Here is a 60948-nt window from a genome sequence, read left to right on the forward strand (position 1 = left end):
GATAGTACTTTATAGCCTTAGACCTGAGGTGTAGGTAGTTCCCATACTCGAAGTGCCAGCACCACGAGCGGATGCACAGGAGGTGGAGGGCGGCCGCCTTTGGCTTTGCTTCCCTTTTGCAGCTGCAGCTACAGCAGAGGGACTGCCTTACCATGTGGGTCACTTCTCTGCCTAACAGACTGCCTTTGAAACTGCTGTCAGTAATGAGAGACTAGTGGGGCCACGTGTCACTAGTTAAAAGCTCTCTTTGTGGTTTGATGAAGTAGATAAAATATCTCATTCAGAGGGTGGGTACACATGAGAATAGATGGCACTCTGGAAGCTGTTGGGCTCGTAGCAGAATCCAGCAGCAGGGATGGGTAAGGAGAAGATGGTGGTCCCATGCCCAGATGGACAACATGGCCCATCTGCCCCGGCTTGGCTAGATACCACGCTACTCACCTGGGAAGCAAGGCGAAGGGCAGCATGCCACGCTACGGCCTGGGGGGTTGGTCTCCTTTGTCCTCTACTCTCCAGGCAGAGACCCCCAGCCCCTGTCTGTGCGTGCGCGTGTTGGGAGGGCACACGTGTGCGCTGGGGTCGCAGGGCCAGCCCTTTGCAACCCGCCGAGTAAGGTGGGCAGGAGCACCTGCAACACTGATGGCTCCCAGTGGCAACTGGATTCCTCCCGACACGGAGCGCAGTGGGCAGCACCGTACTTACAAGCAAAGCCTTCCAACTGCGAGAAGTTGTGGGTGGCAATGTGTTTGCCTCTGCTCAGCTGGGCTAGTGTGTTTCAGTCAATAATATTGCTTGCTTCTCACACAGCGTTCCTGTGGCAAAGCGTTTGCACTGCCTTGCTTTTATTGGGTGTCTCAGCCAGGCAGATCCCTACCACAAATGATGGACTTGTATCATACCGACTGCACTTTATCATGTAAGGCAGTAATAAATGCATGGAGAAGTACCATGCCTCAGGACAATTTGGGCACTGTGCAAAGGTCACTCTCTTCAGACCCTAATTGCTCAGTAAAAGTGACATTTAAATTGCATATCATTAAAATCATAACAAATTTATTTACCTCCTCCCTTATTGGGATCGCTTTTGCATGCATTAAACGTTTGATATATTGCATGCTATGGAGGTCAGAGTGCGTTTGCATCATAAAATCATGTCTCGTGGAATCACGATGACACGGGGTGCCAGGCTCTGAATATTACTCATGCACTGGCTGCTCTTGTAGGAGCTGTCACAAAATCCCAACAGCCAGAGAGGGCCAACGCTCCCTGAGCTTTGTAGGAAGACAGTATGGCGGCTGTTTTAAGAAGAGCAGGTAATACTGCAAACGTAGTGGGCAAATAATATGGTGAACTCTTCTGGACAGTGAAAAGAAAGTTGCGGCAAGAAGCACATATAAAAACACGTGCATATGCATCTCTGACTCGGTTCTGAACCATTTCTTCAGAACCATTTCTTCTTTCATGTATGCATTGACATACATATATATACGTATATGTGTATATCTATATATCTTTCTTTCTGTCGCAGAAGACAGCATTCCAGCCAATATTTTTTAGGAACTGGATACACTGCTCATCTAACATGTCTAATAGGTGTTTTCTCTCTCGCTTGCCATTAGACTTCAAACACTGCATTTTAGCTTCATCAGCCTGAAAACCACATTCGCCATGAGAGCTGTTATCATAGCACCTCTATGTTCCTATTTGCTCTAATATGATTAGTTGAAGGCAGACAAGCTAAAAGCAAATTCAGATAAGACAGAATTATTTCAGTTAGCCTCAGTATTCTCTGTTTCACTTATGTGTATTCATTTCTTTTGTTCATGGAGTTATTTACTTACCTTTTAATGTACTTTGGGACCCTTGGAGTTGTGTACCATATAAGACAAAAGAGTTTTTGTGACTATAATCATGGCAGCCTGATGTCAGTGGCAGAGGCTGAAGGAGATCTAGCTCGCCTTCTTAACTGAAGATGAAATAAATCTAACTAGGTATTTCTCCATGTGTTTAGCTCCCTTCTTCTATGCAGAGACTGTGCAGGACCGAGGATTCATATGCTCTCCTAAAGCATGCAGAAAATGTTTATTTGCTGCTTTACAAGGCCTGAACCAAAGCCTACTGGACTCCTTCCAGTCCATTGAATTTTGTTTCTTTTTCTTTTTATTAAAGCTGGGAGAATGTTTTTGGCAAATAATGAATTTGTCAAAAAATGCAGTTTTGAAGAAGCAACTTGGAGAATTGAGTCCAACTTGGTAAACAAATTTAGCTGGGAAAGAAATAGAAAACATTCATAAGAACATAACTGAGACTTTCCATGTTTTTCTTTGGAAATGATGCATTTGTTCCACGTGTGACATTATTTAAAAGCTACAAAAAGGGGTCTAGGCTGCTTAGACCCTGTAGAAAAATCTCTTCTTTTTATTTGGTTTTCCAGACTGGCCACTGAGCAGATGTGGCCTATGTGAGTTCCTTACTCTTTTCCATCCCTTCTTCTCTGTTCGTATCACTTTTGCTTGCTTCTTGCTGCCTGTCTTCATAATTTCCAAAGCTCCTCCCCGGCATGGATTCAGCTGAACAGATTCTAAATTACTAATCTCCAAATTTATTGCAAAGATTTATTGAAAAGATGCCACCATTAGCTGGCAGAAACCTCTCACATTATAGCTTATGCAAAATATAGCAAACACTGGTGGCTTGCTGTGCTTTCCTGTATTGATCTCAAAACACACTGTAGAGAAGACTAGAGGTAAAATCTGTGACCTGTGTGAGATTATACCAAGCCAAGGTATTATTTTCTCTTCCCTATGTATGAAACAGTGGAGAGCGAAAATGGACTACAGTCTCTCACTCATAACATAGCCTTCAAAGTGTAACCCTTCAACCCTTCAACGTTGCTGCCAGCTAAACCTACTGGAGAGCATCCCATGCCTCTGTCAGGCAGGATTCCCTCTGATCCAAGCAAGTCAAGTCAGCACGGGTTGCATTTTTCATTGCTGTGTTGGCCTGTTGCTGATCCTGGCAAATGTGCAAAGAGTATTCCAGCCTGAGACCAGGATCGGACCCCAAGTTCTTGGTTTTCCTGGAGACCCCCTTTCTGAGGTCCCCAGTCCAGCACCCAGATGAGCCTTGCTGGCGGCTGGCTGTACGGGGATGGAGCAGGAGGGCTTTTGCAGGAGGCAAGGCTGGTGTGCAGGCTGGCATCCTTCTCCCAATCCAGCTGTCGCAGTCCTGGCAAGATCTCTTGGCAACGCCAGCTTGTCACCCCAGTGCCGCATGGAAGGTGGAAGCACAAGAGCAGCTCCCCATGGGGCGGTTTGGCTTGCATGCAAACCAGGAGCAAGCTCTGGAGCTGGCTGCCCTGCTGGTTTTGATTGACTGCAGCTGCTTGTTTGCTCTCAGCTAGGTTGCTTCTGGAAAGCCTGTCCGTCTGACCCGTCTGCCTCCTTCCTGACGCTGAGCTGCTCCTCAGCTGCCTCATTTCCTCCCTGCAAGCATAACAGAGGCAGCCTGAAATCTCTCTGCCCGTTGGGCTTCCAAGTGACTTTCCATCTATTTAATCTATCATTAAAACTTAATGCAAGGACTTCCTTTCAGAAAAAAAAATATCGAGGAACAGAGCATTCCTTTCCTTTTATGACGTTGCCTGATTTTTAGCGATTATGCCCAGATACTTGTTGGACAGCTATAAATCAGTAACTCAATCAAATGCCCGCACCAGCCACGTATCGGAGTTTCCCTGGGACATTGCTCTTTCTTTCCTTTTCTTTTTTTTTTCTTCTGCACAGCAGGAGTAAATGGCATAATAGTGGATATTGGAAATAAACTCTTGAGCAGTGGAAGGGCCATCATTAGTGCTGACAAAAGCAGCTTTTGAGGCTGAGCCAAGATCAAATAAATGAGAACTGGTAGGAGAAGCTGTCGTGTTTATGAACAGCTCATGGATGTGAGGTTTGAGTTATCACTGGCTTTGAATCAATTAGCTTTTGTGATACTCTGCACAGATGGGTCTAAGCTGAGGGTTTCCCTTTGATTTAAGCAGAGATACCTTTGTCCAGAATTGTTCATTATTTCTCCTTGGGCGGAGCAAGAGGCTTCCCCTAATTTACTTCCAAGCTGTTTAACTCTGGTCACCACTGTCCTTTCCCTCCCCTCTTTCACAGCTCTCCCACACCCAGACTTCCCCGCTGAAAGCACCTAACAGGCCAACCTCACCCCAGAAGGACAAGGACACACTTATCATTTGAAAACACAAGAGGAAAGAGCTGGACCGCTCTTTTCAAAGGGGGATTTGTCATGATATCCCTGCCTCCACAGCCAAAATGTGCACTGACCACAAGGACCCTACTTCCACCTTCATCCATGGAAGAATTTAATTAATCTTTCCATATTGGCAGGCGAACAACATTTCCTGAAGAGAAAAATAAATGTTAATTTCCAGAGGTAATTAACAGTCACTGAATGAGACTAAAGGGCTTTCATCAAAATTACCAATCAGCTCAAATTTGAAGAGATTCTCTCCTCCTCATTGCTTCTTCATCTCTTTCAGCCAGTCCTGCTGAATTAGTGCCTAATAGAGTCTCAGACATATTCATATCCTGTCAAATTCCCATCCTCCCAAGGAACTGTCCCTTTCAAATGGTAATACAGAGGGCGTATGATGTGCACTCGTTGCTATTTCGGATTTAACAGCTGGCTGCGTTGCACCAAGGGTAGCTGTGGAAACTTAAATAAGGGATGTGTGCGCGCATGTGTGTGTACACATGTGTGTGTGTGTATAAACGCCTACTCTTTTGCAAATGATACTCTTTATCTTAAATAATGCTCTCTTAATAACTCCTTGCAAGCTAATTCTCTTTTTAGACCACCACGGCTGCCAAAGGAAAGAGCGTTACAGCTTTACAGCAACCAAGAGCATGGTCTCACTCCAGGACTCAGCTGTGCAGCTCTTTTCTCAAACAAGTTCCTGCTCGACAGATGACTAGGGCCGTCATCAGTACTGGGGCACTGGTGGCCCTCGTCAAGACCTAAGGGTTTAAGAAAGGCTCTCTTCAGGCTGTCCTCGCCTTGGGCAACTGCAGGACAGCTCCAGGGGGTTACTCGTTATTACACAGCTTCAGACGTTCTCAACACAGCTCAACACACATGTGTCGGGGTGCCTGGGCGAAGGGACGGACGGTCTCAGGGCTGGTCTCCACAGAGCAGTATGAGGTCAGAAAGTAGGAGTCCTCCCAGGTCAGTGTAATATAAAAGGTTCCCTCCTCCTGCTTTTTTAAATATTTTGGGCCTGAACCAAAGACCCATGGTGTTTGCAGGGACATTTCCACCGACTCCAGCTGGATCTGGCACTGTAATATGGAAATCATGGGGGACCCCATGGTGACAACTAACAAGGAGAATTTCTAGTGAAACCTTTCTGTGTGCTGTACCAGGGGACTTCTGGAGACAGCACTAGATGGGCACAGAGCACGACCTCCGTTAACAATATACACTACATGAAAGCTAATAATTCTGGCTAAAGCATGTTCAAAATAGGATGCTTGAAGCAAAACTAATGCATTATTCACTGCTTGTTGGGAATACAAGAACATAGAGATAGACATCTGAGCCTTGGGCCTTTTCTGAGATATACTGTACACAGGCTCAGTGGGCTTATGGCAGTACAGTGACTCTCACTGCCATAGATTTTTTATTACTAATAGTATGTAAAATCTTGCCCTGTGATCAAATGAAAACAAAAATGTATGTGTATTCAACTTGGCTTTCCAGTCATATACAGCAATGAGAGATGTTTCTAATGCTGTATTCATTTCCTTGGTGTAAAATATGCCCTTCCTCCACCTTTAAATTAAATCAGACAAGTATTTGGTAAAAGTCACAGGGTGCAAAAGTGCAGAAATTGCCAATTTCTCAGTAGGTAGCTGAAAACAATTCTGAACAGAGCACCGACATGATCAACTCCGACACAACATGCAGGCCTTGCTAATGTAATGTTTCTCAAAAATAAAGACTGTTAAAGAAGGAGAAAAACATGTCTTATATACTCACAATATCTGTGTAAAAAATCTTTGTAACATGCTTCAACAGCCATTATGAGAGCAGCGCTGTAGAAAACCAGATTGGGATTCACCTAATTGCACGTAGAGAGCCTGCAATATAGTTACCTGCCTCTGAACTCATCACCCTCTGGTCCTTTTGTGGTCAACAGAGAAACATAGACGCTTGGGGGAGTGATTTATCTCTTCCTAAAGTAGATGTCTAAGAAAGGTCAAATGAATTGCATCCTAAAAGCGCCTGTTTCTCTCCGCTGACCATAAAGGTTGAAGAGTGACTAGTTGAGATGTAAATTAGTACACCGTAGACATGCAAGCCTGTGGGTTGGTGGGGAGGTGGGGGATGCTGAAGTGCACCCCTATACCCCCGCCTGCCACAGTGGAAAGGTCTGCAGAATAAAGACATAACTCCTCCTCCTCTTCCCCAAAGACAGATTTCCAGATTTTCATCAGATGAGATATTTTTGGTTCAAGGTGTTTTGCCGTACGTCAGCTGAAATGGTATTGTATGCCCAGACCTGCCCCACAATATCATGTCAGATAAACTTCTTTTGCAGGTGCTGCTACAAAGAAGAATCTCATACAGTTTTGGATCTCAGCAGTTCCAGCAAGCAAGCCTGATTTATGGCACTGGTGAAGCCTTCTTGGAGCCAGAAGCAGCTTGACTGGATCGCAGTTACCACTTTACAAGGTATGTCTTGTCAAAATGGTTTTGAGGCCAACTTCTGATCCAGCTGATCTTTAAGTGCGACTGAAAATTAGCTTCAGTAGCACATCTTTTATGTGGCAAATTCTCTTTAAGATCCCATGCAGGACTGACAGGGGATGCACTTTTCCCTTGCTGGAAACCAGATTGATATGTAAAAGGCAACAGAATTATACATATTACTTTTATCCAAAATTCTCACTTCTCATTAGCTTCCCTATGGCTTATCCTTTTAAAAACCCACATAGTAATGTACCTGGCTTACCTGTGATATCTTTGCTCTTCTCAATAACTGCTTGCAGGATAATCAAATTACGATACGATTTCTAATGAACGCTCATATATTTAATTGAAAAGAGAAATGATTGTGAGAATGGCGTTACCTGATCACTGTGCTTGATTTCAATATCCTTGAGTTTATATTTTTCATGTTTGATCCCAGCCACATTTCCTAAGAAGCCAGCACTTCAAGTTCAGATGACCTCAGAAAAAGGCAATTTTTAAATGTAAAAGAAAAGCAAAGCATGGTTATATCCGTTAACATGTGCTCTTATTATAAAGTAATTTAAAAAATACAACTAGATCAGGCTGACAATCACTGCATCAAAAATCAGTAGGTACTATGGCCACATTACAAGCAACAAAGCTGAGCTTGGTGATTTATGATAATGTCACTAAAACCTCTTGATATATTTAGCGAGTGGTAATGGTAAAGGTTATAATTCCTTTGAGGGACAATAGCGATGAAATAAACCACGAGGGTCAAGTGGATTATGACCTCGTGAAAACTCAAATAATGGAGATGGAGCTTTATAAACTTCCTTATAATAGATAATGCCTTAAACAATTTTAAAGCTGCTTAGCACTCAATTCAGACTTGCCACGGGCTTCCTACTGCCTATATATTATTAGAGGAAAAAGTGAACATGACTTCCATCACTACGAGTCTTGCGTGTGCTCAGAACCCCCATTTTAGGTGCGACGAGCACTCTTGCCATGCTCTGAAAGTTCGCAGCAGATAGCGTGTGTGCACCCGTCTGTCAGTTCTCCCGACCCAGCATTTGTAGCGTGGGTGCTTATGCAGCATTTGTGATTCCAATTTAAAGCTTGCAATGCATCCTGGATTGTTATACACCTGGCAGCATTAACTTTGCTACTGCATAGTGTTGTCATGGGATCAAAGTGTTTCTACAAGATCAAGTAATAGGGCAAGATGAATGATACTGCTGACTTTTACGTGTTTTGCAAAAGGAAAGAGTAACAGCCCATTGGTACGTTTATCAGCACAGGCGATACATAAAGTTCATGCAAATCCTCTCTATATAGTTACCTTAGCCACCCAACTTCAGAAGCAAGCTTATACGGGAGTTCAGAAGTGCCACATGCCTGAATTCGTGCTGAGATTCGGGTGGAGGCAGAGGAACCTGACAGGCAAATGGTGACTATCCTGATCTACCTGAATACGTTTTCCTGCATGAACACTGTGAAAACAGTAAATGGGATCAGCCCCATTAAGAATTATGTCCATGAGTCACTAAGGTCACTCATGTACCTAGCTTGGACTCCTCCGTTTGCATTCTTGCTGTAGTTCGCCTCCTGCGTGTCAGCCCAGAGCAAGTTCTTCTCCCAGCATTGTATCAAGACACAAACTATTGAACAGGCAAATTCAGGAGAAACCGCACGGATAAAGCGGCCGTGCCGAGGCACACCTGTACAGCTTTATGAACTAATGCATGGAAACGATTCCTCTGTCAGAAACACAGAGAAGTGTTTGAGGCTGTGCTTTCTCAACTTCAATGACATGGAGGAAGAGGAGGAGACAAGAAGACGACATAATGCTTACCCACTTGTGTAACAGCACTGACGATGGCAGGCCTGGGAGAGCATCAGTCGGGGATGTGAACGGGGCAATCAGCTGCCATTGACAGAGGGATTTTTGATTGATTTCAAATTAAGGTCACTGTCCCCAGGCCACAGCTAGATTTGATTATTTCTGTCACATTTTAGAAGGGTGAGAGAAACTTGTTTGCCACCAGTGACTTTCTCTCTTCAGTGACTCAACGCATAATGATGTTTTTTCCAGTGGGCTTTGATGATTCCAACTTCCACGCTGTGCCACGCGTGGGTACAGCATTGCCCCTCTCCCACTGAAATGAGCAAACATTTTTTTCAAGAACTGAATTTTGAATACCAGGTTTACACCCTTAAGAACTTATGACATCAGCACCAACGTCATCCTCCCCACTCCTTCCCAAGAGCGTAAAATGACAGGCTCATGATTTCATAGCTGTGCACATTCCATTCCACGCCTGATGCCACACAGCCCACACGTGCCTTAACGAGTACATTTGACAACATCCTTTCCAGTTCTTGACGGAAAGGTGGTAATGTCATCCAAGCACTCCTGTGACAGCTGACAGTCCTGAAAAACTAGCCACTCCATTCTTCCAAACTAGAACCTTTTTCCACTCTTAAATAGAACAGTTTAAAGACAGTTTTGCCATTGCACATTTGAGTCACCCCCTCCTCCTGGCGTTCCCAACCGCTGGCCCAAGCCGCCCACTTGGTTGCTAGAGCTCCCAGCTGCCTCTCTGCTTGCCTACAAGACTGCTCCACCTCACTGTCCTGGTAACTTCCAGAAAGCCACTCATCCCTTTTAGCACTCAATTCTACGCGACACAGCCATTAGGAAAGCTGTGGGCAGCACAGAATTAACCCAGATGTGACATTAAATCTGAGAGGTGCATTCACTGCTGGCAGGTACAGGTGGTTATCGCCTAGGGGAGAGTGTAAGCACAGAGCAAGCCCAACCATGAACCATTTGTGGTGGAGGGACTTTTCTGCACCAGCTGTGATTTGGCTGCCCTCCATCGATTTCTCTTCTGTAAGTCCATCCATTCTCCCCTCAAAACGACATCAACTGCCTGCTGTCAGATACTCAAATGGCAAGGGGCTCCGCAGTCTTTGCGTGAAGAATCACCTCTGTACAGTCAGGCGCAGCAGCCGCTTGCTACCTTCGTTTAATGGCCTCCACTTCTTGTGCTGGAAGTCACGGCCGGCAGCCCCTCCTCACTCTATCCGTGCTGCTCGTGAGCTGAGGAACCTCTGTCACATCTCCCCTCAGGTACCTCTGGCCAGGCTGCATGTACCTAACTGGAAAGCCATTTCAAACCATGGATCATCACTGCCAGCCTCCTCCGAACCTTTTCCAGCTCTGCCATGCCCTTTTTGAGATGGTGAGACCAGAGGTACGGCAGTATTCAGGGTGCAGGTGCACCATGGATTTACAGATTGGTGTAAAATCTGTTTTTCTCCATCGCTCTCCTAACAAGTCCTGACATTTGACTCACTCTTTTGCCCACACTGAGCACAGAGCTGACATTTTCCTTGGGCTCTCAACCTGGGGAAAGTGACGGCCCAAATCTTTCCGTGCTGATAAGCAAGAAAGAAATGACCAACTGCATCTGCACGGTTGTGCTGTTTGGGAAAAAAAAAAACCCTTGGAATATCAGTAGTGGATGTTCAATCCCGAGATGCTACGAAATTCACTCTCAGGCAGCTTGACCTAAATTCCTATGGGCGATGAGGAAGCCACATATTTGGAGCATTTGAAAGAAAACTAGACAAATGCCTATAAATTATCCTATGGGGGACATTCCTACTCTCTTTCGGAAGATGGATTAGGCAGATGACCTACTAAGTATTTTTTTTCCTTCGTTCACTAATTCCTACGATGTCATGAGCGTGCATGCTTCACCCTTTCTTAAATCATAATCTGTTTGATCCAGCACCAGCCAAAGGTTTCGAAACGCCCATTAAACCACAAGAGGAAATCTCGAGCGGTTTGCTAATATCAACAGAAATCCAGATGGAATTACAATCATCTTTTATGTACTTTCGAGGGCATATTATGTAATACTAGCCACGGATTTAGTTTAATGCACCGCACCTTCCAATGAGCTGCTGGCGACACTAACGGCGATTTGAAACCTACGAAAAACTCTTTTGCCCTCAAGAAAACCATTTTAAAGCCCGGAGTCTGCGGTCAAGGGGTTTGGGATATTCGGAGTCTTATGGGAAAATGGGGACAAGGGAGATCAAGGGTGGAAAAGAGAGGGGGAAAAAAAATTAAAAAAGAAGGGGAAGGGGGGGAAGTAAAAGGAAAAAAAAGGGAATTAGAAATCTGGACAATCGGAGACAGCGGCAGAGGAGGCAAGGTCAAAACTTCAAGCAAGCAGGGAGGAAAAAAATCCACGAGATTGATTAGAAAGGCCGACGCTGCCCGCTGCGGCATCCTCCCGGACACGAGTGGGACCCCACGCCTCCCACGCCGGCGCGGGGCGGGGGGGGGGGGCGCCGCCGGGGGGGCGGGGCGAGCGGCGGTGGGCGTGGCCCAGCCCGGGCAGCCCCGCCCCCCGCCGCTCGCCCCGCCCCGCCCCGCCCGGCGCGGGGGGGAGCGGGACCGCGGTACCGGGCAGGGCAGGGCGGCGCGTCCCCGGCGGCGACCGGGGGCTGACAGAGGCGGGCGGCGGCTGCGGCCCCCATGGAGCCCAGCTAGGGGCTGCCGCGCCCTCCCAGGGAGGTAGGTGCTGCGACCGACAGCGGCGGGCGGGCGGAGCGGTGACAGGTTGGCCGGGGCGGCGGCGTTTTGCGGGAATCCCCCCCCACCCCCCCTCCCGCCTCCGCCGCCTCCCCACCCGCGGCCGCGCTCTGCGGTACCGTGGGGAGGGCGGCGGCGGTCCCGCGGCCCCCGCTTCGGCCCGTGACTATTGTTAATCGTGGCGCCGAGCGGGCGCAGCCGAGACCCCGGCGGCGGCGGCGGCGGCGGCGGCTTTGTGCGGGTTGTCCCGGCCGTGGGGCTGCGGCGGTGGGGGGGCGCGGAGGGACCGAGGCGGGGAGAGGGACGGGGCGAGACCGTGACCGCACGGGCAGAGCCGCCACCCCCCCCTTCCTCCTCCTCCTCCTCCTGCTGCTGCCTGCGCAACTTCTCCAAAATCACGCCCGTGGGTGCGCGGGGAGGAGCGGCGCGTGCCGCGGCGAGGCATCGCCCCCCCCCCCCCCCCGTCCGCGGCTCCGTGGGTGCTGCCCCACGGGAAACAAAACACGGCGGGGCACAGCGGCTGTAAGCGCCCGGGTCCCCGCTCGGGGTTACAAACGTAGGGTGGGTCCCAAGATGGGCGGTAGGGGGATGATTTGGGGTCCCTCCCGCAGCCGGTCGCAAGCGAGGAGGAGGAGGAGGAGGAGGAGGAGGATTTCCCCTCCCGAAGTTGGGGCAGAAATTCCTGCCGCTGTCGCCCTGGGCTGCCGGGAGGCCGGAGCTGTCACCTGCGCCCCCCTGCAGGGCTGCTGCGGGATGGGGCTGGGGCGGCGGCGGGGCGCGGGCACCGGCGCCCGCGGCTCCCCAAGTTGTGCATCCCGCGGGGGGAGGCGGGCGCCCCGCGCCCGAGTGGCAGGGCGCTTGCTCACCCCCCTTCCCCCACCCCCCCCACCCCCCCTTTTTTAAGATATTGTTTTGGCTTTGATTTAGTCGCTCTTGTTGATGTTAATTTTCTCGTGTGCCGATCTCCATCATAAGTCTTTTTTTAAAAAAAATGCTTAAAATGCAGGATTCGATATATCGAGATATATATAGTCTAATGGGAATGCATTGTTAAAGAGGAAAGAGTATCTGGTTGCCCATGAATTCTTCAGGTATTTTCCATTTAAACTTGATAAGGAAATATTTTTTCTAAGTAACCTTTCATGTCGTTTATCACTAGCAAATCAACTTAACGTTTAACGATTTCCTCACATGTGTATAGGATAGGAATATTTCAGGCATAAAAGTAGTATAGGATGAAAAATCGTGGCCTTCCTTTTTTTTTTTTTTTGTTATATGTAAATTTGGAGAAGGCTTTCCTTCCTTTTCATGACTCTCCGAGTGGCCCTGGTTAATCAGCTGTAACTACAGTGAGGACTCAGTCCAGCGGGCTGCCGATAGCCCGCACCTTTTCCTGCCCAGCTCTGCTCGGGCAGCCCGTTCAATTAATGCACCCTCACTGCTTCGTCCTTGGCGTCTCTGATGAATTCTGTAGCATTTCTGTGATAAGCTCCACTGGGACTCTTGTGGAGACGCTGAAATCTCTTTCACCTTGAGAGATGATTGAAGCCAAATCTGAAGAGGGGATAACTGCTGGAATTAACTGGAGAGTGATGCTGAGTTTCCGTGTGTACGTTAAATTCTGGAGGCGCTTGTTGCCAGAGCTATCCGGGTCAGACCGGGAATCACCCCAGTGATGGCTTTTGCAGGCACCTGATCGCTTCCTACCAAAACCGCAAGTGATAAGCTTTTGCAACGCGCGTGTGTTACGCTGCGAGCGCGGGACCGAGGACGGAGCCAGTCATGTAGCAGGCATGACGTGTGCGATGAGCAGGTCGTGCTGAACACGCTACAACTTCGGGAAGCTGGCGTTTGCTGTGCAGAGCCTGCAGCGGTGTGAATTACGGGGAAAAAATGCATTTGCATGTAACAAAGGCGGCTGGCTCATCTCCTGCGTGAGGAACTTAATTTTTTAGAAAATCTGGCTCCCGTTTCTGCCTCTGCCACAAATTGCCGGTGTAGCTTTGGGCAAATCGTTTCATGCTTCCCTGCCTTCCCTCTCCCCATCTTTGCCCGTGACCCGCCAAAGGCTTGCCTGTACCAGGCTGTCAGCTCAGACCTGAACTCAAACCTTTACCTTCCCCAGCTGCCTTGCGCACAGCAGTCTGAAGCCAGCGATAGATGGTACCTCGCTGCTCCGAGGGGATACGGTTTGACATTCAAATGCTGCTGCTGGAGCCAATAGTACAGACGTAGCAGCCTCACGATTCATCAATCTCTAATCCTATCCCTCTTCTAATCCGGTCATTCTCTGTGGCTAATCAAATCGCCCGGCATCGCTCGAGCGGCGTTTGGCTGCGTGCTCGCCCTCGTGTCAGCTAGCCTACATCAAGGCCGGGAAGATGGGCTGAGTATCACCAGCTCTTCCGGACAGAGACCGTCTTCACATGAGGTTTGTAAAATCCGTGGCACGAGAGAGGCCCGGTGTGATTTAGAAATAGAAATCGTAGCTAGAGGGTAAATTGCAACATCATCACAGAAAAATGGCCAGAAAATGGCACCTCGGGCGTTCCTGTGCAGCCAGCTGTGTGCATGTCAGGAGGGAACGGAGGTGGAAGGGTGCAGCTCCCTTGGCATAACAACGGCATTCTTATTTTAGCATGGAAGACAGCCAAAGATAAGGAGTGGTTGTCATCCGGCTGGTTGGAGGATTTAAAAAAAAAAAAAAAAAAGAAAGAAAAAGAAAAAGAAAAGCTGTGTGGAAATAGAAATATTTTGATGTAGGTACTAAAGGAAAAAAAAAAAAACAGATAACCTTGCAAGTGATGGACTAGCCACATAAAGCTGGCAGTACAAGATTTCTCCCATAAAATCCAGAATGATCCTAATTAAGCCCAGACCCTGTTAAATGACACATGGCTTTATTTATTTCAGATGTTTCTAGGTCCTAGAGATGGGGCCAAATGTGAAGAGTTTGATGTGCCAGATAGTTTAACCCCAATTACTTCTACATAAATCACGTGATTGTTACAGGAGCTGAGTACATCTGATGGGTGCCCCAGAGCTACTGATAAAAATATATATATTTAAAAAAAAAAAACCAAAAACTGAAAAGTCTCTGGTGGTGTGGGCGAGGGTTTGGGGGAGAGGGGTGTCCATCCTCTCCGCAGGCAGGAGGATGGGGATGCAGGAGTTGTTGCGGCACAGCGTGCCCGCCGGTCTGTATGCACAGGCAGCTGAAATGGTGGCTTTGTAGAGCAGGCAGCCGGAGAAAGGGAAGCAAAATGGGAGCTGACAAATATTCTCCTTATGAAACTGGGATGGATGAATGATTTATGGGGTACTTGCTTTTTTTTTCTTTTTTTAATTTTATTTTGAGCGGAAGGAGTCGGTTGGTGATGTGCGGTGCTAGCCACAAATGGCTTGTTTTGAGATCAGGCTGTGCTGGGTCACGCCTCCAGAAACAGCATCTACAGAATAACAATACAGTAAAACACTTTTCAGCATTGCTTGAGTTTCATAGACCGTCTTTAGGAAGAAAAAGTTTTCCTTATTTTTTGTTCAAAGCCCTAGGCCTAAATTCTCCCAGCAGACTCTGGATTTCAGAAAGGCGGTGGCTGTACTAGAGGTCCTAGGCTCGGAGGATCATTATTAACCTGTCTTCGTTCTCCTCGGGAATTTCCATTCCTGGGTTTGCAATATTGCCCATTCTTCCCAGGGCACCGAGCAGCTCCGTAAATAGGCCACTCTGTGGAGGAGCTGCGCTGTCGGGTGATTTAATGTTGCTTGTTGGTTCTGGCTTTCCCTTTTTTTTTGGGGGGGATTTTCCAAACAGATCTATCCATGCTATCCTTTAACATGCAGAGCAGTGCTGTAATGTGGGTGGGGTGAGTTTACAGGGTCACATCTGTGGGATTTTGCCAGTCCCGTGGGCTGCCGGGTGTCCTGGGGGACCCCCGCGGCAGCTGCCGCGCCACGCTCAAGTGCTGGCTTTGGGTGCGAGTGACTGGACCCCTCTGAGCTGCACCCGTTTCCAGTACCCTTTTATTTTTGCTGTTTAATAGGGTATGTAGTTGTTTGGAAATGCTTCTTTGAGGCATCGTATGTGGGGCTAAATGTTCTCAGGAATTAACCGAAGAGCCTGGGACAGGTCTCCTGTCCCCTTCACCCTCCTCAGAAAAAAGCATCCTTCAGGTTTGTGGCTTCCAGGTCCCTGTATTGCTTGCACCACCCTTAATGTAGCTAGAGAGCAGGTACTATAGCAGAAGGAAGGCGGCTGCTGTTGGCTTGAAGGGCAAGCTGGGCTTGGGTTTGCGTTCCCCCTGCTTTCCCCATGGCCGATGCAAAGATCTCAGAACAAGCCCCGGGACTGACCATGTCCATAAATGTCTTATTACCTTGTAAGATAACAAGGGCAGTGATTGGGGGTGAGCTCTGAGGGGCAAGAGAGGTGAAGGAAGTTTGCCGCGACACCTCACTGAGCTTCCCTGGGGCCGCTGAGGGCAGGCACCCCCCTGAACATCCTAGGCCATTGCTCCAAACTCAGTTGGTCAGGCTCGTTTTGAAGAGCAGTCTCTCCTCCGACATCTACATGTGCTTCAACCTTTTAATTATTTCTCTGCTTTTGTTGTGGCAAGGAAAGAAAGAGGTAGGAGAAGTGCAGTGGCCACCAGTAAGGCCAAGAGGACAGCGGCTCTGGCCTGCCCCGGCAGGCGGCGTGCTCCTCACGGCAAAGCCAGGTTATTTGGAGGAGTGCAGGTCTTGCATTCCAGCGAAAAATAATTCATTAATGGCCAGAGAATAATCACTTTACTCCAAGAAGCCTCTCCAGCTGCATTGCACCAATTGTTATTTTTCAGCCTCGGAATCCTTAATGACAGTAGTAGCTAATTTCTCTTTCTGTGTTTTTGTAGCTGCAATGTCCTATTTTCTCTGAGTTTATTGAGAAAATAATAGAAGTCATTACATAGCTACTTGTCACCTTTCAGAGAAGAAAACTTCTCCCTGGTTGAACAGCCAAGTTAGTTACTTGGTGACTGACTCAAACAATAGTGACTTTTTGTAGCTCATCAGTTATTCATCTGTGCTTAGTGAATCAACTGATCAGCTAGCCGAGTGTTACTTAACTTAAAGTCCATGAATATCAGAAGATGGCGAATAAACAGTTGCAAGCAGTATAACAACAGCACAAGTGCATTCTGTTGCATGGAAGCAAAAACCCCAAACCATAGGGTCAGGAATGGCAAAGTGAGAAATGTGTATTCATTGTGTTTGGTTTTTTTTAAAATTTGATTGTCTTTGAAAGCTTATGTGACAATGCTGCACAAAATGGTCCTTGGTTTAAAAAAATAATTAGGTGGTCCTTATATATATATATATATAATAATTAGGTTAAAGAAAAGATATTGAGCAGCATTGAACTAAATAATGCAGAAGGGCAATGAGAATGGAAGACATGGAAAACTAAGTGAAGCGTGAAGTATTTTTGTGTGTGTATGATACGCATCTTTCTGGTTGTTGGTGATGGATCGCTTGCTGTAGAGCTGGATCCACACAAGGCCACTGCAAAGTAAACAGGAAGGGCAACGAGTTGTTTTTTTAATCAGGATTTTTCCTAACTGAGCGGTCAGGCATCACTGTCTGAGTAACAGCTGCCCTCATCTCCGGCCTTGGTGGTGGGGCAGGAGATCAGGAGGCAGCTCTTGGCCAGGAGGTCTGCCCCGCAGAAAGGTGGGGGAAGAGGACTGCTCGCATGGCTCAGCCTTGCTCTCCAGGCTGTAGGATGCTGAGGGGATGCCAGAAGGAAGCAGGAACGTATGTACAGATACGTTATTGTACTTTTTTTTTCCCCTCAAAGCATCATGTACTTCCCAGGGAAGAAAATGAGAAGGATCATTCCTTGTTTGGAAGAATCGTGTCTGTGTTACTGTCTTGAGCAGCTGTCTTTGGGGTTCCCAGAGACAGTTATTGCCCGTGCCAAGCCCGTTGGACCCACTATATAAGGTGCCTGGCCTTGGGGGAAGAGTTTTCCCCAAGACCTAAGGCAAAGCGGTTGGATCAGAGAGCTCCACCCAGAAGATCAGTGGGTCTGCAGCCCTGGAGGGTGTCCTGGTGTGACAGCAAAAGGTCCCTTTGGCACAGGATACTCTCTAGTGGAGAGAGCATGTAGTACTTGCACAAGCATATCCTGGAAGAAGGAAGGCATGGAAGAGCCTTGCTGTTGTAGCCGTGACATGCTGTTACTTCATATCTGGTCTCTGGGGGGTGGATGGAGTTACTTCTTGCTGTTTCGCTACAGGAGGACCTATGTATGGTTAGGGTGGATTCACAAGGCTTCCGTGATGGAAGAAACGGGGCTCAGCATTACAGCTCTTCTGCGTTGTGCGTGCAGGATACATGAAAGGGTGTCATTCTCTCACAGGGCTGGTGGTGCCAAGGTCGGTATCTCATGTCTCCCCCCACCGTTGTACCTAAGCGGGTGTTCAGTGTGCGGAAGACTGCTTGGCCACGCTCCAGTTGTGCTGGAACCAAAGTGATGTTGGTAGGTGGAAGAAAGCAGTTGCAAGGAGTCGTATTTCCCCACTCATTGAGGGAATGCGTCTGCCTTTGGTTTGGGTTTACCATTTAGGTCCCTAAGTGATTTTTTTGGATGCTCAAGTAGCAGCTATGTTTATCCATGAAACCATCACTTGTCTTTTAGGATACATTCTGGCTGTCACCATAGCTTTCTGTCTTCGAAAGGGGGCTGTGAAATTGATGGGGGTAGCCCTGCATGCCATCAGATGCTATGGAGAAGAAAGTGAAAGCAGAGTATGGCTGTGTGCCGTGGATGCCCAGATCCACAGCACGTAACCGCAGAGCTGTGCAATGACCGTCCTGGAGGCACCTCGTACAGCCTCCCACCTGAAATGGTTAAGTCAAAAGACGAGATGGATGCCCTTGGTCATGAACAGGCTCCAGACATCTTAGATTTGCTTTGGTTACTGGAGAGGCTGGTCAACACTCTCGCTTCCGATTCGCTTTCTGGTGGAACTGAAAAGCTCTTTGCTTTGAAGCATAAAGGTCCAAATATTTTGGGACCTAGTGCTTCTGAAACTGCTTTTCTTGAGGAGAGGTGCCACCGCATTTCCAAGGAGCTGAGGTTCTCAAGCTAGCAGCCTTTTATTTTTAAAAAGGAAGGAGGTGTTTTTATTAGAGTTTCCTGTTTTGAACTCTTTGGTTGAAGGGTATGAAGTGGTCAGAGGTGGGAGAGTTATCATTTAGGTCAGGGTTTTCTCTTTGTATTTTCATATTTGTATACACAGCGCACATATATGAATTGTTTTCATATTTATATTATATATGTTGATTTGTGCAATTTTTTCCCATTCTATTTAAGGCTGCTACTTTAATGAAGACTAAATAAGGTTTCCTGTCAGGACTGGTTTAGATAGAGCTGGTCCTGCCTGGGGCAGAGGGATGGGTTAGGCGACTTCTCAAGGTCCTTTTCAGGACCTTTTCTGTGGTTCTAGGCAGCTACCCAACAAAAAAAATTCCTAGTAGGTTGTGCTGGTTATGCTGATAGCGTTTTGCTATAGCATTTAATGTGGCTATTTGCTTGAAAAGGAAATAATAGCTAATTGTAGCATAGTTACTGCTGCTGCATCAGACAAATGTTTCTTAAAATTAGAGGAAAACAACTGATGTTACATTTTTAGACTAGCATCGTGATATGGCTATGATTAATTTTTCCAGGAGCTTTGTGTTTTTTATATCTGCTTAAGTGTATTAACATTTCAAAAGGTCAAAGGTAAGCTTTAAAATGGATGCCAAATTAAGATGGATGGGAGGAAAATGACATTTACTTCTTGTTACTGCACATTGTTTGAATTTGACCAAAGGCAAAAACAAAACAAAGAACAGCCCTTCCCCCCGTACGCACGCACTCGTGTGCATGCACAGACAGACAGACAGACACGCTCCCATCACCTGCCTTCCCTGCACACCTGGTCCAGGAAAACCTTATTCATCTAGGCAAATCATCATCCTAACAAAATCAGTAGTCCAATGTCTTAGTTTCCAGACAGCTTAAGTATCTCATTTAACTAGTGTGAGTGGACTCCGTAAATAAAAGTAGCTAAAATATTTATATTAGGAAAATACGGCTAATGGGAACCATAACCACGTTATCATTTCCTGCCCTTGCTGGATTTGAGATGATGATTTCATCAGGGAAGGGACTGTACCCTCATCCCTATTCATACGGTTTCTGGCACACTGAGTCCCTGTGAAAACAGAAAATAAAATACGGCGGGAATGATGCCTTTGCTTCCAGTGGGAAGGGTGGCCAGTCCCAGCCGAAAGCCAGGCTTTAGCGGAGCTGCTCTGTGAACCAGTCTACAACTTTGGTTTTCGGGAAGGCAGCGTAGCTCAAGGGAAGGACCAAATATGATTGATGTCCATCGTTTCCACTCTTGCCCTGAAATGATGATGGGGAGCTAGGCTGGCGACGCGGCCCATGCCTCGGGAATCACAGCCAATGTCTCCTTGAAGGGACCCAGCCTGGTTTTGTGGATGTTGTTTCACAAGACAAATTCGCTCCCATCCCTTCATGACACTTACTAATCCAAGGTTTAAAAACAAAAAAAGGAAAAAAAAACCCTAAAATTTCTTCAAGACCTTCCTCCGGCTGGTGGCTGGCGGTTCATCAGCGAGGATTCGGGCTGCCTCCTGCATCAGCCTCCGGCTGCCTCAGCCCCGTGCTGTACCACGAAGCACATCCCGACCTCTCTCGCAGGGACAGAGGCATCTTGCGGTGTCCGGGGTATCGGGGTCACGTTTCCCCTGAGGCTTCACCAACCCTTTTCTTCAGCAGCCTGCAGCCTAATTGCTGTAGATTTAGTCCTTTTATTCTTGTTTTTAACTTTTTCACTAACTTTCCTGAGATCAGAACTGTCTCTTCCTAAAACCAGGGGCCAAATACCAACCTCATTAGCTGCCGGTTCAAAATGGTGTGGGTGTAAGTGGGGTGCAGCTTCCGCCCGGTATCAGTGAGGTTATTTAGACATGTAAGTTGTGGCTGGGCAGCCGATAACCAAGAAAAGGCAGCGCTGCTGTTCCCGTAGCCGTGCCTACCCGGCATGCTTTGGCAGGCAGCATGCCAGCCCCGCGCCGCGGGGGAGAGCGGGAAGATCCCCCCTTGGGCTCCCCGAGGCGGGGAGATGCCCAGAGCAGAGCCCCACGGCAGGGAAGCCGAGGGCTGGCGGTGGCTTCCTCAAGGGAGAAAGCTGCAGTGCTCAACCCCTGCCCTACGCAAAGGCCTGAGATGTGTCTGAGGTTAGGATAAGGGCTGGACAAATCCTTTCCTCCCTTCCTCAACAAGCAGTAAGCACTCCTAAGCATCCCTTTCTGGCTGCTGAAAATGTTTGTCTGACAAAAAAGGAAGGGAAAAATGTCAAATGCTCAAACGCTTTGTTCCAGCGTGAAAATGTATTTTTCATTTCAGACTGAATGGGTTCTTTCAAGGCTTCGCTACCCTCCGAGTGGAACAAACAAAACAGGGTGTTTTTTTTTTATTTTACCAAAAAAGAAAAAATAGTTCTTAAATTGCTCAACCCAAACATTTTTTTTTTTAATTTTTTTTTTTCCCCAGCCTGGCCACCATAGCAAACAATTTCATTATTTGCATAGCTCTAATTGCAGTGATTAAACAAACACAGCAAATGCCGACCCTTCACAGAGCCTCATCGCAACCCCACAGCCAGCTTGGTCTGTATTTTGTCAGCGGAAAGGGAGATCGGAGCGGCTTTGTGCTAGACTGAAAAGAAATTAGCGACTTTTTTTTTTCCCCCAAAACTGATACATTGTCAGCCTAGAGCAAGAATGATTTTGCCCATCCTCTTGCTAGCAAGCTGAGGGATATCACCGTATTGTGGTACAGTTTGAAAAGCATTTGGATTTTGAGTGTCTTGTTCATGTGTTACTCCTTCTTAAGTTGCAACCTCTGTTGCTGTTATTAGAATAACGTGTAGGGTTGACATTCTGTTAGTGATACCAATAGTAACATAAAGGACTAAGAACCAAACATCTACATTTTTATTTTTTTTGTTATGAAGACGGCAGGTACTCAAAGACAGAGTTAAGGAAAATTTTATCTGGCTGCAGTTCCATCAAATAGGAACAAACAATTTTTTGGACATTTTTTAATGACATTTATTTATAGCAGGTAGCGCACAGGCGGCTGCTATTTCTCAGCGTGCTGGAAGAATGTTCTCCAGATGGTGCTTACTGTTTATGCTTTTATTCACTTCGCTTGAACACAGCAGCACTCTACACAAAACATGGAAAATTGGAAAATAAAAACAATTATGTTTTTACAAAGTGCCATGTGATTTGCTGAAATGTCTTAGCTGACTGATGAGCGATGCTTGGGGGCAGCGTGGGGGATCGCGCCTGTCGCAGAAACCCTCTGCCCGAGTCCCCAGATGGGGAGCAGGCATCGCCCCAGCTTGAGAGGGACTCGCCCTTCTCACCCCAAAAGGTGGGTCTGAGCACGGCTGCTAATCCTACCCTCGTATCTCTGCCTTTTCTGCCTCCTTTTTCCCCCACAGGGATTTGAGCGACTGTAGGAAAGGGGTTATAATGGCAATATTTTTGTTGGGTTTTCTGTGGCTGTGCAGCCCTAAGGTGGGAGAGATGCAAGACAAAACATTTCATAAGCCGCGCCTGTGCCATCCTGTTCCTTCAGCTTATAATCTCGGTGAAAAATAAAGTATTAAGGCCTTTGGCTGGTCCAGCAGAAAGCAGTAGCAAAAGTCAAGACTGGTATCCAAAAGGACCAGCATGGTCCATGATTTCTGTTGGTTACAGTGGTGAAAATATATATCCAAATGGCAGGCATGCTCTGGCAGGCTTTTGTTAGGCAGCTTCTGCAGGACTACTCACCCAAAACATTTTCAGACTGGAAGCTTTAAATAAAAGACTCTGGAATCTTGAGGGTTTTGTTTTTTTTTTTTCATTAAAAGTAATTGGAAAAACATTGAAAATAATTTAACTCTTTCAATTTTGTTTAAAAAAAAAAACCAAACAAAAAAAGGCAATCGTCAAAATGGATATCAACAAGCAGGAAAAAAGTCTTTTTTTCAAGGGTTTATATATATATAGAAGAAATAAATATTTCTGGCTTCTACTGAAAAAAAAAAAAAACCCAAAACAGAACAAGAAGACAACAAAACCCACATCACTTCAGGACAATTTTTCAAATAGCAAAAACCATATCAAGTTTAAACTTTTGAATGGGACACAATTATTATTTCTTTGTGAACACGAGCCTTCAGATTCCTTCGAAGTCTAGTTTAAAGCCAGCAATACTTCTAGTGAAATTAAATTTCAAGAAATTAATGTATAAACAATTGTTCAACCGGTTTTAGGGATTTCTTTGCTAAATGGGCAGCGCCACATGGCACTTAGATTTCTCTCCCTTGCCCATTACCCAAGAGACAGCCCTTTTCCAAGCAGAATTCTTGCTACATCAGCTCCATGCTGTTTATCTTTCGTTGCTCCCTTGGCAGTTATTATTTCTTAATGTGTTAATTGTAGTTCCTGGACCCTCACGTGTGAGCATGTGTAATGTTCACGGTAATGATGCTGACACGTTCTCTAGTTCCTGGAATTGTGGAGAGAAAACCTTACATACGATCTGGGCACAGGGCATCCAGTAAGAGAAACCAATTATAAGAATTCAAATAGCGTAAAAAGAATAAAGTGGGTAATTGGGGAGAGGAGGCATTGGGTTGGGGTTTGGTTTTTTTTTTGCATATTCGGTTATGATTCCTTCTATAGCTCTTGCTTTGTGTGATATATGTATTTTTTAATTAAAACTTGAATTATGTCACTTGCTTTCCACCTTTTAGCAGTATTTCACAGTAAATTCATTCCTAATAGCAAGTAGTCAGGGGTAAGGAATGGCTTTGCTGAGCGATGGCGACTGTTAATTATTAAAAAGAAACCTATGGATTTAAAACAAATTAGACCTCATTAAGCCTAGGTCTGTTTCCACACAGACCAGCTGACATGAAAAAGCCCATCTACAAGCGTGGAAAATGGCACTTTTTAGCTGACGCCTCCCTAGCAGAGATGCGCCTGGGCTGGCACGGGGTGCATTCACTCTTTTGGTTCATGTCAGAGATCCCCGGTCGCTGATCTCAATTCAAAACCTGTGGCTTTCTTGCATCTTTCCCATTTTTCTTCCAGCTCTCCTGTCACACTCGGCCACCCCCGGTGATGCCACCCAAGCCCACGTGCATGTGGTTGTCCCACCTCGCTCCTGGAGCCAGCTGGTGTCCACCGGGCTGGCTGGGTGGGTAACCCAGGTCCTCGGTGATCTAGGTGCTAAGCCCAGGTGAAAAGATTGGCTGCTCCAGGTTTTGCAAAAGGGGAAACATGGGAAAACTCCTTTTCTCTTCCTTTCTGTTGGAGAGGAGAGAGATCTTTGACTTCTGCCGTGGGACTCTTGCCATGGCCAGGCTGACAAGCTCTGTAGGATAGATCTACGTATTCTCATTTACAGAGGCAGGGGGTTTTTTTGTTTGTTTCTTTGGGTTTATTTTGCTATCCAAATTTGGCTGTGACTCTTAAGTTGTTTGTACTTGGAGGTTTTCTGTGGGACTTTACAGAAAATCCAAAGGGCTGCAGTGGTAGTTGGAGACCCTACACTCAAACCCATGTGACTGCAGCCTGTTTTAACCTGCTTTTCCAAAATTTTTTGGAGGCAGTGGGTGAGTGCATCCACAGGAGAGTCCTAATAAGGAGAGTGAAAGGTGACCTATAACGAGCATTTTAATTGTACGTTCGCAAGCATGCCGTGTATGGGCTTTGCTGTCTTGCTGAGACATCCCCCAGATCTTCTCTAGTGTTACAGGCAGTGACACACTCGTATCGGGAGAAGAAACGCCCATTCTGCTGGCTAGAAATCAGCAATAACATTTTGACATCTGTGCAACAGTTTAAAATGAATTATTCAGCACATAGATCGTGCTGTTTGAGCAGCCAGCACATCTCTGCCCATTTACTACTGTCAGTCCATGGTGGAGATATCATTGATGCCAGTGGGAACTGAGCACATGGACTGGGGGTAGGTTTTGGCCCATAGCCTGGAACAGCATTTGACAGCACCCCTGCAGAATATGGTAGGAATAACCTGCTTTGCCACCAGCAAAAGACTGAAAGACAATGCCAGTCTGTTTCTTCTCTTAGAGTATTTTAAATATGTGCGGGGAAAAAAGACCTTAAGAATTAAAGAAATCGTTAATCGTTTGACTGCTTAAGTTCTGCTTTACAGAGTGAAACTTGCATGTAATTTTGATGAAATCAATGTATGGCATATGACTCTCCAGAAGCCCTCAGCATCTATTGCCTACTGGGAGTAGACCCAGAGCACAAACTGGCAGCAGGTCCAGGCCAGTCTCCAGCTTCTGCCAAGTCAGAGGGTTAAAGTGAAGCAGTCGCTAGTTCCTGTCAGCAAAGAAACTTAATGAGATTCACGATGTAAGCAGCATCTTATTTGGAAACACAAGGCGAACTGCTGTAAGAACACGCTCTGGGGAACTGCAGATGGGGAACTGGAAGGAAACACAGATCAGCCAAACACCAGCAAAACCAGGTCTGCTCAAGGCAGGCATTCAGGAGAGAAAGTGGACATCTATCTTGTATTTAGCTTCCTAATTCAGCAAGGTCATCTGAATTAAACCAGTGTTTTGTGGTGTGTGGTGTGGTGAGAGTCCAACATCTGTTATTTCACAGGATGCCTGTTCCCTGTAGCTGCGTTTTAAATAGAAATGCAGAACATAGTATGGAAATGGTCTGTGCTATGGGTTATTGTCCTTTCCTCACCTTCCTTTAAGGACTATGTTACAGCTGTCCACTGATGCTTATCTAGCGGGCAAAAATTTGGGAGCACTCAAATAACATTGCAGTATGCAGCAATATCATCTGCCCATCGTTGTCCGTGTTCTTCAAGTGGCTAACTAAAAATCCAGACTGCCCCAACTTCTACCTGCTCTTCCATTTATGTGTAATAAATAACACCCTACAGTGGAAGTAGCCCAGTGCTGTACTTGGAAAGGCAAGACATACTATCCAGCTAACTATAAAACAAGTGGCTAGTATACATTGAAGTTCTTGTGCAGGAAAGCACCTCTATTGAGAAAAGACACTTAAGCACGTAATGAAAGTTAAGCAAATCCTTATGTCCCACTGAAGTCGGTAGAATTTAAGCGTATAGCTAAATCTTACATGCAATAAGGGCATATGCACTGATAGTAACACTATAGCTGTAAGGTTTTTGAACCCCTGTGTGTGTGTATGGCTTTATTATCAGGGTCCCCAAGAGCTTTGCAATTAGCTGAAAGACATGAAATCGTGATGAATACCATGCAGCTCTGGATCCTCGGGTGCAGTGCTTCGGCAGGAGGTGGGACCTGGCTTCCTCAGCTGGTCCTTGACAGGAGCAGTTCTGCAGCTGCTGCTGCCGCAGCTGGGCGCAAGCTGGAGTTTGCATCCACAGTCCCTGTGCAGTCTGCACCGCCCGGCCCTGGGTACGCGTGTGTGGTGGCATTTTCGTAGTAACTAAAAGTCTGTTCTAGCTTTTGTAGCGGCTGCCATCGCCGAAGTGTCTGAACCTTCCTGCTGTCTTTGATCTGCTCACCATCACTGCGCTCCCCTGGGGCAGGAGGATATTATTCCCCTTGGGCAGGGAATAAGAAGAGGCACAGAAAGATGTCGAGTCCAATTTTAAAAGTTATTTTCATGTCTGCATATGCAGAGACATCTCTGTGAGGGCTTTTCCAAACCTCCTGCCTGCGTAGTTCGAACCCTGTCTGCTGTTACAAAGCTGGCACGGAGTGGCTGTGCGCCGCCTCACGTGGGAAGCTCGGGAGCGGGGACGTGAGCGTGCATCTTGGATCAGAGGAATATACCTTACCAGTGTAGGGCTGGGGTGGCGAGGGGGGTGGGGTGTGCAGAAGCCCAAAAAAAGGGCTGAGGGTAAATAGCTGGAGTAATATATGTGTGAGGGTGAAGAAGGCTACCTGGTTTTATTGCCACTTGATTGGAAGGATGTGTGTAGCTTGTGAGCATCCATTAATTAGCGATGCAGTTGCTCCATGCTGGTATCAATAAAACCTTAATAGTACATGATACCAGCCTGTGATTGCTTCCTTTTTTCCACATCCCCTTGTGAGGACGCGTGTATATCAGTGCAGCTGTGCGCTGTATACAGTGTATATATGCTGTGGCTGCTTACATAAGGAAGGGACAGTAAAATCATTTAGCGGCTAGTTACCTCCCGTGTGATTTTCCCAAGCGTTTACAAAAGGATCTTTGCTACGCAGCACTCTCTCGCGTGCACATAATAACCGACGTTGGTTTTTTTTTCCTTCTGCTGAGACATACTAATTCTTAAAATGGCTCCTGAGCAGGCATTCCTAGGTACGTGTAGTGGCTGCAGCCTGATGGGTTAGCAACAGCAACAACAACAACAGAAAAGGCTCTCCTTCATTTCCTTTATATGCACGTTGTGCAGCTTTTCAAACAGCGCATCAAACACCGCCGGCTGGAAATTTCCAGGCCCATTTCCTGCCTGGTGCATGCTCATAAAGCAGGATTGTCTGTACGGTCCGTAGCTGCAGTACTGCAGAAAGTCAATAAAGGGCTGACCACCTCACCTCTATCAAAAGCAGTTGAGAAGCCCTGCCTCATCTGCCTTATTAAAACCACACTTGACTCCCGCAGAGCAACCTGGCTGGGAACCTTGAAGAGGAGGGATAAAAAAAGGAGGCTGAGATTGCAGTGAGTATTCTACAGCTAGGTCTTGCAGTAAGGTTGAAGAGTGCTTATCGTAAAACAAACCAAAAAGGCAGCTTCATTAAAACACGGAAAATGCCTGCATTTAATGCAATGAACTTCTGACTCTCCCACGTACAGTACGGCACAGAGATAAGATGATTAGTTATTGCAGCCATGAGTAGATTTAAATAGCTCCCTAATGGATTTGTATTTTGAATTTATATATGTGTATGCCTATATATGTGCATGTGTATATATACTTAATCTTTGCAAGAAAAGGTATGATGTAGAAATAGATGCAAGAGGTAGAATTTCTACTGCAAAATGTATTTTAGAATGTGTTTGAATGGGTGCTTTTTTTCCCCTTTCCCTTATATAAGAGTAATTGATTGAATGTTTGCCAAGCTTTCAGTAGTAGCCATCGGGAATCCCCACCCCCACCTTCCCCGGGCCCGCTAGCTTTTTCTCACCTTAAAATGAAAAAAAGAAAGAACTTTAACAGAAAGACCATTGCTTTAGCTTAATACTGTAAGATTTCAGAGATTGAATTTTCTGATAGTAATGAAATGAACTCTGAGTTGTGCCATGAATTTGATTGCAGTTAATTTGATTTTTGAGATGCTCAACAAAGCTAGCCCATTAGCTTTAACCTCACATACTTTGGATTTGTACAAAGTGGTATTTCTATATATATGTGTGTGTATAGATAATATGAAAATATCTCTCTGGTAATTCAGTTGTTTGAAACAATTACTGTCAGTGAGTAGTTACTAACTATAGCACTGTTGGAAGTGGTATCCGGCATGTTGCTGACCAGTAATCCCACTACGGTTATTGCTTTGATGGTACAGGGTTAGTTTTCCTTTTCACAAGGAAAAATTCAGCTGAACATCTCAGCCAGGAGACACACGCAAACTCTGTCCTGCAGCTTTCTCCAGTTCTCATTGATCTTAATGAGACTAGTCATATGAATAGGAGAGACCCTTGTCAGAAAGGATTTTTTTGGCTGAAACTCACAATTTCTATTATTTATTTGATTTGCCTCTGAAGACTTCAGAGTGAAGTGCTCCTCTTGGTAGTATTTGCCAAGAGGCAACAACCGTGGGGTGGGGCATCCCCCAAGGTGGTCCCAACGTCTGGCCTTTTCTCTTTACGCAGTTTATTCTTGGTCAGCAGTTAGTAAGATGGTGGAAGACAGCCTTTTATATATATGTATATATAAATAAAACCAGCTTCAGATAAGAAAGTATTCGGTGATGTCAGAAAACTAATGGCACAAGGCTACGGATAACCGGGAATAGTGTTAAGGAGTTGATCGTGTGGGGGAAAAGTGGGAGGGGGATTCTGCAGCTGGGAGGAGACTGGTCACTATGGGGAAAAAATTAGGGAGGATGTGGTTTCCAGAACAGAGGAGAAGCGAGACTGGGGAGGGAGGAGGTGAATGATGGGGGCACACAAGTTGAGAGCAATGCTGAAAGTTTTCCAGGCGATGGGCAAAGGTTGAGCCGCAAAGGAGATAACTGCCATGAGCTGCTCGTGGGAGGTCCTGTAAGCAGGGGAGTGGAAAATCTCAACAGAAGTCAGGGTATATATGACTTAGCGATGTGTGGGAGGGAAGGTGCCCATAGATGGGAAGAGGGCTGGACACATGGCTGGAGGCAAGGCATTTTGTCTGGATCTGTGCCGCTGAAGTACGCGTCGGGCACTTGCGGAGCCAGGAGCCAGGCTGTCTCCCTCCAGCTCCGTCATCCCCAGCAAACCTGCTGGAGGGTCATCTCCCGGCCCCAGCTCAGGGGGGCCTGGGGCAGCCCTGCTTCTCGCTTGGGTGCTTCTGTCTGTGTCCCGTGGAGGGCTCCTGGCAGGCACGGCCGGCTGCCTATGGGAGCAAGACCAGCACACGTGCTGGTCCCCTCCTGTCCGCCTGAAGTATTCACGCATCTAGCCTGGAGCAGAGCTGGGCACTCGCACTGGGAGTGATCCAAGAGGTCCCCAGTTTGGGCAGGGTGACGAGCCAGGTACCAGGGAATACTGCAGCAGGGAGCTGCCCTCCTTCTGGAGGATGCTCGCGTGCCCGCACCTCTGCGGCATCTTCTCAGGACCTGCCGAGCCACAGTCCAGGTGTCTCCCTTGCTTACTACAGGGCAAGGAGAGGTTTTGTTGTTCCTAATTTACTATTTTATAGGGTTTGGGTTGTTCTTTTAATTCTTCTCTTTTCTTCATGCCGCCTTTGGTGGCCCAGTCTGAAGGCAAGGTGCCCGGTTATTTTGGCAGGAATTAGGCAAACCTGTTCAGCAGCAGAGGAAGGGGGGAAAAAACATTAAAGAGAAAGCACTGATGACCTCACCAGAGAGTCCCTTAGTGCCAAATTTAGCACTAAAAATCAAGAGAAGGGACAGAAACCACATCTCTCTCTTCAGAGGGTGCTGAAACACGGTGCCCTGGAAATGCTCAGGCAACAGAGACCATTAAAACATGCTCCTGGCATGGGGCTGCCCTGTGACACTGGCCATTTTGCCTCACAGCGGATGGTGCTTGCTCTTCCATGGGAATCTATATCCATAGGCTCCTTGCCAGGTCTGCCTCCATGTGCTCCCCAGGGAGATGTGCCTTTCCCCACGGCCAAGGCTGGGAGCGGCGTGAATCCTCACCAAAAAGGATGATACAGCTTCCATACTGCCACAAAGTTAGTTAGACTAATTCAGAGGCAGCGTTGTCTGACGTTTCTCAGCCAATGCTAGCTAGAAAGGAAACAATTTTACACATCAGCAATTTTTTATGATTAATAATATTATCCTGCCTTAATTGAAAAATGGGCTGGTGCCCTTAAGAAAAAATTAAGCTGCAGGAATTAGTATCTAACCTCTTTATGATGAATGTGTATCTTTACATGCTGCATATTACTGTCAGTGCTTTTAGAAATAATAGTGCTGTGTATTGTAATAAAAAATTGTCCTGTGTTGTTTGTAGTTGCATGGCACCATTCTGTCTGGCTGACTTGGCTTTAAGAGCCTGAACGCTTGGGAAGAAGCAGCGTGAGGATGCCGAAATCCTTTTAAAGGGAATTTATGTACAAACAGGAGGATGATATGTAGGCTCCGAGCTCTGCTATCAGTTGTTATTGCTGAGAGATATTCGCAGGGAGTCAATGCCAGACGGAGCATTAGCGATTGCCGGCCTCGGTGCCTTCGTGGGAAGTCGGTCATAAAGTCGGCGAGGGCTCTTGTTTGTGGGATTTTTAAACACCAGTGAATCATTTTATGTAGAAAGGCAGTTGTCGTTGGGGTGGGTTTGTGCAAAGGTCTTTGTGAACCACTTTCTCTACCCAAACAAAGATCGAGAAGGAGAGAGAGATGATGCTGAAGGACAGGGAGATTTGTTGTGCCTGGCGGAGAGCCGGCAGCTAGGCTCTGCCGAGGTTTGCCAGGCAGCGTGCGGGAGCAGGGGGGTGTCTCCTGCCTCTGCCTGTCTGCCCGCGACCACGGGCAGTCCCGGAGACGGGGCAAGTCATGGCTTTGAGGCGTCATGCTCCTTTCGCCTGCCTGGCCCCGCGTCTTTGTCTTGTGCGAAGCAGCCCAAGGAAGCTGGGATTAAAGAAGGTGAGAAGGTCTGGGTGTCCCTCATATGGACAGTTGGGGACAAAACAAAGTCACTAAAATCCCTTAAGGCCCTACTGCTGTCCTGGCATCGTCCGTCTCCTGCAGGCTCCTCCTCGGACCATGGCTTCAGCAGCAGGCAGGGAGGGTGCCTGCGGTTCAAAGTGAAACCACGTACCTGTGAGGGGTGTGAACGTGATGCATTAAAGTACAAATGCCTTGTTCCCCCCAAACCTAGAGCTCTTAAATGCTCTCGGCAGCAACGGGTGGGCCGGGGGGTGCTGGCAAGGGCTGCTGGTGTTTTCCTGCTGCTGTGCCCCATCCCTAATCTGTTGTTGCTGCCTGCGTAGGCTGGCCCTGGTGCACCCTCACACCCATTCTCCGGCATCTCTAAATTTGTAGCAAAGGTCTTTTTAGCTACCTCTTCCTTTGTATTTCAGCCAGGGTCCCTATTAAAGCAGACAATGAGGAAGTCTGCATTAAAATGCTTCCTTCCATCCCTCCGTCCTCCCCCCCTCCCGCCCCCACCTCGTCCCTGGAGGAAACGCTTGTCTCTGCCAAGATCCTGCCTTGCAAAAGTAAACAATATGAAATTACAATAAAATGTTTTGATTTGCTGGGCCTGACATTCAGGAGCTGCACAACAGAGACTTATAAAAAGGATCTTCTATAGATAGCCAGTGTGAGAAAAAAATAATCTCTCATTTCAGGCGTGTTTCGGATCCAAGCGTCAGGGCAGTGTAGATGGAGAAGAGGGTTTCTTCACCAAACCTGAAGGTTCTTCGGAGGTTTATATTGCAGCATCTGTCAGCAGCTTTCTGCCTGGTATCTGCGGGTGACTGGCCTATTGCATAGTAATGTCAATATCTGGGGCTCTGTCTGTGTGTGTGTATATGTGCTGTTGTTGCTTGATGCTTTAAGACTGGGTAGTGTACTGAAAGCCCTGAGAAGAAAACAGATGAGCTGAAACTTGTTTCCTCCGGGGCTGTTCCAAATAATTCAGAGGAAGGCAGACCTAAATGGAGGTGTAATCCCTAGGAGATGAGCTTCCTTGGGCGCTTGCCAGTTTAGCAGGCTGGGTAATCTGCACTGTCATCAAGATTTGTGGATTAGCTGTAGTGAAGCTAGTTGGCTTTGACATTTCATTAGGGAAGTTTTCTGTAGTTTTTCATCCCTGGTCTTGACGCTGTGAAATATGGATGATGTAGCTTTGTTATCCTTACACCTTCTAGCATTCGTGCAAGTCGATGCTGGGACTGCAAACATCTCTTATCCGCTGAGGATTTTTTAAATCATTGCTTGTTTATGAAAGGCTAACTGGGTCAAAGGCTAATTTTGGAAAGGATCTGCTTTCCCCAATGCTAACCAATAAATTTTCATCTGGGTAACATAAGTTACCGAACTGTTATCTCGCAAAGAAGGGATAAAAGCAAACACCGTTTATCCTATAATCTGCAAATATTTTGAAAAGTGAACCTGGGTATCAATAAAATGGTTTATCATCAAGGTCTTGTAAGAGCTCTAAAGGACACTTATTTAGAAATCAAAATGTTAAATTTAGAAGCAAGAACTGTGCAGATGAGGAGGGAGTGTGTACGAGTGACAGCGTTGTAAATTGTCTCGGGGGTTCAAGGGACCGGGGAAGGACACTGTGTCCTGAAGTCACTCCTTCCCAGAGACGTCTCTGCTGATAAGAGCCAGTTGTTGTTCCTGGTGACAATGATCGAGGGGGACACGGCAAAGCATCACCCCGTGGGCTCCTGCGGCGGCGTGCAGAAATGGGGATGTGGCCTGGTTTATTTATCACGGCTAGACGTGCCCTCGCTCTTCCCGCCTGCCGCAGAGGAGGATGGGTGCGTGTCCTTGGAGCTTCTGTTGCCGTCTCCATAATCCTCTCCCGACCCTTTTCAGCCGTCCCCCCAGAGGCTTGCTGCCCCAAGGGCTGGGGGACGCAGGTTGTGCGAGCCGGCTGTGGGGGATGTGCTGCAGAGGCACGGCTCGCAGGCCAGCCCGATGCCGAGTCTGTGCCGTGGAGGAGTGCTGCTGTTGGCCACCCAGGCTGCAGCGCCCGCCGGCTTTGTGGCTCTGCATGCCGGAGGGCTGTCCCCATGGCTCACAGCTCCCCCGGCACTGCCGGGCATGTGAAGTGCCTGCTCTGGGACCTTGACTCTCTTGGCCCCATAAGGTGGCCATCCTGAAGTCTGACCTCAGTGCTATGGGGAAGAAAGGAAGAATGACCCGGGCAAGACTTTTGGGGACAGCCAGGAGGGATGCATGGTGCAAGGTGTGCAAGAGGGGTTGGCAGGGACACCAGGCTCCACCTTGCAGAGGGACATCCTCGTCCCTCTCTGGCCACGTTGCCTCCTCACTTCTACCTCTCTCTCCTTCATGGGTGCTGTCTCGCATCCTTTGCTTCCCTGTCAGCCTCCTGCCGTGTGGATGCTGTAGGTAGTGGCACGTGGGCTCTGGTTCCTGAGGTCTGCCTTAAAGCTCTGCTTTGTACTTCTGTTGCAAAACTGTGAGTGAAAATCAAGGTTTAGTTAAAAATGATTTACCATGCTCTGCTCTGACTGAAAATACAAATAGAGTTATAACATAAGTGTTAGACTGCATGTTTTAGGGCTTCAGTGATTTATCCATCAATTATGTCATTGCAAACTGAAGGTGAAGTTACGCCTTCGTAGATCTGGAATAACAAACAGTTGAACTGAGCCTCTGTTGGTACTTCTGCTTGAATTTATTTTAGTGAGAGAGGAGGGTACAATTAGCAGAAATGTCCTACGTGAAGGGCTAGACACCTTGCAACTGCATAGGTCTTGCTTTGGGATAAAGCAGCAGTTCCTGTAGCATGTATTCCTGAGATCCGAAAGATGGAGAAATACTACGAATATAAGCGTGTCTGAGTGTGTGTGCACACGTGGACATCCACACAGATGCTGTTCCTGTAGAAGGTAAATATCAGTTTTGATTATCTGAATATTGATGTAGCAATTTAGAAATAGCTTTCCAAGAGAACGTGTCTGCACTGTTATATTTACCAGCATAATGAAATCAGACAACCTTTCAATCCATAAATCACAGTACAGTATTTGCCATTCCAATTTCTGTGGTTGTACTGAGCAAGCAACGCTATCCAAAGAATTTTATTAAATCAAAGTAATAAAATTTAAAATCTGTATTGACTCTTCTTTGGCTCTTTCAGGTTCTTCTGTGTTTTGGCCTGAGAATATATTTTCTTTGTTTTTCAGACTCCATTTTATTCACTTTAGTTACTTTATTTCTCAGATTGGTGGCTGCCTGTTAAATTGCAGTAACCTTTTGTTGGAAAGCTTGGGATGTTCTCCTTGGTGTTTACTGGCTGTAGCATAACACACATTTTCTAATCATCTTTGCTCTTGTGCTGATCTAAGAATTTGAAGCGCAAAGTGGGTCTAAGCAGGCCACAGGAATTTGTGGCTTCAAGGCAATGATAAGAAATTCTTAATGGCTTAGTAAATGACTGCATGCCTTTAAAGTTGGTTTTCAGTCATCTTAAGATACGTTATTGCTTAAGAATGGCTTCAGTGTAATATTCTTTCCTTCTAGAAGACAAAGTGCAAGGGGTTTTGTACGTGGGAGTGACTGCAGACAGAAAGCAGAATATTTTTGTTCAAGAGCCTTAAACATTGTCCTCAATATATTTTCACTCCACACAAACTCAGCTCCTGCAATTTTAGCTGAGAACAGTTTTGCAGATCCTACTGTGGAGGTGCCCTGGGACTCCACTGCTGTCCGGCCATTTCCTTCAGGCCTTCAATCCAGATCAGACCTTCACAGCCAGACCACGGGGAGCCCATGGAGGTCTGTGAAAGAGAGTATGGGTCTGCCCAAGGACACCTGTTTGCATGACCTGGTTTTCTGCGGTATGATCAAGACACCCCAATTCTTCTCCAGCTTTCAAAATTATGGAAGTAGATCACTTCCTCTGTTGTGGTCAGAGGAATTTTTTGTTCATCTTTGGTAACTATTTTAGAAAGGCAGTAGACATCCCTCAACAAGTCTTATTTTTGCAAGCTCAGGGCACTGCACAGCAGCCGTTTATTTTCACTGTTTTCTGTATCTTCCCTAACAAAGTTTTCCACCCCCTCTGCTTCAGGTGTTCTCTGCAGCTTCATTTATCTTACCCCTTGTGTCAGCAACTCTAGGTTTTTCTCCTTCATTCCCCTCTTCATCTTCCCTACAGCAGTTGTACATTTTTTTTTCTGATTTTTTTTTTAAATGCCCAGAGCTCTCTGTATGTTGTATATACCCTGCACCATCTCCACTGTTGACAGCAGCACCATGTCTCCCCCCAGAACTGGATCCCCCAATCTCTCTGCCGGTGCCGGATCCCCATGTGCTACCAATTCCTTCCATTGCAGCTACTCATGGGAATAAATTATGAAGCGCGTCAATGTAGCAGCCTCTCTTGGGAGGATGTGCGAAGGATGAGATGCATGGTGGTGTTCTGCTAGAAGGTGTTTGGTGACTGCTATCAAGTGGTCCTTTGATCTGGACACAACCCAGAGGTCCTTGCAGTTCTGCGATACAGATGTCAGGAGCTCTGCATCCTACCCTCCTTCCCTCTCTTTTTGCCCCTTGCTTCAGTTTTTTGGGGCATGCTCCTGGTCTCCACAGGACTGGTGTCCGAGCTGCTTGCAAAGGTATCTGCATTACTGGCATTGATCCAACACAGGGCTCTGAAGTTGTTGCACCAAAATCCCACCAAGTTGAATGTAGGGTTTCACAACCTGCGGGACCTAATATTAGGGCTAAACGCATTTTTCCATAAGGACCGGCAGCAGGCGGTTGAGGAAAAAGCGGTCATGCCTACATGCACAAACCCCAAGCTGACATTTAATTACTTCTTATAGCCATATTTTTAAGGAAAGGGGTTCTGGTGATCTCAGATCATCTGAAGAATGACGTGGCAACCTGATCTTGTGAATATGCGAACAACACTTGTGTTCAGGCGTTGTGCTCACTCATCAGCATGGTGATCATCTCTGGCTTAAAAATAGCTCCTTTTTTCTTTATTTATCCCCCAAATTTACTCTCTGATGGAAACCGTGCCTGTCACATGTTTAAAACAGATTTTCTTCACTGTGCGTATGGAGGAAGGTAAAGGAAGTGATAAATCTCTAAAAACAGTATGATAAAATAAGTCCTCTGTAACTACGGGGCCAGATACTGAGCCTTTTGCTCCTTTGGTGTCGTGCTCTGTAGCTGGCCCCACTGGCTGTGAGACGACTTCTGCTGCAGCGGGGCTGGGAGTGCCAGAAGCTGCCCTCGTGCAATCAAACGGGAACCCCAAGGACTGAAGCTGTAGATCACTATATCCAGTGAATAGCTGGTGTGCTGTCTGTCAGCAAGGAATAGATTTGGAGAACTGGGGGGGGGGGGGAAACAACCACTAAAAACCCCCCCAAAGCCTGGAAAAAATCTGCCATGTTTGAAAAAACTAAATAAAAACTTTGTGGCTTTGAGAATTTATGACTTTCCTTTTCTTGCCCCCAATAATCTGAAGAAAATCCATCATCCATCCTCCCTGTTTTTGACATGGGAAATATTTTATAGTTAGTTATTTCCCGCAGCCTCTGTTAGTATCCAATCGATAACAGGATCAAACTACCGACTACATGCTCGTCCCTTTCCTCCCTGTGTTGCTGCTGTTTGGAGCTAGGGAATAATTAACTGCGGATCATGGTGATGTGGCTGCTGTAACCTAATGTTTCTGTCACACCGATACCCTACTGACAGAAGGACAGTTGTTGAGCTTTCTGACGCAGAGACTGAGGGGCGCGTCGGAGCGGGTGCCGAGCATCTCATCCCGCTCCACTGCAGCGTCAGGCCTCCGCTGGCTGCGGTCTGGCAGAGGGAATGACAGCTATTTCCCTGCCTGCCCTCCTCCATCAACCAGAAGAAAGGGAAAAGAGGAGGAAGGCTTTTGTTCCTGGGGGATGAACTGCTGCAGCAGCGGCCGCAGGATGCAGAGCGGATGCTTTCTGCTTGCGGTCCTCCGCACTCCGCTGGAGACGGGCTTCAGCTAAAATAAACCAATATTCCATGAACCTTTGAAGTGCACTCATCTTCTGAGTCACTTCCCTGTCACCTGACGGGCAGCGTGATGCTGAGGGATGTTGTTCTTGCATCACACGGGCTTGCTCAGACTTTCATCTCACGGTGGCCGTTCACCCTCCCACGTCATTTCCGTGTGAGTGGCAGCTTTGCCTTTACTGAACAACATCTTCCTTTCTTCTGGCATTTCCCAAGATAGTGGAAAGGCAAGCTAGGACCACTGGAAACGCACAGAGGTTACGTTAGATGCCTCTCCTGGCTTCTGAATGTCCAGCCTGCTTTCTTCTGCCTGCGTATTATTTGTATCTTAGTGGAAGTATCTAGGAGTAGTGCCATCAAAACAGGTTGCCTTCTCCCCCGTCTTCCATGATGGCCGCTACACAGCAACGAAGTGCAGCCTCTCTGAGCAAGCTGGCACGCACACTGGCGCTGCTCCACGTGCATCAGATGGACCGCCATCATCAGGAATCGTGTTCTTGCATCGTTCGTGATTTTGCATCGTACTATTTAAGAAAATGTCATCCTGATGCTGTAATGCTCTCAGTTCTCTTTTCTGTACCTGAATTTGCCAATTACATGAAATAATTTGTGATGAGCAAAAGAGCCCCCAAAACCCCAAGCGCCTTTTGAATGAAATTGCCCAGAGGTCTAGTTTCTTCTTGAATCAGTCCAAAGACTTTAATTTGATAATGTTGAGATTTACCCACCAAACAATATAATTTTTTTGGTTTTAATTAAAGAATTTTTTCCTTTGCACTAGGCTGATGCTAAACTGGCTTCACTAAATCTTCTTACACTGTAAGTAGCAGTGACCCAGATAAACACGTTTAAAAATGCAACTGCTGAAACTACGGTATGTTGCCTTTGTAAGATGCAGCAAAAGAAAGAGTAAAATTAGTCTATACATTTACAAGGGTAACACATAGCATCGCATCATTAAAAGCAGATTCACAGACCAATTTAATTTTTTTAGATTACACGTACAAATCTGCGTGAAAAAAGTGTTACTTATTTTGGAGTCAGATGCGTGAAAGTTACAGAGAAGCCTATGAAAAAAAAATATTTTCCTTTTGCGTACATCCTTTTGCAGCATAACAAGGCCTTTTGAAAAAGAGGGGATAACTGTGTATTTAAGAATGCATCGTAATGCAGCCACGCAGAATCAGGAGCATGTAGGCAACCAGGAGATAGTTGCATTTCTGTTCTCCTCAGTGCCTGATTTTGCAGCTTTGGTGGCTTTTTAATGTAAAGGCTGGGCTCTAGTCCCAGCCAAACCCACTCGGTGCCCGCAGCCCACCTAAAGCCAAGGCCTGGAGGAGACACCCATCCTTCTCCAGTGGCTGTATCAGGGACATAGACATTGCCAAAAAGGGCCTTGTTTAACTATATTTAGGTAAACGCTTTCTAGGGCCCCAAAAATTGTGGTTAAGGGGATGCTTCCCGTTGTTCCAGATGCACATTTTGCGTGTTTGTGCGTGTACAAGCAATGCCGGGGATGCTCCAGTAACGACTTTGCCATCAGAGTGCGCTTGCTCCAGCTACCTCCTTAAGCTCTGGTTACACATAACTACTGCTGCTCTGAGAGAGAATGCTTTGGCCAGAACTTCTTTTCCTGGTAACTATTGCCCAAGTCACGACCAGCGTGCAAAAAACAGCCAGAGTCAGCGTTTGGCCGGGCACCAAGCAGCCGCGAGCACCCGTGCCTGTGGCTGCTGGCCGGGGAGAGCCAGGCGCTGGCGGGGCAGGCTGCGGGGCGTCCCTCGCACCCCATAGCTTGCTCAAAGGTGGACCTTTCCACTCCATTTGGTTTTGTGGGTTTTTTTAGACATCGACATCGGCTGTGTTTACACAAAGAAGAAATATACGCTATTGGGAACAATCGGATAATAAACAACTTTTAATTAGCACTGAAGATACCAAGGGACCTAATCCCTCGGTGCCTGTGTAGAGGCCTCCCAAACAGCTGGCCTCCAGCACCCTGTTCCCGGTGCCCCACAACACCGTGCCCAGTGCTGCTGCTGCTGCTGCTGCTGCTGCCACCCCGGGGCTGCTCCTCTTCCAGCCCCTCGGCCTCTCCCACCCTGCGCTGGCGGCTGGGTCCTGGCCAAAGCTTCGTCCCAGAGCAGGGGCCAAATCATCCTTCATCACTGTGAGGACAGGGCAGGGTTTACCAGACGTTCATTGTACGGGGTGACTTTGGGATCTTTGGCGATCTGCCCCGCCTTTAATTAAGTTTTAGTAGCAGTGTGCTCTCCTGCTTACTCTGGCTAGCATTAAGCTGTAAAATTGCTAATGTCAGACAAAAAGTCAATGGAGTCTATTGATCTTGCACGCTTTTGCGGCATGCTGCAGGAGCACATCCACTGGACGTGGAGGACACCTGGGGATGGCAAGATGGGTGCGGGCCGGGGGCCTGCTCCCCATGGCCGCGTACTCCATGAAGCCACGGGCACCAGCGCTGACTTTGCCAGTGGGGTCCTGCCAAGGGCCCTTGCCCAAACGGAGGCAAGTGCCGCACCCAGCAGCCAGCAGCTGGCTGCCATCCCTTGAGGTTACTGGCATTAACCTGCATGAAGTGTTGTCTGGGAAATGGCACCACGTGGAGACGGCCCTATTAGTGGTATGAGGCAGGCAAGGAAGTGCAGCCTGGTCGTTGCAGCCCAGCCTGTCCTCCCCATTGCAAAAGTTGTGGATGCTGAGTTTTGGGCGGCTCTGGCGCTCCCTCAGTGCGGTGCGCATTTTGGCAGGCAGCTCGGCTCCTGGTCTGTGGTCACTCACACCTGCCCTGGTGGCCACCCTTCCCGGTGCAGCCGTGGCCAGCAGCTCTCTGCTCGGTTTCTCAAACTATGGGTCACGACACCTTTTGGGGGAAGATTCGGTTGGGGTCGCAAAGGGTTTGTGCTTGCCAGGGGACAGCTGTCTCCTCTGGTTTGGTTTGTGCTGTTCAGATGTTTACCTAGCTTGGCCAATGGTTTGGCATGTGAGTGCGTCCACTGACACATGGTAAAAACAGAGGTTTTTCTTGGTCACCAGCTTAGCTGTCTGGGCTTCTTTTGCAACCCCTGTTGCAGTGCAGCTCATTCCTGCTGTGCCTCTCGTACTGCAGACTCCTCTGATTTCCCTCAGCTGCCACCCCAGGCAAAGACTGGCCAGCAGTGGCCACCGGGAGCCCAGTGGTCTGGCACGTGCTGCTTTGGCACCCCGCAGACTGCCCGTCCCTGCACATGGGGTGCGTGGCCAGGACAGCCCAGCTGGAGTTTCTTGGGGCGGTGTGGGGCAGACCCCCATTTTGCACAGAGGAGGAGCCGAAAGGTGCAGCAGCCCCTCCGGCAGCCGCTCAGCCCCCCGAGCAGGGAGCAGGTACAGAGACCTGGTGGTGGTGGCCTGCTGGCTGCCCTGCCAGAGAGATGGTGGCGGGCTTGTGCTGCGGCCATCCGCCCTCCTCCTTTGCCAACAGCAAGCTCTTAAATGAGCATGGTTGTTTTCTGTAACACCCCGCCAAGAAAATACTGATTATTTTGTACTTCTTGGGTGCTCTTGCTGTTTCTATCTGCAAGAAAGGGTATCATTTTTGTAGCTGAGCTTGTCTACCAACATATGGATTTGCCTGAGGCAAGACAAGCGTGTGCCGTTTCTCACTACTTATACAGGCTATAGGCAGTTTTTATTCCCTGAAATTATTATGTAGTTAAAACTACTTCCTCCTTTTGCTAATCTCCTAAGCTCTGTTGTGCTCCCTTCTGGTTACTGTCAGGTACTCGCTGCCGCAGGAGCTGCAGTAGTTCAAACCGCCGGTCTCCATCCCTCCTCCTCTGGCCAAACCCAGTGCACCCGTATGGAGCCAGCGGGAGGGGGTTGGCCACCTTGGGGGTGAGAAGTTTAAGGGCTGGAGCGTGGGGATGGAGAAGGTTGGACAGGCACGGGCGGCACCCCAAGACTGTCCCCATTTTGGGGAGCACACCTGGTGGTGGCCCCATCCTGGTGGTTACAGGCATTGGTGTTGATGCCCTTGCGCTGGGTACCCAGGGGTGAGGGAGAAGGGCCACGTGTATTGCCCGTGGCACTGGGGCAGGCGTGGGGTGGGGTGGGTGGTGAAAGCCGGTGCCTAAGGGAAGAGAGGGCTCGAAACGGTTAAGCCTGGGAGCAGCGATGCCGTGGCAGATCCCCACCCCCAGTACCGTACGAGGAAATGCTTAGCTCCAGCTACATGAACGACGTGTCAGGAAAATATATCGTTGCCTGAAACAGAATATACACAAAGCGGGAGAGACAAAAGTGCCCTCGGACCCCCTCGCTTGGAGCTGCCTCCCAAAAGGGCTTCGATGGGGCTGACCTCAGCCTGCTCTTACACTGCTCCTGTATTTGCATTAGCGCAGGAGAGGAGAGGAGACAGCCTCAGGTCCTATTCTCCTGTTATTACAAGGATAAGCTAGGACATGGTACAGCCATGGAGGTTTTTATTTGTGGGTTATTTGTTTGGCTTTCCCGAAGGAAGAGCCTGTGAGAAGTATGTTCTTCCCTGATAGAGCATCACCTTACATTTTCACGGCAGACACGCTGCTCCGCCTGCTGAGCTGGCCTGAAGAATCAAGAAGACTGACAGCAAAAAAATTTACTTCAGAGCTGCATCGGTCTGCTGGCAGGTATTTTTTTGTCTCTTAGTTTTGTTGTTCTTTATTTTTTATTTCCTTTTCTTTGTTGTTGTTGGTAAAGGAACGAAGCTGCGCAGTCAGCTTTCTTCCTTCACGGTTTGCGATCTGCAGACCGAAATTTGGTTCTTTGAAGAACCGACCGTGTGAGGAATTAACACCAGGCTGCAGCCCCATGTGCCCTTCCACGCTGGCGTGCAGGACCTCCTACACCCAGAGCTTCACGGCCGTAGAGCAACGTCAGCTCTCTGGGAGAGCTGAGCCTTAGTCACGCTGCGGAGTGTGTTGCTAAACTGCTTCCTAGGGCTGAGCTGAGCAGCCAAATACAAAATCTCCCGGTCAGATTTATTGGAGTGGCCTGGTGACGTTCCCCAGAGGACTTAGGATCTATGGTGATGGATGACGCCGATCCATTAACTTAGTAGTCTCATCTGGGAAACATGTAATTGTCGTTCTGCATCCTGCAGTTTCCCTAAGTTTTTCTGAACATGTAATAGCACACATCGCAGTGGAAATTGCTGATGAAAAATGCTGCAGTAAGTATGTCAGGGGCTCTATATCCTATGGCAGCGCACTCCTCTTCTGGTACCACGCGGCCATCATTAAGATAGGGGAAGTGATAATAACAAAATTTGGTATTCGTCATGATGTATGTGGTCCCCAAAGGTTTGATGGAAGAGTATGAGCAGGACTGACCTTGTTTCCTCTTGCAGTACGTGTCTGCGAAATTTGTTCATGTTGACTGGTTCACAGTATCAGGAAAATAATATTTACTTTTACCTGCGACAGCAGCACTATTTTTACAGCGCCGGTTGACCTGCCTGCATTTCCTGAAATATAGCCCTTTTTTGTCTGAGTGGCTGGAGTCTGGATCTCTGATGACAAAAAGCATTATTACTTTTTTGTGTATTCTGGGCACAGTTTGGAATAGTGTCACCTCTGTGCAGTACGAGCAGTGTGTCAGTCGGAGCTGGAGTACCCAGCTGGAGAAGACTCCTTTGAACTGGCTGGAAGGTCTCTGTTCATATAGTGTCAACTTAGTAAAATTTGGACGTTAACATTCGCACTTAGACAGACTGTAAGTGCTCTGGCAGCAAGGAAACGTGGTAGACGTTGATGAAACGGGAGGAAAAGGCAGGCTGGAGGAACACAACCACAGGTAGTGGCCAGCAGCTAGACTGAGAGGGAAGGCAGTCCATGCCACCTCAGTGAGTGTGTGTGTCCACTCATCCTCACGAGTGATGGATAATCTGGATTGCAGCGGTAACTGGAATCCAAGCTGAGGTCTGTGCGTTGTGCTACTCAGGTGCCAAAACGGTCGCTGCCCAGAAAACCTCACGGTCAAATGGACGAGGCAAAAGGCATTAGAGAGGAAGCACTTGCAGATTGTAAATGCATGCATGTATGTATGTGCGTGTGGGGCATTTGTAGGTGTCACAAGTAACCTGGACTGTTTAACTGAACAGCAGTAACCTCAGTGACACGGAGATGCAACAAGAGAGATTTTCAGTATTTTCTGTTATTTACATATTATTTGTGGTCAGAGGCATCTATATTTCACAGTTCAGCACGGGGGCTTCTGGGAGGGCTAAATTGGTCTTTGAGGGTGAAAACACATTGAAAACTTGTGAAGTCGTCTTATTATATCTATCAGCGCTGTAATGCTGCACCTCACGCTGGTGTTATCTTGAATTCAGTCAGAAGGCTGACATCTTGTGCATCACGGCACAACGGAGAGAAGAGGTCATTTCTCTGCCTCTCAAAGTCAGCCCAGGAAGCGGTACCGGCCCTGGGGTGAAAGCGAGGGTGTAAAAGGATGCGAAATTCAACGAAAAAATGCTGCAGTTTTCCTCACATCACAGGAGTCCTGCATTTTTCTCTCTCTTTGAAACAAAATCCTTACAGCTGCTTACAAATTTTGCAAGGATGAAAATAAGGGGCTATTTTTGCTTGAAAGTTTTTCCATCCACACGTTTTTAGATAGGGTGGTGCAAGAGTAGGGCAAGTTTGAAATCTGCTGAGGATTAGCACCGTCATGTAGCTGATGAAATGTTGGGCTTGGTTTATCAAAGTGGTAGGGTGGAGGAGAGGGAGAGTCAGCCTAATAAATCTGAAGCTATGAACATAAAACTTGATCTTGAAGTGGCAAGCTGAAGGAGCATTTGGTTACTCATGCCAGTGGAGAGGGATGAAGTATTAAATAACCGCATTTTGCACCAGGGAAAGGAGGACTCCTCTACCCTTTTGCTCCCCAAGCAGCACCCTGATACTCCTGCGCCCTCGGATCTGCCCATGCTCCCAGATGAGACCCTGTCCCACAAGAGAAGAGAAGCTGATGAGTCTGTTTTCGGTAGCTCTTTGGCCCACCACTAAATCTTGTCATTAGGGACAATATTTGTGCCACTGAGAGATCAAAGCTACAGGCAGAAGAAGGGGTTTGCCCTTTCAGCCCACCGTGGCAAGCTGGGTGGCACGTGGCAAGCTGGGTGGCACGCATGCGTGTGGTTAATCACCTGCATGTCCTTACCTGTGGTCTTAGGAGCATTCGTACCTCAATGCTCAAAAAGGGTCTGCGAGCTGGAAAGTTCAGTTTTTTACTTGGTTTTGCTTTTCTTCTCATTATTTATTTATTTAAGCCAGACTATATTAGGACGATGAGAGATTATGTGAAAGTTTGGCTTTCAGTTGATTTAAGATGAGTTATAGAAGTGTCAGGATTTGCTATTCTAACCCCCGTGGCTTCTTCTTCCTCTCTGTCTCAAGAAGGTCTAGAAGCAAGGCAAGTTTAAGGGCAGTCCCCTTGAGGGTGCTGAGGTTAGCCCTATGCTGGCCGTGTCTGCACCAAGAAAAACTGGTTTTTAACTAGAGCTGGCATGCTGTAAGGAGGGAATGGAAAAGGGTTTGCAGCACATCTGAGGGGCTGGGGCTCTCAGGGTGCATGTGGTGGTGGTGGCACCTCACTTCGTTTATGGGTTTTGAGCTGGTGAAGCTGGTTTATTTACCCCTCGAGGGGTACTGTAGCATGCTTCACTTGTGTGGCTAGTTGGGAGACAGCCAAAGCGGTCAAAACCATGCTGGTGTAATGGGGCGAAGTCGGATGTTTTGACTGCAAAAGTGCCGTAGCAGTTTAAAAACTAATTTTAACTTTACCTTACTAACCTGTCGGCTGAGACTTGGTAACTGGTCCGTGAGGGGACCCCATCCTTCATAGCCAGGAGCAAGACAGATTCAGATAAGCAAGAAGAGACAGGCAATGGACGTCGGCCTTTGCCACACTGATACCAATTCTCATCTGGATATTGGAAAAGATCAAATGAATGTAGCAAAAATATCTGAGCCTGGGATCAGTGGAGAGGGTCAGGACAAAATAGCGAGCTGAGTGTCTCTGAGTGGAGAACAAACCTCCGCCGGGGAACTAATGAGGCTTTGAAGTTGTTTCACTGACATCAAACTTGGAAATCCTTTGTAAGAACTGAGATGCTTTAAGAACTGTTTAATAAAGCACTTGACTGGGAAAGGAGCAAATATTTTATCAGGCTGACACTGAGTGCTCTTTGTTTGGGGTTTTGGGGGAAGCAGGGCTGGCAATTACGTTTAATTGGTATCCTTTTCCTCTTGTTATCATTGGTGTATCGATTGCTGGGAAAACAAAATGCATGGTTTTTAAAATTTACTGTAAAGTAACAGCTCTCTTGTTTGTTTTGTTTAGCTCTGTGCTCTCAAAACAGCTCATTTTTCTTTGCTTTGCTGGCGAATATAATGTTTTGATTGAAAATGATACCAAATAATCAGTTAAATGGGATATTTAATGACAGGAAAAATTGTTTAAAATAATTTTTTCCCATAGGAAAATCATGCGCTTTACTTTTCGAGCGTAAGAAGTCTTTTGATGCTGGCGTGAGTCTGCATTCTTCCTATGATCTCACTCCAAAAGTAAACATGTGGGTGCACTGCGTGTTTGAAAACCGTGGAGGTCAAGGTATAGTAAATCTCAGGAGCTCTGATGCAAGAGAGATCCCTAGAGTAAGTCCAGTTTTTCCCTGATACCATTTTAATTTAGACTTTCTTAGACTCTCACCCGCTGCTGGTTTGCCTTCCCCATGGGAAGCTGACCTACTGTATGAGAAGCAGGCCTGGTAGACGAGCCTCCGCAGTGGATATTGTCTGCCGGGACTTGAGGAAGGCCTTTGACGCTGTCTCCCAAAAGATCCTCACAGACAAGCTGTCAAAGTACAGGCTGGATGAGCAGACAGTGAGGTGGATTGAAAACTGGCTGAATGGCCGGGCACAGAGGATGATGAGCAGCGGCACGAAGCCTAGTTGGAGGCCAGTGACTGGTGCTGTACCCCAGGGGTCAATACTGGGTCCGATCCTGTTTAACATCTTCATCAGTGATCTGGATGATGGGGCAGAGCATGTGCTCAGCAAGTTTGCTTATGACACCAGACCAGCAGGAGTGGCTGATACATCAGAGGGTCATGCTGCCATCTAAAGCAACCTCGAAAGGTGGGAGAAATGGGCGGACGGGAACCTCATGAAGTTCAACAAGGACAAGTGCAAAGCCCTGCACCTGGGGGGGAACAGCCTCAGCCACCAGTACGTGCTGGGGCCCAGCCAGCTGCAAAGCAGCTTGGCAGAAAAGGAGCTGGGATGTCCTGGTGGACGCCAAGTTGACCAGGAGCCAGCCATGCCCCCTTGCCGCAAAGAAGGCTAACGGTGCCCTGGGCTGCATGAGTAGGAGTGTTGCCAGCGGGCTGAGGGAGGTGATCCTTCGCCTCCCCTCGGCGCTGGTGAGGCCACACCTGGAGTGCTGGGTGCAGCTCTGGGCTCCCCAGTCCAAGAGGCACAGACATACTGGAGAGAATCCAATGAAGGGCCACAAGGATGATGAAGGGACAGGAGCACCTCTCCTATGAGGAAAGGCTGAGGGAGCTGGGACTGTTCAGCCTGGAGAAGAGAAGGCTCAAGGGGGATCTCATCCACATATAGAAATATCCGAGGGGAGGGTGCAAAGAGGACGGAGCCAGGCTCTTTTCAGAGGTGCCCAGTGACAGGACCAGAGGCAATGGGCCCAAAGAGAAACACAGGAGGTGCCCTCTGAACATCAGGAAACACTTTGTCAGTGTGAGGGTGACCGAGCCCTGGCACAGGCCGTCCAGGGGGGCTGTGGAATCTCCATCCTTGGAGGTATTCAAAAGCTGCCTGGCCATGGTCCCGGGCAACTATCTCTAGGTGGCCCTGCTTGAGCAAGGGGGTTGGACCAGATGACTTCCAGAGGTGCCTTCCAACCTTAACCCTTCTGTGATTCTGAGAAGCAGAGGTGCACCATGGGGCTGAGAGGCAGGGAGGGGAGTGCGGCAGGACTTTCCCAGGAGCGAGCAGCCCTGCAGTTTGTCTTTTGGGGAGCTGCTGGTGAAAAGATGTTCCCCCAGGTCCATGCAGGCAGCACCTCCCCGCTGCAGGTGCTTGGGGCAGGTGTGTGATTGCTGGGTCCCCGATGCACCCATCCCACCATGCTGCTGCAGCCACTGATGTCCCCATCCCGAGGGACTGTGTCATGCTCTGGGAGGAGATATCTGCATGCTACCAGCAGCATCAAGGGAAAGCTGATTTAAACAGATACTTCTGCAGTCACAAAAGTGGTAACTCATTTTCCCCATTTGAAGAGAAATTTGGAGCACAAAAGCTGCAGTGAGTTGGAAGAGCCTGCTGGGTCGAAGGGACGTCACCAAACCGGGTGGCACATGACTCAGCAGTAATTATGGCTGGCAAATTTATATTTGTCCTTCACATGTCAGGTTTAATACATCAGACTTCCGTGCACTGTCTCCGCCTCGGAGTGCGTGTTCAGCTTACTGCAGGCTAAGCAAGCTGCTGCTGTTCAGGCATTTCTGTACTACGCTAAGGGAAAAAAATAAACCACCTTTTGAAAGGTTTTATATTTGGAACCTTGCTGCAAGGTTCTTCCAAGCGTAACAGTTTAGAGACCCCCAGGAACTGGGATGTGCTGTGGGTATGAGAAACTTGAGCATTTGGGAATAGGAAGATCAATCTCCAGTCATTTCAAAGTAGCCCTGTTTTTATAATGCCTGCTTATACGTAATACTATGTACTGCACAAGCGGTGGTCCTTTTGAAAGTAGGAGACCTTCGGTTAAGTGTTGTATCCAGTTATCTGAATAGTTTGCGAATGGAGCAGAGGGAGGGAAGAGGCATCGGGCAGTACGGCGGCGTGTGCTGGCTCCCTTACGCTTGGGGTATGTCACAGTTTGCGCTGCAAATGTAGGGGGTTTTGCGAGGCTTTCAAATTGGATATAAAAATTCACTACAGGTTGAAATTTGTCAGGCAAATGCTCTATTCCTTCCACAGCATTTATCGTCCGTCTTGTATATATTGCCCTTGGGAGTAAAGACACTGGTTTCAGGTCTGTGACAGGATTTTTTTTTTCAGTTGGTCTGATTTGTTTTTAAATGAGAAGAAAGTGAGTTCTCTCCTCCCCGGAATGGATTGCTAACTACAGGCTGTTGACAACAGCAATATAGTTAGCAAATATATGACTCTAACGTGGCTCTTTGCAGGCGATCAGCCTGTGCAATAGGCAGACCGCCGTGGTATTTCTCAGCTGAACGGTTTAAGAGACCGAAGTACGATCAGCCAGGCAAGCTGCTGCATTTCGGGACGATCGTGCTGTGTGCCGAAGCAGTGTATACATATTGTCAATATGTCCCATCTATAACGTGCCATTTTGCGCTGCCGTAATGATTTCCTTTGCCTCTCGTTTCCCCAGGGCTTAACAGCCTGGATGGGAGCCTTGACACAAATAGGTTCGCCTCCCGGAAGGATCCATAATGCAGCGGTGGAAAATAAAAGAGTACCTGTTGCATGAGCTGCGTCGGAGCCTTGTTATTCCTCCGGCGTCTTCTGAAGTAGTCTGATGAGATGCTCTTGCTTTAACTGCTCCTCGGCAGCGTCCAGCTCATCCTCCACGACATAGCTCCTAGAGGGTGAGAAGTAACGCGGGGCAGCACGTAGGTGCGCCGTGAGCTGGGGGCGTTGCGCAGAGGGACGAGGAGCGAAGGCTGCGGGTGTAGCTTTCATACTGGCAGGGATACCCCGCTGTAGCCCTCCCTCCTCTCTCTGGCTGATACCAGAGTGAATCCTGCCCGTCTTTCCAGTGTCTTTCTCACCTTGCCCTCGGTCACTTTTGAATGCTGCCTCCTAAATCTTAACAGGGAGTTGCTGGGTATTTGAGCCAAGGGGGAGACGGCAGGGCTAAACTGGGATGTTTCCATCCCAGTTGTGACCCTTGGAGGGGACAGAGAGGTGCATCCCCAGCGGTATCCCTTTGGTGATGACCAAGGAGGCATTGAGCCCCCTTTCCAGAGGTGCTGAGACTGTGTTTGGGGTCTGAGTGTGAGCCGGCAGGAGAGTGAGGGGCCAGTTGCCTTAACAAACGGCCTGCGGGTCTCCTCCGCTCCGCCTGCCCCGTACCTCGGAGGGGGTCACCGTCAGCGCTCCTGCGAGCAGGGAGGGGACAGGTCCCACCGCCCTCCTGGTGCCTGTGCACCCGGCCGAGGTGTGCGTGGGGGTATCATCAAACGCAGCACCACGAATGGTGAAACACAGGGGGAAAGGTTGGTTCACCATTAGCTGTGAGCTGGTTACTGGTCTGCCCTTTGGTGCCTGAGGATTACACTACTAAAAGGGTATGCGGGATGGCCAGGATTGTCAATCCCAGGTGCCTGAATATGTGAATCAGTGAGAAATGTGAGAGGGAAACACTGCTGAAATCATCTGTGGTTTGCATGTATGGGAGAGCCAACCTGGACGTTATTTGTGCATTAATAGCTCCATGTATTTGGTATATGAAAGCTCACTTTATTCAAATACATTTTTTCTATTCTAGCAACAAGACACCAATAACAATACAGTAAAGCCTTTATTTGTGTATGGCTTGAACTACACAAAACAAAAACTGCAGGATGGAAGACGATTTGTTATTTGTTGGTCTGTGTCAATATGTGTCCTCGTTGCCCATTTGTGTATTTACTGCAGAAGGATGCAGAAAGATGGGTCGGGCTTCGGCCGCCGAGACTGCTGAGGACGAGCAGGACTCAGCCCAGAGCTCCTTAAGAAACCCACGTCTCAGTAGGGCGCAGGCTGGGTGCGTGGTTTCATGGTGCGTCGAGGGCGATGGGGCGTGCGGCCATGCGGTGGCAGGATCAGCCCGACGGGGAGCGGGCTGTGCCGGGCCTGGCGCGGCGCTCTGGTGGGCTGCGTGCCGCCGGGGGTGCTCGGCAGGTCTGCCGCCCTCCCGAAGGGCGGTGGGGTGTCCCCGTCGGGGATGCGCTCGCCACAGCCCTTGTTAGTGGGCTTCTGCAGAGCAAAAATCAAGCATGTTGCTTCTGGCAGGAGGATCGGTGACAGCAAGCAGTGAGTTTTGGCAAAACACTGAAGTCCAAATCCATCCATAATTTTGTCCCCAAGCTGTTCCATTAAGTCAAGATTTCTAATTTTGTTTTGGTTTTGATACTGTGTTTATACCGAAAGGAAATCCAATTTTTCCAGGAGATACTGAGCAGTGCATCCCACAAAGGGGGCACCTGAGACCCTTTCTGTCGTGTGCACAGTATAATTTGCATTCTGTGTCGATAGCGAGCTACAAGCCACGGTACGGACGAGCAAGCGGAGCGCGGGGGTAGCTGCGTGCAGCGCAGTGCGGAGGTCCCCCAGGAAGGCATGCAACAGCCCTGAGAAAAGTCTGTTGCACGGCCATCAGCAGGAGATTAAAAAAATAAGCTGGAGTTATCACCCCGCCTTACGTGGCATTTCTGGAGAGCTAACACACCGTTTCCTCTACAGTTACACACATCATTGCGTGGTGCTGTGAACTTAACTCTTATCAGCACCCCGGTGGGAAAGCCCGGGTTATTTACAATAGGGCTCTTTTCAGTGTTGCAAGCTTCTTTTCAATTAAAACAAACAGCAAATTAAATATTAAATAGATAAGTAGGGAAATGGAATGAATTGATTTTCCCGCACACAGGTGTGGTAGAGGAAACTTAAGGCAATTTCACTGAATTATATTACCTTCATTTGTGTATATTAGGTACATGAAACTTGTTTTAAAAACGGGGTAACTCTGAATACTTTATGTGCAGTGAAGCAGCAATCTTAAAAAAACAAACAAAAAAACAAACTCAGCACATACATACCTCAGGTTGATTTTTATTAAAGGAGAAATATAGTGTAGCTATCACTGTTAATACCAACATTGAAAATTTACTTTAGTTTAAGTCATCTGCATGTTGAGTTACAGTTTTATACCGTGTACTTGGTGTTTGTAGTATAAAAAAGGAGTCCAGGAACTACAAAACACCTCTTTGGACAACTTCAAGCTGTCTCTTGATCTCAGATCTTCAAACATTTCTTCTTTTGAGGCCTGGGGACTTGGATCCTCTTCACTCTGTCTGCTTGCTGACCTTGATAATAGGTGTGTAGTGTGGTACATGTTTAGCAGGCCTGGGATTGCCTCCCGGGTGAAACCAAAAATTGCATTACAGGGCGGAGGGGGCAGTTGCGCTGGGACTCCGCTGTACCTGGCCGCCAGCTACTGCCAAGCTGCAGGCTGCGGGCAGGATCATGAAATATTTTTAAGTGTGTGTGTATATATATACGTTTGGGGTTTTTTTTCTGTAGCTATCACATGCTCAAGAAGCAGGTGCACTGGACATAGGGAAAGGTACGCTTCCATGTAGGAAAGGTGAGAGGGGAAAAAGCCCACCCCAAGCCGATAAACATGGGTCAAGGGCTGCACGTCACGTTTCTCTCCTTCTCCTTCCCCTCGCACGGTGGGGCCCACCCAGAGGCAGTGTAGGACTGCGAACTCAACAATATAGATTTATAGATCCCAGAAACATAGAGGATTGAGCGTGGAAAACAATATTTGACTATGCTTTAAAAAAAAAATACAAAACCAACCAACCCCATAGGCATTTCTTCAAGGTATCTGATGGTGACAGATGAGCTCTTCTTCCCCTCATCTAGATATTTCCTCTGCCTCCAGCCCTGTCGCTTCTTAAAGCAGCAATGGGGGGATTTTATTATGTTTTGTACTTTCATCTTCGGCGGTGATCTGTCTCTTTCTCCCCGGGTCCGTACAGCATGCTAATCCCTCAAGTCTCTTACGCAGCATGATTTTCATCTTAATTTTTCTGTTTCTCGACGTTAAATGGGTTTGCCAGGGGAACAGGGGGTCAGTTCCTGTCCCCGCCAGGTCATTAGTTCCCTATGAAAACACGGCGATCTCGCGCGTCTCAGGCAAACAGAAACATGGGGAAGAGCCGGTGTCATGTGCAAAGCACTCGGCTGTGCTGCGGCAGCTGGAGGAGCAAAGATGCTGGTGTGCGCTGCAGAGACCACAGGGCTTTAAAACGGGCATTTGAAAAAGAGGGAGGGAGAGATTATATAAGAGCAGTAGAAAATAGCTTTTTAATTCCTTAACAGAAACGACGACGTCTATTTTTTTTCGGCTTGAATCTGCTGAGCAGTCTCCTCATTGTCTTTATTTTTAGAAACAATTGCTCTTCTTTTTTTTTTTTTCCTTTTTTGAAAACAAGACTGGCCCAATTTTTTTGGTACTGATACTTGTCACTTTCTGAATAAGGGATTTGATTTTTGCTCCTGTTTTTCAGTGCCTGGGCATCGCTGCCTGCCTGTAATCTGTCTTAGCCGAGGCTGGAAAAGGAAACAAAAAAAACCCTCAACCCTGTATTTGTGAATGTTTTCTGCAGAACATTTCATGAGATGAGAAAAATCCGGAATTATTCTCCATAAGCCAGCAGCAGGAGGGGAAAAGAAATGACTCATCTGTTTACTTTTAAAAACCCTTTTTAAGAACTCAAACGCGCCTGATAAATTATTAGCATTTTACCCAGCCAGCCTCCACTATTAACTCCCGACATTTCTGTAGTCTTGCACTCACCGTGGCATCTCGCTGCCAAATCCAAGGATTTACAGGTCTCAGGAGAGACTCGGGAGATTTCCCGCTTCCCTGCCTTGGCCATTTTTTAGCCTTTGTTCATGGGGTCTGCTTATTTTTCCCCTTTTCCCTGTCCCCTCTTAGTCTGCAGGTTCATCAGTCCTACAAACATCTATGCGAGCAAATCATTTCTGTAAGTGCCAGAGCCGGCGGAGCTCTTCGTGCGCTCTCAGGCACGGACGCATCCCCAGGCTGGGATCCCCACCCATCCAATTTCGGAGTGGCGCTGCCCTTCCCGTCACCCCAACGCCAGCGTGCCTGCGGGACGCGGGGAAGCGCCTCGCTCCCACCGGCCCGGCCAGCCGGGCGGCGGCGATGGCGCACATCTCCTTCGTGGGGAGCGGGATTCGGCTGCGTGCAGGTGAAAAATGTAAATTTGGGGTGCGCCGGTGCTTTCCCATGGTAACGGAGTTGAAAGTGGACAAGTTTCCATGGTGATTATTACTAGGGCAGGATGCACCGCGCGCTTCGGGAGAGGCACGGGCGGTGCCAGCCGGGGCGGCCAGCCCCCAGCCAAAGTCTGCCGGCGGCAGCTCGCGGGGCAGAAATTATTTATCCTCCTGAATAAATGGACGCGCAGCGCCATTAGTTTGCTGCTTTTTTTTTTTTTTTTTCAGAGGAAGGGGATGTTAATCTTTTTAGGAAATAGGCTGCAAATTTCACTGCGATCATGAATAGAAACCATCTCTGCCCTTTTTTAACTGCCATTTGCTAGGTTAATATAAAGGGTTGTGCTGTCAAAATAAATTTGAAGTTGCTTTGATTTTATTTTTTTATTCTTCGTGTCTTTTATGACTCAGGTGCCTGGTTCACATGACCGTCTCTATCTAGCTCTGTGGCAGGGCAAATGTCGGGGTTTGGTTTGGGTTTGCTCCTTTCTCACCCTGCACACGGCAGTTTCGGAGGTGCTGTACGCAGCGTGCAGCACTCGCCTGCTTGCCTTTAGTAAATCCCACTGGGACAAAAAAGGGACGAGTATTTTAGGGGAAGCGAGGACCCTTCTGGGCAGAACATTTCTTAGCCACGTTATTTTTAGAAATGTTTGGCTGTGGGGTTTTTGTTGAGTTAAAAACAGCGTGCTGTCGCACGGCTCTGCCGTGCACTGTCATTTGTTTAAAAATGTGAAACGGACGGCCCGAGTCCTTCTCTCAGGCTGCGTACTGGGGGGGGTTGGCTGCAGGCAGCCCTCGAGGCCTTTTAAATTATCTGTGTTTACGGCTAAATATAAGTTCCTCAAAACTCTTCGTACAACACTCATGGATGTATGTATATCTAGCATCTCCATATATATATATATATACACACACTACCCTGTATTATGGAGCCATTAGCCTGAAGCGTGGAAACGTTTAACGGCTTTTCTTTGACGATGGGGTCTTTAAAGGCAATTGCAAATATTATTTTAAGGAGGAGATTTATGTGGTGCCTAAAATATGTTTCTGGTTTGCAGGCCAAATTATGTCCATGCCGATGCTCCTGGCAGCCCAGAGCCGCCGTGGGTCTCGCTGACGGCGATGTAGAGGCGGCGCCGGCAGAGCCCGAGAAGCCCTGTGACATGGAGGAGCTGTACAAGGATGCCCCAAACCTGCCCATGGACGTCACCAGCTCGCCCTCGGCGATGGCCAACAACAAGCTGGAGAACGGGGTGGCCCAGCTGATCACAGCGGAGGCCTGGAACATCAACTCGGCCGACCTAATGAAGAAGGCCCTGTCCCCGCTGGTGACCGTCCCCGCGCCCTCCATCCTGACACCGCCGGCCGAGTCGCAGAGTGGGGTGGCCCTGAAGGTGGCGGCCACTGTGCTGCAGCCCATCTGCCTGGGGGACAGCCCCGTCGTCCTGCCCATCCACCTGCAGGTCGCCGGCAGCGCCGCCCCGCAGATGCCAGCTACCAACGCTGCCACCCCCTACGTCATGACCAGCCAGGGCCCCGTCCCGCTGCCCGTCCTCCTGGAGCAGCACGTCTTCCAGCACCTGAACTCGCCCCTGGTGCTGCCCCCGGGGGCCGCCTGCCCCGCCAGCCCCCTGCACGCCGGCCTCTTCCCCGGTGCCGCCGCGCCCGTCGGGCAGCCCCAGCTCCTGGACCCTAAGCCCTCCGGCCAAGCCCAGGAGCCCGTCCTGCCCCCCGTCTTTCAGACACCAGGGTTCGCCGCCGTCCTTCAGGACCTGTTTCCCTCGCAGGGAGCCCTGGGCTCTACCCCTTGCCAGCCCCCGCCCGACTACACCACCCTCCCGCCCCAGGCCTTCAGCTCACCCCTCTCCCCGCTGGTGCCCCCCGCCACGCTGCTGGTGCCCTACCCTGTCATCGTGCCCCTGCCCGTCCCTGTCCCCATCCCCATCCCTGTCCCCATCCCCGTGCCCCACGGCGCCGAGTCCAAGGTGGCCCCCGACCCGCCCAAGCCACCGCTCTTCACCCCCCACTCCTGCAAGGGGACCCAGACCCCCCTGGAGAAGGAGGAGACGAAGCCCTTTGACCTCCTCCACCCACGGGAGTTTCCCCAGCTGAGCCGCCACACCGTCATCAAGATGGGCGGCGAGAACGAGGCGCTGGACCTCTCCATGAAAGGGCCGCCCGTGCCCCGGGCCAGTGAGGCCGCCCCGCCGCCACCGCCTGAGGACGGGGCCCTGGACCTGTCCCTTGCCTCCTGCCGCAAGCCGGGGGGACCCCACGGGGAGGCGGCCAGCACCGGTCCCGCCGCCCCCACCGAGGCTGGCGTTCACCCTGCGCCGGACAAGCTCCCCGGCCCGGCCGCCCCCTTCGCGCCCTGCAAGCCCCAGGAGGCGTCGGGCAAGGCGGAGGGCAGGGCGGCAGGCGGCGGGCCGGCCGAGCTGCTGCGGCAGCCGCAGAAGTGGTTGGTGGAGCAGGCGGGCAGGGCGGGCTGCGAGCCCAAGGCCGGCAACAACATCGAGATCGTCAGCACCTCGCAGACAGCCAAAGTCATCGTCTCCGTCAAGGACGCCGTGCCCACCATCTTCTGCGGCAAGATCAAGGGCCTGTCGGGGGTCTCCACCAAAAACTTTTCCTTCAAAAGGGACCTGCCCCAGGACTCGGTGCTGCAGTGCTACGATGTGAAGAGCCCGCCCGAGCCCCGCGACAGCACCGAGGCCCTCAGGAAACCCGTCAAAAACAGGAGCGTAAAGCTAAAGAAAATGAACTCGCCGGAGATACATATTCTTCCAATCAAGAAGCAACGGCTTGCTGCCTTTTTTCCAAGAAAGTAAATTATGGGTTTTTAGAATTTTAAGATTATTATGAGAAGAAGAAGAAAAAAAAATAATAAAAAAGATGCACTTGGTTTTAAACTCATTTAAAACTTTAAACTATCTTTGTAAGTTATTTTTGGGGGAAGGGGGAGAGGATCGGATGTAGAGTTCCTATAAGCTGGGTTGTTTTTTTTTTTCTTTCTTTTTTTTGTTATCGAATTTTGACTTTTCATGGGAAACTGAATAAAAAGCAACCTATTTTTCAAGCAGATTGCACATTTTGCAGCTTTAATGGAGTAATGGATGAGTCAGAGGGGTAAGAGCTATTTTCACTGCCATAAAGTGCTTTGATGATGTAATTCTTCATAATGGTCGGAATGGAAATTTCAAAATAAATGTTTGTACGTGCTAATTGGTTGCGGCATTTTTTTGTCATTTCCGAATTGCTTTCAGTGTACGGAGAAGGTTCGGCAAATGTCTGTAAACTGTAAAGCAGCGCAACTGACTTGTGATGAGCCTAAAATATTAAGGAAAAATAACAGGCTAAGAAAAATGATATTGTCCCGCAGCAGCGTCGGAGAGCACGGCGCAACAGCCGCTAACGATGCGCCCAAACGAGCTTCCGGAGGAGCGAGAGCGAGCGGTACGGCCCAGTGCACACCTAACGCCAGCTTCGTTGCGAGAAACCCATAGGAAAATGTCTTAAAATATTAAGTAATATTAGCAGTCACTTAAAAGCCTAAAAGTCAGGGGAATTCGGTTGCTGGGGGGCGGGGAAGGAAAAGTCACATAATTTTTTTTCCCCACCTGACTACAGATATATGGAAAAGTTGTTTATTGTTAGTTTTCTAAGTTTTTTTGATGGCTGAAATCAATGCACAGGAAAGAGCAGAACTGTGTAACTTTACCACTCGGCAGTGTACAAGCCGCCCACGTCAATGGAGAAATGTGAATGTACAATTAAAATAAAAGTTCTGGTAGGTTACGGTTTTGCAGTTGTGTATGGAAATGAGCTGGAGCTGCATTATTCTACGTCGGCTTTTAAGTTCACGTCGCTCACTTGTAAAAACCCATCCCGACAGAAGGACGAACATGAGAGCAGGAGAGCAGTTTTCGGTGGGCACTGCCTTTTTGTCGCTATACCTGTTACATAGAAAAACTTTTTTGCTATTATTTCAAATGACATGTTCCCAGCACCGCCCCAGTACTGCCTAAATAAAAAAAGCCTTTGTAAACCCATCAGCTGGATGCCGTTGGATGCTAACTCTGCCTTCCTTTACCTAGCTGCAGCCAAGCTACTTCCAAGACTCCTCTTGGGCAGCGTTGGGAAGGTTTTTGCAGTTGTTGGTGCAATGAGAAGTTGCCCAAAGAAGCAGCTTCAGGGTCAGAAGTCTAATCACACAGCCTTAGGCACTGGTGTCATGCCAGAATCTGTTGAAACTCTTGATGCCAGCAGACACCAATTCGCTATTCAGAAAATGCCCCTGCCTTAGGAGGTTAGGAAGGGCATGCTGTTTCTCTTTTCCCGGGCTGAAGGATCACTGCCCTCTTGCTCAAGATGAAAACAGAGGACTTTCTCATAAGCGTGGCATCAAATTCTGTCAAACTCTTGCTTTTTAAGTATTTTTAAAGCCTTTTATTCTTCTCAAAGCTGGCAGAACTGACAATGTTCAGAAGAGCATAAGAGTGTTGATGGTTTCATTAATGTTTAGTCGTGTGACTATTTTTTTAAAATATTTTTTTTCTTAATTGAAAATACTCCGCTACTTTGTTTTGCTCCTTCCAAGAAACCGTGCTGATGAAATGTGTCATCTTCTGGTTATTGCAGTGCAGAGGCTCAGGATTTCGACATCCCTTGGGACGGCCGTCCCAGTTGTCACTGCCCCACTCTGTTTCAGCTGGGCCTGTTCCAGAGTGTCAAAAACCTCCTGAAAACGTTGTTTTCCCCAGGGCTGCACAAGATTATTTAAAAAGACGGAGGTCAACAGCATTAGCTGCTGTCAAGTTTATTTCTCAGTTGACAGAAGCAAGTTCAAAAGAAGTTTCTGGGATTTTTTTTTTTTTTTTTTTTTTTTTTAAAGTACGTGCTTCTCACGCTGGCGGTTAGATCTGCTGCCCCGACTGCCCCGATCCCCGCCATCCTTGTGCGAGCGTCACCCCCGGGGCATCCTCAGCCGGCGGAGGGAGGGCATCCCGGCCCCGGGGCACCCGCCACAGGCAGAGCAGCGCCTGCCGGTGACACTGGCTGCAGGTGCCGAGGGTTTCCCTCCTCTCCTTCGCAGGCCTTTACTGGGAGCTGTTAGCGCTCCCAGGTTAACTTCAGTGCCCAGGCTACCTCCTGGCCCGCTCTGCACACAGTGCTCTGGTTTAAATGAATTTAGACCACAAGCCCCAGAAAGCCTGACAACTAAGCTAAATCAGCTTATGCCATTATAAACCCATACAACCACTGTCAAAACACCCGATGCCTACGGGCAACTAATTCAGTTTAAAGCCAACTGGTACCGGTTGTAACGCCAGACCAGACCAGCAGCCACAGGGCCGCATCTTTCCCCAGACTGTTACAAGAGTAACCGCAACCTCCCCTCTCTGAAACAGGGCTGAGGAAAAGCAGAGCAGGCTCTGACTATCCTAGCGTCCCCTCTGCCCCCCGGCACCAGCCCCCCTGGATTTACGGGGCCACCTGGCACTGCTGGTCACCGCCAACATCCCCATCACCCTAAGGCGACACAGGCTGGAGCCACCTCCCCAGAAATGGATGGGCAGAGCAGACTGGGCTCACCCGCCCCACCGCCTGGCTTTCGTTTGCTTACACTGCATCCTTCTGGGAAGGCTTAGGGCAGCTCCCGCTCCCGCCGCTGCTACCCATTCATGCAACCCCAGCCTTCAAGGCTGTGCCGCAGGAAGAGCAGCCACGCACCGGCACCTCTCCTGATGCTTAACTCCGTTGGGCAAACGACACTAAGTAGGGACCTCTGCCTCCCACCATCCCTCGTGGGTGAAGCACAAGTCCTACATCCCGTCAGCACGGGGGAGAAGTGGCCACAGAACAAGGTACTTAATTACTCCAAGATTGAGCACTTCCACCTCCTCCTCCTCCTCGCCTCTAGCAGCAATTACAGATTTTGTATATTGGGCCATTAATTTTCTACAGGGCTACATTTTAACTGCTTCTGAAACTTCTGTACGAGGAGAAGGACGCGGAGCTGCACTCATGATATATGGAGCTTCCATTTCTGGTGGCTGTTAATGGAGACATTAATACCTCTTGCGAAGTTGAAGGGAAAGTCATTAAGCCGTAATGGTAGGAGGAAGATGTTTTACAATGATGGGTATATGCAAGGGAGGAAGAGAGAGAGAGAAAGGAGCAGTGCAGACCCTCAAGGGCAGCCCTTCTTGGCTCCAAGCTTCCCTTGACTTGGACTTCAGGTGTGGTCTTTTATTAGGGGGTGAGTGAGAGGGTTGCAGGGGTGGGTTACCTTCCCCTCCACTCTCTTCCCCCCGTCGGGCAGGGGCTTTGCAGGAAGGCAGACACCAAATCTGAGGAGGGGAGCAGGGCTGTGCATCCCAGACGAAGGCCACGGTACATGGCAGCCTCTGGGGTGGGAGAGCTCAGAGGCACCAGCCTGGGGCTTTCCTCCGCGGGGCAGCCGGTCCCCTTCTCCTGCGCTGCCCACGGCACAGCCCCGGGACCAGGGGTGCGCAGCTAAGGCTTTGGCACATGGAGTTAGCTGTCAGCAACAGAAATTAATCCAAAAGAAGAATGAGCAACTTCTCAGCCAGAGAATTTACCTGGACGGGGCAGTTTTTAGGCTGAGAGAACAGACAAGCTGTCAGGTAATAAGCAGACAATTATGAGCACGAGGAAAAGGTGGAGAACAGTGAGATGAAAGCAGGCAGTGGAAGCCGAGGTAAGAGCCACCTCCAGGCCTGTTAGCATCGCTCCTTTATTAAAGCTAGCATGCGGCCAGCCAGAGAACGAAAGGGAGAAGCAAAGCTGCAGCCCTTGGCCACAAGCAGGTGACAGACAGAGAAAAGGAAGGTGTCAGCTTCAAAGGCAAGGCTTCAGGGCCACTCGGCTCAGCAAGAGCGGGAAGAAAGGCGAGCGCTGAGCCCTGGGAGGGTCACGCTTTCTTGGGCTGAAGGCAGCTGAGAAGCGAGGGCAGGGGGAGACCATAGACCAAATCCCACAGGTGCAGAGCAGGCGAGGCAGCGCGGCCCTCCCACTCCTTCCCTGGCACGGCAGGCGACGGGGAAGGGCAGCAGCAAACCCGGCCCGGCGGGACGGGGAGGGGAAGGAGAACAGCGAAGGCATCCGTTTCTGCATGTCACGGGCCTGAGGTAACGGGTGTGACCGAGGCTCTCCTACCACCCGCGTCCTATCCGCTATACAGTTGATATGCAAATATGTCTCCCGATCAGTGCCAACTTTTCTTTTTTAACCACTTCTACCCATTTTCTGTTCAGTGCCCCCAGAGCAGCGGGATGATTACACCACCAAGCACATCCTTGCAGAGGTTTGGCCCACAGGGGCTCAAGGAGCAGCTTCACGCACTTCTTGCATGCGAAAGCTTTCAGGGGAAGCTGGCTGGCAGAGACGTGGCCACCAAGCACCGAAGGGAGCGACTCAGAGAAGCCTGTGCCCCTTCACTTGCACAGAGGCACCTCAGGACAGCGGTCTGACAACAATAAGCGACTCGTTAACAGTCCTCATGAAGAATCTTAGACAATGAAAATAGCATAAAACAACATTGCATAATATCCTGGTGCCAGATGTTTTAGTTTCTTTTTGTGCTCAAGTTTATAAAAACATGCTGAAGGGCTCAGTCAAAGACCTTGTTTTCCTCTGGCTGGGATCGGTTCCTGCCTTCCCGAACGCAGCCAGCCTGCCACTGCAGCATTAACGATGTTAATTTGTGCAATTTGCTTTTCTCACTCACCTTTCACTTTTCTCCCCCAACGCTTCCCCCTCCTCTTACTTAAAGTTGCATTTCTCTTACACAGTACATTAAGAGTATAACATACTCTTAATGCTGAAGTTTGCAATTCAGAGTGCTGTGGGGCAGTCCTACACACACAAGCAAATCCCCTAATTTTAGTGCGGAAAAGATATTTTCCACAGCTGTTAAAATCCTGGTATCGTAGCCCTGCTAGGAAAATCCATTCTGTTGTTGAACCATCTGAAACATTTCTTCATGTTTGGGGAGAAA

The 60948-nt window shown here is 48.4% G+C and overlaps 1 protein-coding gene across 1 annotated transcript; it reads left to right on the forward strand.

The window, feature by feature from the left end:
* Positions 1 to 11212: 11212 nt before the first annotated feature.
* RAI2 (retinoic acid induced 2) lies at positions 11213 to 55814 on the forward strand. The gene is made up of 2 exons (XM_082305036.1): positions 11213 to 11338; positions 53987 to 55814. The coding sequence occupies exon 2, from the start codon at positions 54092 to 54094 to the stop codon at positions 55754 to 55756; it is 1665 nt and encodes a 554-aa protein (XP_082161162.1). The 5' UTR covers positions 11213 to 11338; positions 53987 to 54091; the 3' UTR covers positions 55757 to 55814.
* Positions 55815 to 60948: the final 5134 nt, after the last annotated feature.

This window comes from Platalea leucorodia (genome assembly GCF_965183815.1).
Source record: "Platalea leucorodia genome assembly, chromosome: 2".
In the NCBI taxonomy this organism is placed as follows: domain Eukaryota; kingdom Metazoa; phylum Chordata; class Aves; order Pelecaniformes; family Threskiornithidae; genus Platalea; species Platalea leucorodia.

Coding starts and splice junctions, on each gene's coding strand:
- RAI2 (XM_082305036.1), top strand. CDS start 54,092: ATGGAGGAGCTGTACAAGGATGCCCCAAACCTGCCCATGGACGTCACC.